The following is a 56,294-nucleotide window of genomic DNA, read 5'->3' as shown; positions in this document are numbered from 1 at the left end:
AATATATACAAAAGTGATCCATGTGAGATTTTCACGTGCATTACTTGTAACAAGAAATTTTGGTATGTGCCTTACTACTCCTTGTTTTGTTTTGCTTGCCCTCTAAATTAGCTTAGCCAAGACATAGTATGGAGATGCATACCCGTCGTCTATTGCATGTCTCTGTTGTTTTGACTACATGATCGAGAGAAGTACCTGAAAACATTGTTGAGAGTATCCCAAAATTTCTAAAGGAAGAAATGTTACTACAAATTCAGCAGACATATCAAATTACAATCTTCGGAAAGGGTATCAAATCCTCATGCAACATTTGCATAAGAAGTTGTTATATTATAGATATTATAGGGATCAGCCATCCATAAAGTCATGGGTATCAGGGTATGCCTACTTGTGAAAGTATTATAACACCTACAATGAAATTTCAATTGAGAATATAGAGAAGCTCTGTTGTACAACGTGTAAATCTATAGAAAGATCAATATGTTTGGATGTCACAATCTAAAGATAAACCAGTAAGTCTCAAATCAGATATATGAATCGTATAGAACAACTTGGAATAATCGTGTTAACAGAGGTGAATACCTATTAGATTTTGAGCTAAACAGCAAACAATAGTAGAGCTACATGCAGTACTGCTTCTCCTTGATTTTATATGCAAATCTTCAGATAAACCAATAGTCTCAAATCAGATATATGAATCGTGTTAAAGGAGGTGAATACCTATCAGATTTTGAGTTAAATATCAAACAGTAATAGAAGCTGCATGCAGTACTCCTTGATTTTATATGCAACCACAACCACTCGTTTCAGTAAATTAAATCAGCGAGAGGAGGAGGGAGGGGGGTGCCGGTGTGGAGATAAACGTGTGCCGTGGGCCGCAGCTGGTGGAGCGTGGCCTCTCGTCATCCCGGCGGGCGCTAGATGGAGGCTGGAGCAGGTAGTGTGGCAGGCTGGCAGCGAGCCGCAGAGGGACACGACGAAGGCTCTGGAACATTGGCTGCTTGGCCGTCTGATCAACATCCAGTAACTGAGATAAAAGGGCGACGTGGCCCAATGTGTGGCCAGATTCTCTGGTGCAGATTTCGTTCGGTAGAGATGATCGATGAACACTCCAATGCTTAAAAGCAGCAGAAGTTTCTTTTATAAATAGGGAAAGAAGCAACAGCAGTTGGGCCTTCTTCAGTTGAGGAGAGGGAAATGGGCCTCCAACCCAATTAAGGGCCTACTGAGTGGAGTGAGTAGATGCAGACGGGCCTATCGAACACCCAAATGAACCTTACGGATTGGGCCTTCATATGGGCCTGGGCCAGCTCCCCCATCCTGCTGCATGGCAGCCTACACGGGCCGCCCCCCACGAAATGAGAACTACTAGTACTATGTTTACATGAGAGCAGATAAATAGGTCAATATGGATTCTTATCCACAGTGTCCTAAGGTCCACATATTAGGTAACTGATCCACATAAGAAGTAGAAAAAAATGCTGAACCACATTTCAGTTCATTCCATTACTAAAAGTACAAAGCAGGTAAGAAGACTTAGACACCTTGAAGCCCGGCAATTTATCTGGCATTTGGCAATTGTTTTCTGGTTTATGGCTTCTCCAACAAACGCTTCATGGTTATGGTAATTTTGCTTTGTAAACATATGCTTGCAGCTTGTCACATTTCGTAAGTGTCACAAGCTGCCTATTTCAAACAGTATTTATATTTCTGCAATTCAAAGCAGCTCGTACAGTCGTTTTCAGGTTAAGAGAAAAAAATGCAATCACTTTTAATTGCCACCATATATAACCAGTGGAGTGCTGCAACATTTTTATTAAACGATGAGAGAGGTTGGACAGACCATGTTTCTGTATTATTTTTTTAAAACAAGCATATATAATTCAAAAAAGAATGCAAATGGAAAAAGGGCCTAGAGAAAACACGCCATAATCTCAGTGTTGGGCCGAGCCAAGAATAACACGCGCACGGCAGTTTGATGGGCCAGGTGGGCCTCTACATCTCTCTCTCACGGATCCAACCCGTAAGCGGCAGCAAGCGATCGTGGAGCGAGCGGCGGCGCGGCAGAAGCCGGCGTGCGAGACGAGCACCGTCCGGTGGCCGGATGTGCTGATCTCGAGTGGAGGAGAGCCGAGAAGGAAACGAGGAGTTGGGGCGGCGAGTAGCTCTACGATGGCGCAGTTGCTCGGCGCGTCCAGCTCGAAGAAGCGGCGGGCGGGTGAGGAAGGGGAGGTATCCGAAGCGGCGGCGATGACGGCTCAGGAGGAGGACCGCATCTCGGCGCTGCCAGAGGATCTGCGGCTGCGCATCCTGGGCCTGCTCCCGCTCAAGTCGGCCATCCACACGGGGGCGCTCTCCACACGGTGGCGCGCGCTCTGGGAGCGCCGCTGGCCCGCGCCGTCCTCCCTCGATCTCCTCCTCCGCGCCCCGGCGACGACACGGAGGAGGTACTCCTATCGCTCGAGCGCCGCGGCCTCCGGCGCCTCGACTGCTTCTCCCTCACCATAGAACGGAGCAGGAGCCCCGCAGAACCCCGCGTCAGGGCTCCCCAGCGCTTCATCGACTACGCCGCCGCCTGCGGCGTCGAGGACCTCCACGTCGATGTCGCCAATCACTTCGTGAGCTTGATCTCGACGCTCACCCTCCCGCGGGGTTGTTCGCACCTCGCGCGTCTCTTCGTCCGCCACTTGGCCGGGGTTTCCTTCGGCTTCCCCCTCTGCTTCGACGCGTTCCCCGCCCTCGAGGTCGTCCACCTCCACCTCGTCAGGGTTGACATTAACAAGCTTCTCTGGGCGTGCCCTCGTCTTAAGACCCTTTACCTCCGCCACTGCGACTGCAAGGGGGTCGGGGCAATCAACCTCATGCCCGCCGGGGCGCACCTCAGGAGCGTCACCGTCGTGGAGTGCGATGGAATCACCCACATTGACGCCAGGAGGGCCCATGGCCTCCGCTCCTTCCATTTCAGCAGTGCACGGTTCCCCACCTACGACATTGCAGCCACAGCCTCGCTTGACGATCTTTGCATCAGCCTAAGGGGCCAAAACTGCAATCCTCTCGGACACTGGATTCAGACGCTTCCCGACCTCGCTAGCCTCACGGTGCTCACCATCTGCAGCATTGCACTCCGGGTCTGTGCACTATGATGTTCCTTGCTTCATTTCATATGGATAGTCGTGTACATGCGTTTCTTTTTTTTTTTGTTTATTCTGTTTCTATTTTAATATTGCATATTGTGTTTTGTAGAGAGTTTATGCATTGGAATGCTTTGGATCAGCTACTAGTTTGACCAAGTTGAGTTATCTTCCAAGCTTAAGAGAGTTGCAGCTCATAATGCTTGAAATGGACCACACCAATTTAGCTTTTATGTATGTTTTCCTCCGGCGCTGCCGGTGTCCCCAGCTGGAGAGGCTCTTTGTGCAGGTCAATTTGAAATTATTGCATTCAGTTCATTATGAACTTGGAGATTGCATTCAATCAATACTATTACATTGTTGTTCGATATTCTCTTTCTGCTGCTTCTAAATGAAAAGTTGCAAACTACTTCTACCTGCAGCTCCCATCAAACAGCCATGATATCTTCATGGACGATTCCTTCGAGGTGGCAGAGGAAGATGAGCCAGACGAAGAGCTGTATGAGGATGATGCTTCAAATGAAGAGGAAGATGTGCCAGATGAAGAGCTATCTGACGGATACGAGGCTGAGGAAAAAATATTATTAGAAGAACCTCCAGAAGAATATATGCTTAAGGAATGGCTATACTGGACATATGTCTATGAGGAAGATCGTCCTGAAGAAAATGTGGCAAAGGATGAGCAATTTGAGGAAGATGTGCTAGAGAATGAGCAATCCGAGGAAGATGTTCCAGAAGACGAGCAATCTGAGGAAGATGTGCCATTGTATGGCTTAAATAACCTTATACTTGTAAAGTTGATGAAGTTCAAAGGCCATTACTTTGAGATGCGACTAGTAAGCTTTCTGTTGAGGAGGGCCACCGTTCTCCAGAAACTGATATTGGTATCTCCTCCTGTGGGTATGGGGAATTACATGGAAGCATTTGGAGAAGAACCATTGGATACATCCTGTTTTCTAGAGACAATATTGAACTTTGAAAAAGCGTCACCAGATGCTCAGATAGTTCTAGGTGACTCTGATACTGCTGCAATTCAGCCAGTGCATTCTGATGTGCTTTAGTTTGCCATCAGTTGAAGTGTACCAGATGAGATCGCAAGTAAGAACCAGGATTGCATGTATAGAGATGCTAGCTACATTTTTTGCATTCCTTGAATAGAGTACTGAAAGAGTGAAAGTATGAATTGTCAATTTAACGTGATCATTTTGGCCATTTATGAATGGTGGAACAAGAAAGCCAAATGCTTGTTTGTTTGGCATACTGTCCATAGGCCATGAAGGACCAGGGAGCTGTATCCCCTAGGCATTTGGTTCTAGACTAGAAGAAAAGTGTAAGTTTTTATTATCCTTGTTGATCAGAATTCAGTGCAACAGATGGACAAGAAATCTTGTAAAAAAAATTTCTGGCAGTTCTCACTTGGATCGCTCATCCCTGTCTGCAGGAACTTGAATGCTTACTTACATGCATACCATCTGGAGAAAGGAAATCGGGTTTCTTAAAGACAGAGCATCAGTTGTATAGGCTGCCTATCAATGCCAATTACTCATCCAAAATTAAAGAATAATATCATCTATAGATGCTTTTGACTCACCAACCAGCTAGAAATTAGTCTTCTATTTAGTCTCAAGGACTGGAGTCCTGTGTTTGATTGATTGTACTTCTTATAAACCTCTCCTCTCACGTTATATTCAGTTAGTAAAATTTAATTACAAAATAGCTTCTCTGATTTTATGAAAGATAGCTTACTACCTTGGTTATGTGTATTTTGGAAATACCATCCAATGTGTTGCTGATACATGATGGCTGTGAATTTCAAGTGCATTTGGCATCTTTAGTTTGAGGCTTCTGAAATGCTTAATGCATATTCAATTATGTTATATAGTTCTCTTAGCAAGGGTGTGTGATATGCTATCAAGATGAGTTAATAAGTACTATATTTCATTTGGATTAGAGCACCAAAATACAAAGAATTTTGATGGAAGTTATGAAAAAGGGGCAAGGATGGATGGAATAGTTTGCATATGCAAGCCTACAAACCTTTGTTCTCATTTGCTTGCTATAAGTAGTTTACTAGATTGAATCATTGACGATGTAGTTGAGGTCTTAAGGAACCTGTGTGATGCTTTATAGTGTTTAGATACAATTGCTATATGCATTATGTGCAGATGATGTTTAAAAAAATATGTGGTCATAGCCATGGTACCAAGGTGGCTGCCTTTTTTTTTCCCCACAATGTGCCTGCCTAACCTTTTGGCATATGCAAGACTGCCCATGCTGCTGCACATTATTCAGTTTATCTGTTTCTTTCCAAATGTGTTACAGTTTTCAACAGAATATGGTTCTGAAATATAATGCCTTTTCCTGTTAAATGTAAGACCACCTCTTTTTGTATTAGACTGTATGTGCAAGCACTTTCCTCAGATTTATGTACAGAAGAGAGTGAGTTATGCTACAGATGTGATTCATTAGTCACATTATGCATTCTCTTTTGCAGGTAGAAATTTTGGATCCAGAGCCCAGACCATAGCTAAGGGAAAAATGAAAAGTCAAGTGCCTATTTGTTACTTAATAGTAGTTTGTTGCAGTGGAATGATTACAGTTTGTGACCTACATGATCAATTTAAGTAGAATATTTAAAAAACATCTTTACATCTTTGATCCAGTGATTCTTTGAGATGCTGATGAATTTTGCCTACTCTTATTACCCCTTGTTGTTTCTTTAACGGGTAGCAGTATATAGCCGTTGCATTTGGTATCAATAGTTTTTGCTGTCGTGCATTTTAGTCGTTGCAAACACTATAGGCGCGCAAAGCGCGCCTCATGTTCTAGTCAAACTGAATGGCGACTACAAATCCTTGGCAGGCCAATGCGTCCTTTGCAAGATCAACAACCGCAAAATGATGTGAGCTGAGCTCGACAATTTCTGACAGTAGCACAGACTTGGAGTATATTCACAAACAAATGTCCCCCAAAACCAAACAACTTCGTTTCATAAAAGTACTCAGGACGCAGCAATGCAAGATGACAAACTCTACGCTTACCTAACATCGACCAACAGCAGTCGTCGTCATCGGTCAGTGGGTGAAGGTGTAGAAGACGGTGCCCACGTAAACGGCGAGCGCGGTGGTGACGAGCCCCACGAGCCCCGCGGCGGCCTTGGCGGCGGCGCGGTTGCTCGCGCAGCCCAGCGTGCCGAGCCGGATCTGCACGACCATCACCATGGACACCATCAGGAACACACACCCGACCACGGACCCCACGGCGGAGGCCAGCATCCCGAGGCGGAGCACGCGGGCGTCGATGTGGGCGCGTATTGCGTCGTGCGGGTCCTTGGAGTTGATGAGGTTCAGCGCCAGCTTCAGGCCTTGCGCCACCAGGCTGGAGAAGAGGAAAGACGAGAAGGCCACCACCTCCAGCACCAGCAGGGACCGGGCCATCCCGGGCCCGGCGTCGCAGGACGGGTCGCCGGCTAGGCTGTGCAGTTGCCCCGGGGTCGCCAGGGAGAGGCCCACGAACACGGCCACCGTGAAGAGCGAGTTCACGTTCACCACGCCGTCCAGCGCTGTCACGTGCACGCTCGTGGTGTTTGCCGACAGCGCCGCCGGGAACTTCCACTCGTAACCGTGGTGGTGGTGGCCACCGCCGCCATTGCCGTTGCTGTGCTCATCAGATCTGAGACCGAGACGACAAAATATTGAGTTCTTTATCCATGGCAAGGTTACGACATTTGCATCAGACACCGCGAGAGAGGAGACTTACTCATCCATGGCACGAGAGGAGGGGATTGGATAGGCACCTCGCGGTTCTTGGAATGCGTATTTCGCAAATCGAGCTGCCGGACAGGAGAATGGGGATGGGAGTACAAGGTTTTGGGTACCCTACAAGGTTTGGGGAAAGATGTCGGTGGGCAGCGGGTGTAAGACGAACTCACCAGCCTACCCCACCTCCCTCCCACCGCCCGCTGGTGAGTTCAGTCTAAAAGCTGAAGCGACAATGTGGGGCCGGGCTGCTTTGGTGAGGGTCCGTTTAGTTAGCCAAAAAAAAATTGTAAATTTTTTTGGTAACATTTGCAACATTAATTAGAAGTATTAAATATAAATTAATTATAAAACTAATTACACGGATGGACGTCGCGAGACGAATCTATTAAACCTAATTAATTCATCATTAGAGGTTTTTACTGTAGCACAACATTGTATAATCACTGCATAATTAGGTTCATTAGATTCGTCCCGCGATATCATTTTGGGTTAGGGAATGAGTTTTATCAGTTATCCATATTTAATATTTCTGATTACTGGTCAAACGTTTGAAATTACGGTAGTGCACGAAAAATTTGGGAACTAAACAGAACCTATATGAGAAACCATCCAATCGACTTAACACATCATTAGTACCCATCGTTAACTGAAGATGCGACACATGGTTATTATTAAGTGTAAACTTAATGGATGTAAATGATTCTCTTGTTAACCATGAGACACCAACACGCCTGTTCGGAAGGGACACACCCCTCTGAACGGGTCACTCTATACGGGCGCATCCTAATAACAGGATTAACTGACTAAACCACATGTTAATTACATGCTTAACTAATTGATCACACGCATATAATTATTTCTAATACTCCCCTTGATCAATTTGTTTCAAGTATACTTCATATAATCTTTGTTCTTTGTTCTTGAGAATATCGAAAAAATAATAGGAAAAACTCCTCAAAAACCATGTAGGAAAATTTTGAGAAGAAACCATATTGTCTATAGATATGCCATGAAAACTCCTTAAACCTGATAGGAAAATGAGGAGAAAATGATATAGCATATATAAATTACTATCCCATTATCGACACAAATGAGATTGTAATCTCTTTCTCCTAAAATCTAATGGGAAAATATGAGAAATATTAATATATCTTTAATATCTCCTTAATAAAACCCTGTCGGAAATATCAGGAATAGATATATACCCTTGTGTTGATATTGTCTTATTAAAATCCTCTATGAGAAATTGAATTAAAAACTCATATAGAAAAAGAGTACAATATAAGGTACGTTCGAGTCTAATATAAGATTACTCTCCCTCTCTATGAATATCACATATCTTAACTTTCATCTCAAAAGGATTACTTGTTAGATTCATATGTCATATGAGATAAATGATGATATATGTCGGTGTCCTGACCCGGCGGTCCGGCACCAACTAGTAAAGTGTTGTGTGATCTCTCTTTCTGGAGGGTTGATGCAAGCGGAAAAGGGACAGGATCATCATAACACGCCCCGAGGCAAGGAAAGAGGCCAGGGCAGGGGGCGCCAGGCCACTTCGAGCTCCATGGGTGGGAACATAGGAACGCACGATTTATCCTGGTTCCGGCCGCGGGGCCGTACGTCCAGCAAGGGGGTGTGCGAGGGCACTGTATTATTTTGCCCCGGGGGTACCTGTAGTAGGGGGTACAAGCGAGGCGAGAGAGGGAGAGAAGCTCCCAAGTCTCTGCTAGAGGAGAAGTTGATTGAGGCAAGTGCCAATATCGGGGCTCAGAAGAGCGTATGTGCTCTGCGAGTCGTGCTAAGTGTCGAGATGAACGCCCCTCGAGAAGACAGAGCCCGCCTCCCCCTTTTATAGACACAAGGAGGGGCGGTGTACATGTAAGGGAGGGGGGAGAAGTCGTCGTTCTTCCCCGAATCAGGGGCGTACAGTGGCCGAATACTATAGAAAGTACACTGTGCCGCACTGGAGAGTGAGGCGTCGGGCATGGCAGTCATCCTTGGCGTCGTCCTTGTTCTTGCGGAGATCGCGCCGGCGTCCTAGCAGCTCCAGCGGGTAGCATGGTGGCTCCTGTAGAGGGTACCATCCCCTGCGATTAACGTGGCGGCATTCCGAGGTCCTGCGGGCGGGGGTCTTGATCTGGTCAAGGCTCGGGCCACGCCCGAGAGTCGTGCCCATGCCGTTCGAGGGTTCCGCGGAGGGGAAAGTACAAAGGAAGTACGGGGAGTTGGCAGCACAGTGGCTGGAGCAGTGCCGAGCACGTCCCGCACAGCGTCGCAGGTTCCCACAGTGGAGCCATAGCGTCTGGAATGGCAGAGCGGTGATCGGAGTTGGCGGACGGGACTCCGGTCACAGCCACTGTGCGGAATGGCGGCCTGACGCTGTCTGACCCAGGTGCTGCGGAGGAATGGTTGGCATTTAGTGCCTCCGTACGGCGGGAGGGCGAACGGATGGTGGTTTGTCCTTTCTGTCGAGGGGTGGCCTCGAGCGAGGTAGAATCGCGGGGTGTAATCGAGGGTCTCGGCGGGGAGCCCTCGAGCGAGGCGGAGATCGCCCCGCGGGTTCGAGGGGGGTGCGGATGGGCCGCACTGTGTACTTGGGCCGTGGATTGGGCTTCTTTGAGTCCTTTCCTTTCCATCGGATCGGAGGGAGGCTGTAGGCCTTCGTGGGCCCGATTGCCTAACATGTGTTTGCATTTTTAGGGCGATTTAGTCCCCTGGTTAGGGTGCCCTAGTTATGGTACCCGACAGTAACCCCCAAGCCTTTGTAGGGATGAGCATCAGCCTTGCAGAGGCTTGACCCCTCGAGGGCGTGACTCGGGTGCTGACCGTGGAAATCTTGGCTTGCTCGGCGGGGGCGCGACGGTGCTCCGGAGAGCGTTGTTGGAGGAATCTGGTCCGGGATCGGGGTTCGTCGTTGGAGAAGCAGTGAGGTAGCCACTCCGAGTTGTCTATGCAGATCATAGTCGCCTCGAGCACCATTGCGTTGCTGCTGGGGATGTCACCATCGTGCAGATGAGGGCATTCGAGCTGGTCAGCGGAGGGTTTCGATTCCTCGAATGTGTGAAGTTTCCTCCGTGGGGGCACGTCCGCACACCCGTGGGTGTAGCCCCGAGGCCTTGGAGGAGTGCTTGCACTCGTCCAAGGGCTATAAATACCGCCCTGCATGGTTGACAGATTGGGGGGACTGCTCAGCTTCCTTTTCAGCCGGCATCGGCGTTCCTTTCAGCCGGCCTCGGTGTTTTTCGTGCTGGCGCAGTGGCCCGTGATTCTGCTGATCAATTCGGCAGGCGCGTTGCGAGTGCGGGAGGTTCGTTAAACACGTGGGATTTCACAATCGACAGTAGCCGACTCATTCGAGGGTGCGACCTGAGCCGCGGTGCGCGAGGAGCCCCCGAGTCCTAGCCTGGGTGAAGGCGTTCAGGGGACCCTCGACTTCCTGTTACGACCCTCATCACCCTTCCGTAGGGAGGAGGGGTGAAGCGCGCCATGCTACCCTTGCCCGCGCCGCGAGCTATGGCTGCTTCAGTGAGCTGTTATCGGGTGGTTCAAGTGGACGTCCGTGCCCCATCCGGTAAGGGTCGGCTTGTGATCTGTGGACATGTCACATAAAGCGCTCGCAAAGGTTCGCTAGGCGGGGCTCGGACCCATTTGATAGGGTCCGAGGGCTCGGTGCTCTCCCTCGATGGGATACCCCTGCTAGGCACCCTCGACTGGCCTTGAACACTGTGTAGGATGTCTCAGACTCCACGTTCGAGGGTAGCTTGTACCGCACATCCGTGCAGTCCCTGACTCTGGCGATCTGGGGCGCCTGTCGAACCCTGACAGGCCAGGCTTCGAACCCCTGATCAGTAAGGCCTTGGAATTGATTTTCTTCGACGGTAAGGAATCCCTGGAGGGAATATTCCGTAACGGTTCGCTAAACGACGCGGAGTCGCCGGTCGTGCGTGCGGGTTTTCCACTAGTCTTGGGCGACGTGGCCAGGTATGTGCGGTGCGGTGCGGGCCACGCCTTTTCAGGCGGCTGCCTCGGGTAGGCGGAGAGGCGTGGGCGGCGGCTGACGGATGGAACAGTGCTATAGTCGTGCCGCGCCCATCAGTTTCTGCGCCGTAATTATTGCCAAGTACGCACGTGGGGGACTCTGCGGTCGTGGAGCCCAGCTGTCGGTGACAGCGAAATCTACCGCATTCAATGCGGTAGATTCGGACTGCGGCGGCGAATCCGCCCATCGTGATGGATAAAAGCGGGAAAAGGGGGATCGTTCGGGCTCACCTGGCCATCTTGCCTTCGCCTCCCTTGCCTTCTCCGCCACCCCTGCATCCGGAGCCCAGAGCCGAGAGCGAGAGGAGGAAGAAGAAGAAGAAGAGAGCGAGAGCATACCTTAGCCATCGTCGAGCTTGCTTCCCCGTGTTCCCCGGTGATTCGAAGCGATGTCGGGGGTCGAGGAGCCATTGCCGTGGGGGAAGTCCACCGCCACCACTGCGGTTTTGGAGCAGCTGGTCGCAGAAAGGCTGCTTCCGATGAACAACAACTCGAAGCGGCCGGCGTGGATTCCCCCGCGGCCAGAGGAGACCGAGCCGAATCCCCCCAACGGCTACGTTGTGAGCCTCGTGCGGCTCCACGAGCGGGGATTTGGCATCCCCGTCGGCTGATTTATGCGGGCGCTGTGCGACTACTACAGGGTGGAGCTGCACAATTTCGGCCCCAACTCCATCTCGCAAGTGGCAGTCTTCGTCGCCGTCTGCGAGGGGTATCTGGGGATTGAAGCGCACTGGGATCTGTGGATCCACCTGTTCCGCGGCGAGCTCTTCATCGACAACGCGCGGGACCAGCCCAAGAGGTACGCTCGCACCAGCGGCCTCATGCTTCATGTGCGCGGGCAGAGGTCGCACCTGTACATCCCCAGCAGGATGACCACCAACAACGCCGGGTGGACCCGGGGGTGGTTTTACCTGCGCAACTTCGGCAACCGGCTCCCGGCGTTCACCAACAAGGTGCTCCGGGAGAGGCGGGAGAAGTGGAACTGGGGGGTGTCACCCCAGAGCAAGCAGACCAAGCTCGAGGTCCTCCCCAACGCGCTGCAGTGTTTGGCGAGGAAGGAGCTGATGGCGGCAGCCGTCATCGCGAACTTCCACTGACAGAGGGTGATTCCCCTCATGGAGAGGAGGCTTCCGATCTTCGAGCTTACCCTCGAGGCCCCGTACGAGGGCTCGAGGACATCGAACGTGCTGCTCCCCTATGACATTACTGTCAAGAGGGCAAGGAATGCAGTTGCAGAGTTCCCCTCCGACCCCGAGGATCTTTGGAAGACCAAGATGCGCCCCGAGGCAGGGTACATTTCTGTGGTGAGTTTAAGTTTCAATTCGTTGTCGATTTCATGCAGTTTCTTCCCCGCTCCTTGCTCCTGACTCGACCGCGTTTGTAGGGAGTGAGCCACAAGGGCTATGTCTCAAAGCCCCCGACCCCGGAGGAACGCGAAGCCAACCGCCTGCGCGATGAGGCGGTGAAGAGGAGGAAGGAGGCGGCGAAGGACGCCGCCACCAGGAAGAGGGAGAGGAAAGAGAAGCACACGAAGGAGTGCAAGATTGCACATACGGAGGGAGCTCCGCGGCCCACCATGCCCGAATCCACCGAGGAGGAGGACTCCTCGGACGTCGAGCTCAACTTCTCGGATGACGACGAGGCGGTGACAGGCGCGGATTCCCCGCCGGCCTATCGGGGGGCTGGTGGCGAGGAAGTGATGGTGACGCTGGGCGAGGCGACGCTCGTGCCGCGACCACTGGTAGAGCCGCCCCCGCGAGGACAGAGCGGAGGTCGCCCATGCCGGCGGCGGGATGAGGGTCGCCCACGCCGGCAGCGGGCAGGAGATCGTCCACGCCCGTGACGGGGTAGGGGTCGCCCCCGCCGGTGACGGGTAGGAGGACACCCGCGTCCGCGGTGTCAACGAGCGGCAGTTGGTCTGCGGCGAGTGCGGAGACGCCCGCGCAGACGGCCTCGAGGTGCCAGGCCGACCTGAGGGCGGCGCCCTCGAGCCAGTTGTCGGGAGGTGTCAACGTGCCACGGGCCTGGAGGAGCAGTGCAGGCAAGGGTAGCATGAGCGCCCGGTCAGAGTAAGTGATCTCGACTTTGTTCTTTGTTTTCGTTTTACCGACCCTCCAATCCTGCTGACTTCAACGTTTCTTCCCCGATTGCTCGACCGCAGGGCGTCTGCCAAAAGTGCGGCCCACCTTGCACCAAACAAGGCCCTCAAGACCGGGGCGTTCGCGATGCCGCACGCGGCGCCGCAGCCCCCGCCCGGAGTGGACATAGAGGTGGAGGCTGAAAAGCTCCGCGAAGCGGTGGCTCGGGGGACCCTGGAGTCCCAGCTGGCCCGAGCACAGGAGGGCGGAGGTGACGCTGGTCAGGGTGAGGTCGCGGCGGCCGCCCGGGCCGACGTCGAGAGGGAAGCCGGCGGGGGTGACTTTCCCCTACGGATTACTCGTGTTCGGTCTTGTTTTCGTGTGCTCTACTCATGCTCTTCCACTTGCAGCGGCTGAGGAAAATCTCGCGCAACAAGAGTGCCGAGCTAACCCGGTTGTACTCCCAGGTGCGCTGTCTTGGGCAGTACAACACTGTGACATCCCAGATTTTTAAAATACTAAGCAAGAAATAATAAATACAGAATCATGCTTAATAAACAAGATCAATTAAAATTATGCATTTCTTTCGAGAAATAATATATGTGTGAGTTTGATTCTGCATGTGTATATGTGTCTATGTGTATATGAAAACAGGTGAGAAAATGAAGTTTTGCACATGAAATGACGAGTTCTTCAAATCATAGTTTTTAAATGTTTAAATTATCTTTTAAATTATAACAAATAGGTTTTCAAAATAAATTTTAAACCGTTGCTTAAATGAATTTTTGCCCAAAACCAATGTTATAAGTTTTCGAATGACGAACAACTTTCGTGTTCAAAGTTTTTCGAGTTGCTACACAAAAATGGGAGAAAAAATTGATTTCCGAAGCGTATACGATATTTTCAAATGCATTCAAGTTTCAATTTTTATCATTCAAACCATTGTTCAAATGAAAAAGTGCCTAAAACAAAAGTTGTAGATCTCGAAATTTTGAACAACTTTGGTATTCAAAAGTTTTTCATTTGAGGCCATGTAGAAGGAGAAAAAATTAGTTTACAAAAGGAAATTTTAAACTTTGCTCTATTTACAAAATTGCCCTCACTCCATCCCTCTCCCTCCTCTGTTTTTCCTCTCACGCCGTGGAGGCGCCGTGACGATGCCGGCCACGCGCCGAGCTCCCCGGCCAAACCCGCATCCCCATCCCCGGTTCCTCCCTGAAGCCTCTCGACCTCGGTACGCGTCGCCGTCCCCTGCGCGCACGCCGAGGTTGGCCGCCGAAGCGCCACGGCGACGTCGTGCCGCGACGGCCGACTGCGCCTCGCCCATTCTCTCGCCCTGGACCGCCTAGACCTTTCCCGCGAGCACAGAGACGTCTTCACCTTTCCTTCTCCCCTCCTGAGCTCGAGAGCCAAGCTCCGCGGGGCCCCTTTTGCCTGGAACGGCCGCCGCCGCCCACCATGGCCGCCGCCGCCCCTAGGTCGCTGCGGAGCCCCCTCCTACGCCCTTCCTCGCGCCCAACCGACCACGCAGCAAGCTTCCTTGCCCTCCACCGGTGCTCCCCGACCCACTCACCGTCACCCACGACCGCCGGACGATCGCCGCCGCCGCCTACCGCTACCGCCAGAGCCCCTGCTCCGTGGGGAACCCCCAAGCCGGCCTCCCCAACCCCGTCCAAGACCATCTACAGGTCCCTCTCGACGTCCTCTTGCTCATCCCCCTATTCCCCCTCGCCGCCGGCAGCCACAGGCGCCGGATTCCGGCCGCCCGCCGCCTCCCCTGCTCCAAAGTCCGGCCAGGGGCATATCTGCGAGGAAATCATTTCTTCCAGGGGTCTCAAAGCAAAAAGTTCTTTTTCCTTTTTGTTTTACAAAGCAGTGAACTTGTAAAATCAATATAAATTCGTCGAAAAAACGGAAAAATACAAACTCAATTGATATGAGTTCCTTGTTACTAGATCTACAACTTTCATTTCAAGCACATATTTATTTTCTGTCTATATTTTAATCTAGGAAAATTATTACATTACAAAGGCTATAATTATTCTAGGAGTTCTACTCAGCATATATGGGTGATTTTTGGCTGGTAGCTACTTCGTGCCATGTTTAGCTTTGTGTAAAAATTTGAGCGCCAATTAACACTTGTAACTAGATGAAACTCTAGTCTTGGCTAGATCTAGTAGAATAATTTACTTTTTGATTTCTGGATGTTCTATTATAGACATATGAATGAAAATTTTTCTGTGTACTTACAATACCAGATGAACACCACTGTCCAAGTTTCGTTATTTTTAGAATTGTGTAGCTAGCTCTGTGAATTAATCCTTAAAAATGGTGCTATATTGTGATAAATAGTTGTTGCATCTGGAAAAATCTGATATTTTTACCAAAGCCTTGAAATGGGTACTCTATCATGCTGCCAAAGTTTTAGACACTAGAACTTAGTACTTCTGTCGTGAAAAATGAATCTTGTTAATTTCAACTATAACTTGCTATATTTACCATGCTCTGTATGTTACTGATTTTAATTCTGAAAAATTTACCGTAAGCTCATCTTAGGATCGCCAACACTTAGTTAAAAGATCATTACCAGCACTTCCATTCCCTAGCCTGGAGAATTATTTTTGGGTAGAAATGTTTTTTCTGTACTAATATAAAAAAAACAACACACCCAGCTCTTTTATGAGTTAGTATAGATAAAATTACTACTCTATAAATGACTGCCCAGGAGATGTTAATTAAGAAGTTTCACATCCAAACTCACATCATGTTGGACTACAACTTTATCGTGAAGGAAAAATAATAACATCTATATTGTTGAGCAACTCGGAACTTTGTATTCATACATATGCATTGTTGCATTTCATTTAGGTACGTTAGATGTACCACGTGAAGGATGTGATGTTTTAACCGAACCAGAAGACGGTGAATGGTGGACACGTCTAAAAGATGGACGGATGGATCCCGATGTGCATGACCGAAGAAAGATGCTCGCCGAGCAATTATTCTCTAACTAACACTGACCTAGTGTTATTCCCAGGCAAGCCCCGAAGCATGTCCTATATATTTTAAATTTATGCAACTTATTATTATTCCTATCTACTTGCGCATTTAAGTTTCCAGGAGTTGCTTGGAACCTTAGCTGCATGATCCTAGGTACCTATGTTTGAACACTAGTATGTGTAGGTCGCTAGTTGGCTAGGCTAATGGTTCGGTAGAAGTCGAGTGATTTCCTGTCACTCGCGAGAATTATAGGAGTTGAATGTCTACTACATACTGCAACTATAAGGCTCACGGGCGGGGCTGTGGTACTTGTGATGCCACGTCTGTTTAGTGAAAATGGATAAGGCCGCAGTGTGTGGTAGTGGTGGTTAAGCGTTTGAACGTACTAACCACATGCCGAGAAATATGGTAATCGGTAAGCTTAAGTACCTGATCGGCCCGGCGAGTGGACTTTACTTTCACCCTCTTTGAACTGGGTTCTCATGCGGCCACATGCGGGTGCAAGAAGGCTCACGACCCGACGTACTGTGGCATGGATTCTTGTACTCGAAGTAGGTGACCCTGATCCACAACTCGGAAAGAAAGGGGAAAAGTCGCGTGGGCGAAGCGAGATGTCGATCCCCATGCGTGTGTGTTAGGTCTGCCTGGCCAGGTTAACAAATTCGATTCAAATCGTCCGCTTCTCACGGTTTGTGACTGCTTAACCCTTCTGCCACATAGAGTAAGAAGTGGAAGATGATGATGATGATGAATTTGGCTGTTTGGATGATGAAAGATAATTGTTTTCACCATGCATGCTATTGGATAGATGCTCACCTAGAATGATTAATTGAACTAGAATTTGGAAGCTAAAACCTAAAATTAAGGATCCACTCTTTACTGCTTTTCAGGGAAACAAACCCCTCAAGCCAAAAGTCTTGCATGTCTAGATAAAGGGCTAAGTATACCCTTAGTCGGGTAAGCCTTGCTGAGTATTAGTATACTCAGCCTTGCTTGTGGCTTTGTTTTTCAGGTGGTACATCTGAGGATGTGATTGATGTCATGTACGGGCTTCATCATGATGTCTTCTATCGTCGCTAGACTATCGTGTATTTTTCTGCTGCACTTGAACTCTGTTGTCTTTTTATAAATTCAAACTTGGTTTGTAACAATAATTCAATTTCATACTCTGTGCTGTAAAATTTGTGGAATGTTGCACGCTCTGAACTGCTTTTGTTGATCCTGTTTCAAGTGGTTTAATCGGGATTTTACCCGACAGCACTGCCAGATTACTCTGTTTTAAGTGCGTGTTAACCCTGATTGTCATTTTGATGATGGTTAGCGCACTTAAGCCGGATTATGTCGGGCGGTTCTGCCACAAACACCGACTTGGTGCTCCGGGTGATCGATGCTAACACCCTGGTGACCACCCTGGGAGTGCGCCAGCGTGCGCTAGAGGAGGAGCTGGCGCAGACCGCCAGCGAACGCGACGCCCAGAGGGCCGCGACGGAGCAGAGAGCCCAGGAGGCTGAGGCGCAGACGACCGAGCTGCAACGAGCTAGGACAGCGCTCGAGCAGAAGGAGGCCGAGCTCCAGCGCACAAGGCAAGGAGGCCGAGCTCCAGCGCGAGAAGGCGACCGTCACCACGCTCACCGGGACCCTCGAGGAGAAGGGTAAAGCCCTCGAGGAGAAGGAAGCGGCCGTCCGGAACGCGGAGGCTGCCCTCAAGGAGAAGGAGGATTCCTTGTCCGCGCACCAGGAAGCCGCACGGGTCCAGCAAGAAGAGGCGCAAGGGTTAATCGTGGGTAAGTGTTCGAAATTTCATTGTTGTTCGATTCTAGTTTATCGCAACTTATCTTGGTTCCCCTGTTCAGAGCTGAGGAAGAAGGTGGCGGACGAGACCGCGGTGAAGGAGGCTGCCAACACTGCGTTCACGGTGGTGCACGATGAGTACGTCGAGCTGGAGCGGACCGCCATGGCCGTGTGTCAGGAGCTCGAGGGGGGATGCTCAGTCCGGTAGCTCGGTGGTCAGCCACCTGCGAGCGCTAGGTGGTCGGGTCACCGAGCACGCCAAGAGCACCTTCCGCCTCGGCGTCCAATGAGCCCTCACCATGGCCTCGACGCACTACGAGATGGACCTCCAGTTGGTGTCGTCGGGGTACGTCGTCCCGACCGGCGCCGATCCGGACACTGCGTTGGCTATCATGAACGACGCCGACGCCGCCGTCGAGGAGTTCGCCGCTGCCTTGACCAAGAAGCTCGAAGCCGACATCCCCCCGATAGCTGAATTTGATGCTGTCGAAGACCCGCAGAGGGGAGAGGATGACCTGTAGGGAATCTGGGCCTCGGAGGCCATGTAAATAAGTTAGTACTTGTCGTAGTTGTACTTCTGGATTAGGTAATTCGTCATCGTATATCGACGGTGTGGCCCATTGAGGCCTTGTGCGTTTGAGCCCTCATTTTTTCTACTTTATTTCTGTGTTCTCGTATATGTCTTAGATAGGTTTCGGCGAGGAGGTTTGCGTTCATAAACAACTTAGGAGTAGGGAGGTGAGTGGGGATGCCGTATCCCGGAGGCATAGGCAGTCCCGCGGCTCGGCCGATCCCGTTCCTTAGTCGTTTGCGCCTTGCGTCTACCTTTCTAAGTATACGAGAAACTTGGAAACATAATTTTTTTGAAAAAATGTTGGCCATTTTTGGGGACGTTCGGGGGGAGGCTTGGCTTTGGCGAGGGTAAAGCCGAGAGTACCTCAGTGTTCGGGCGCATCCGAGCCCTCGAGGGTCCGGAAAGTTCCCAAAAAATAAATAAGTAAAGCATACTCCTTTATTGCTTCGGGAAAATTTCTAAGTACAAGTACGAGCGATGTACTAGTAGCTTGGAATTCTAAGGGTAGAAGTAACATAGCTGTTGAATTTTCCAAGCATTAGTTCTTGGCGCCGTTTGTCAGAGTGGCTGTTGTGGGCGCAGCGGAGTTCGCCAGTGGCTCAACTGGTCAGTTCATCGGTGGGTCCGCCGTGTCGTTTGCTGCGTCGTTGTCCCGTTCCGCCAGCTCGACCATGGAGAACTTCCGGGTGAGATCGTAGTCCTCCACGCTGGAGTCGTCGAAGCAGGCGAAACAGTAGTCCACCGCAGCTTGAAACGCCAGAAATGCTTCGCGATCGCGAACTCCGGAGAAGTCCGGGGCGACGCGTTCGCGCACGAAGACGTACCCCTCATCCGCGGAGTCGGGGTACGAGCTGTCAGGTGGTGGTGCGACGAGGTTGCGGATCGAGATCAGATGATGACCCGGCGAGTCCTCGTATACGCCTACGTGGGGGCTGACAGATGAAGCGTGGGTCGCAGCGGGGGTGTGCATCCCGGGAAGAAGGGGCGACATCGCGGTCGCGCCGTCCTCGGGAGACATCGTCTCTGCAATCTGTGGCGGTGAAGCGGTGACGTCCTCCGCCACGGTGACGGGCCGTGACCCGCCAGCCTCGACCCGTGTAGGGGAGGCAAGGCGAGCCGTTCCCGCAGTCGGTGATGGTGAGGTGACGATGTCCTCCATCGCGGCGCCGGACTGCGACCCGCTTGCCTCGACCCGTGTGGGGGAGGCAAGGCGGGCCGCTCCGCGCCGCGCCGTGCACACTGGCCGCGCGTGTCGGCACGGGCGCCTCCCGCGCCGGGACGGTGGTGTCGGTGTGTCGGGGTTGGCTCCGGACAGGAGGATGTCCGTGCCGTAGCCGTCGCCGGTCGCGACGAAGTCAAGACTCCCGAACCGGAGCGTCGTGCCCGCCGGGACTGGGCGTGGCTCGTTCGCCATCCAGGGAAAAAAAGAGAACGAAGACAAGATGTCACGCAGCGTCTCCCCTACCTGGTGCGCCAACTGTTGGTGTCCTGACCCGGCGGTCCGGCACCAACTAGTAAAGTGCTGCGTGATCTCTCTTCCTGGATGGTTGATGCAAGAGGCAACACAGGAACGCACGATTTATCCTGGTTCCGGCCGCGGGGCCGTACGTCCAGCAAGGGGGTGTGCGAGGGCACTGTATTATCTTGCACCGGGGGTGCCTGTAGTAGGGGGTACAAGCGAGGCGAGAGAGGGAGAGAAGCTCCCAAGTCTCTGCTAGAGGAGAAATTGATTGAGGCAAGTGCCAATATCGGGAGAAGAGCGTATGTGCTCTGCGAGTCGTGCTAAGTGTCGAGATGAACGCCCCTCGAGAAGACAGAGCCCGCCTCCCCCTTTTATAGACACAAGCAGGGGCGGTGTACATGTACGGGAGGGGGGAGAAGTCGTCGTGCTTCCCTGAATCGCAGGCGTACAGTGGCCGAATACTGTAGAAAGTATACTATGCCGCACTGGAGAGTGAGGCGCCAAGCGTGGCAGTCGTCCTTGGCGTCGTCCTTGTTCTTGCGGAGATCGCGCCGGTGTCCTGTCAGCTCCAGCGGGCAGCATGGTGGCTCCTGTAGAGGGTACCGTCCCCTGCGATTGACGTGGCAGCATTTCGAGGGTCTTGCGGGCGGGGGTCTTGATCTGGTCAAGGCTCGGGCCGCGCCCGAGAGTCGTGCCCATGCCGTTCGAGGGTTCCGCGGAGGGGAAAGTACAAAGGAAGTACGGGGAGTTGGCAGCACAGTGGCTGGAGTAGTGCCGAGCACGTCCCGCACAACGTCGCAAGTTCCCACAGTGGTGCCACAGCGTCCGGAATGGCGGAGCAGTGATCGAAGTTGGCGGACGGGACTCCGGTCACAGCCACTCTGCGGAATGGCGGCCTGACGCCGTCTAGCCCGGGCGCTGCAGAGGAGTGGTTGGCATTTAATGCCTCCGTACGGCGGGAGGGCGAACAGATGGTGGTTTGTTTTATCTGTCGAGGGGTGGTCTCGAGCGAGGCGGAGTCGATCTGCTTCCTCGAGGGTAGGCCCGCTACCCTCGAGCGAGGCGGAGTCGCGGAGTGTAATCGAGGGTCTCGGCGGGGAGCCCTCGAGCGAGGCCGAGATCGCCCCGCGGGTTCGAGGGGGGTGCGGATGGGCCACACTGTGTACTTGGGCCGTGGATTGAGCTTCTTTGAGTCCTTTCCTTTCCTTCGGATCGGAGGAGGCTGTAGGCCTTCGTGAGCCCGATTGCCTAACATGTGTTTGCATTTTTAGGGCGATTTAGTCCCCTGGTTAGGGTGCCCCTAGTTATGGTACCCGACAATATACAATAAACCATCATAACAAAACAAATTTCCATTAACATGAAAATATGTCTAGTGTAAAGTTAACTGAAGCCACCCTTTGTGCAGCAACTTTGTACCATATTAACAGCAACTGTTGTAACTTGTAAGCCTTGTCAATATCTGCTATCCTTCTTGCTGGTTTTTTGAGCTCATTCCTTTTGGCTATGAGCGTTATATGTCTTGCGCCTAACCTAAAAGAAAGAAACTCTAAATTTATTTGCATATCGTGTATCATGTAGTTTTAACCAGCATCAAGCCTGGAATATGTGCCCTGATGGTATTTTGTGTAGTTTTGTTTCTTCTCTTCTACCTGCTTGTATGGCAAATTGGCAATGTGCTCTGCAGTTGTGAAGTGATTCGCTGATTCTATTAACGACTTGGTGCTCTGGTCATCACGTCATGTAAAGATAATTGCAGAAATGGCCATGACTCATCAGAGAGAGGTTTGATTTGGATCAGCCGGTGTATCTCATTATACTATCAGCGATGGCATGTGACGTGTCAGTGCATTAGATCCTACTCGGAATCGCAACGTGTACTAGATCCGAAAATTCTGTACCATTTATCTACATTCTACCAAGAAACGTTGGGACATTTTTCTACTATTTTCTTGGGTCAGGTCAGCACACATCGTAGAACAGAGCAGCAGGTACCGGGCCATCGCTCTCCTGGCTTTTTTCAGCTGAATCTTCTTGGATTGGGGTTCAGATATGCTTGGGCCTAATCCAATATGGCCCGATTGAAATGGGCGCGCTGCTGGTGTGATCCGGCCCAACTCGCAGCAGAGCTCTCGTGCTCCTTGGTCCGCGTTTCGGCAGGTAGTCAAGGACCAGTCCAGTGCCCTGAACCCGCATCCGGAGCTCACCGTCACAGAGAACACCCACAGCCACCGGAGACCGGACGGAGACCATGCCGGAGACCCACCCGCCGCCGCCGAGGCCGGTGATGCTCGCCGACCTCAACTTCGAGCCGGCGGAGAGCGACGGCGAGGATCGCCCGCCGACCCCCAGACCCAACCCCGCCGCCGCCATAGCCGTGCCCGTTGCCCCTGCTCCGGCGGTCGCCGCCGACTCCTCCACGAGGTAAGGTTACCAAGCTACTCTTCGATCCGAATCTAACAACTACCTGCTACCTGTGCAGTTGATCAGCTGCACGCACTGCGATGACGTGGAATTGGGCGTTAGTCCTCGCGGCCCGCGGGCTCATGCTTCTGGAGGAGCCGTAACCCTAACTTGATACTTGATGGAGTTCTTTACTTTGGGGGGGGGGGGGGGAGGAATTATGCAACAGCTAAAAACTTTCGGGGTCAATTGTTATGAATTCAACAATATGCTATCCACATGGTTCTGAAATTTCGTGCATATTTTTCATTTAATGATTTTTGAACTTTGCTTAGTATTCCTATAGTCGGCACTTATTTGAATGGGAGGTAACATGTAAAGGTTTTCTGTTTGGATAAGGGGGCTTAGTATCCAAATCGTTTTAAATTTACGAATTTACAAGCCAGCAGTTCTCTGTTGAGTTCTTAGACAATGACAGCTGGTGATCATACTTTCAGGAGTGGCAATGAAGAGGGTGGTTTGGCAAAAAATGTGACTGCAACGAAGGATTCTGATACTGTTGAATGTGAAGGTGACATGATAGTCAACATCCAATGCAGTGGAAGGATGATTTCCTGCTGTGAATTGATTACTTATAGCTCTTCATGAACAGATGCAGATCAACACTGCCAAGGGGCTTCTGCTCCACGTGAGGAGAAAGTTAGCAACCTGAAAGCTGTGAGTTTGTGTTTTGATGCTGTTCCAGATAATGAGTCTTGCATGCTATAGCTAAATGGCATTGTAATCGAATACCATTTTATGCTGTATGAACTGTGATGTCTTGCCACCTTATCTTGATTTGTGGTACTGGTATGTTCAATGGAAATGTGGTTGAGAGCCTAACCTTCCTTTCTTCAGGCTTTGTTTCATGTGGCCCGGAAAATGCCTAAGAATGCTCATGCCCATTTTATGCTGGGGTTGATGTATCAAAGGCTTGGTCAGGCACAGAAGGTAAATTTCTCTTCAAAAATTGAAGTTGTTTAGGATTTGCATAAAGCTCAAGCAGCTGCAGAAACCTTTCAGGCAATAGCATCATATGAAAAATCGACTGAAATATTGTTACAAGATGAAGAAGAAGTGCGGAGGCCTGATTTACTCTCATCAGTGAGGATACACCATGCACAGGTTCATCAGCTTAATAAACGAAATCTACCTTGTCTCTATTTCCACTTTCGTTTATGTAGTTTTCAGCTCTTCTTTTAGGGTGCCTATCTAATAAAACGGTTCTACTCGCTCTTGACTCAGTGTGTACCTCACGCAGTGCATTTTGCAAGCAAGCATGGGCGATAGTTTTGATGAAGAGCTTGAAACTAGTGAGGTAGATGAGATCCTCGTTAAGTTGAAGAGTTCAGTTGAGTCAGATCACAGGCAAGCAGCTGTTTGGAATATCCTAGGTTTAGTTCTTCTTCGAGGTGGTCAAATACAGGTATGAGCACTGAACTTGTTATATTTCGTTCCATTAATCATGCAGAAGTGTCTGCTGCTAAAATGACTATGTCATTGAAGAACTAATTGCCGATGTTTTGCACGTGTCCAGAGTGCTATCTCAATTCTATCTTCTCTCACGGCCGTCGCTCCAGACTACTTGGACTCCCTTGCGAATCTTGGTGTCGCGTACATTCAAAGGTTTGAACTACCATTTCAGTTGTCATTTCCTTCGTTCAGACTGTAATATCTTTATCAACTTTCAGTAGGGATCTAGAGCTATCTGCAAAGTGTTTTCAAGAGCTTCTTCTAAAAGATCAAAACCACCCAGCTGCTCTGGTGAACTATGCAGCTCTTCTTCTCTGTAAATATGGATCTTTGTCTGCAGGTACATGAACACTTATTTGCCATACTCTTCTATACATATTGTTTCCTACCATATCATAAATGCATGATTATCCCTATGTTGTGTTACTCTATTCAAAATGATGACACCGGATAATTTGGTACACATACCTTATGGTTGGAGGCATTATATCAATCAATTTTTTGTTTTTTTATTTACATTAAAAATAAGTCAAGAAAGTTGTTTTGCCCTCCAAAAATAAAGTTTAAAAATCACAGGTATTTCATGAGTGGTAGTTGGTTTTGGCTGCTGTCTCATGCACTGTTACAATTCAGGGGCTGGGGGTAATGTCAGTGCAGGTCCTTACCTGCATCAGAAAGAAGCCTTAGCTGTTGCAAAAGAGTGCTTACTTGCAGCAGTGAAGGCTGATCCTAAAGCTGCATCTGTTTGGGTTAATCTTGCAAATGCATATTATATGGCTGGTGAGCATAGGAATTCAAAGAAGTGCTTGGAGCAGGTAAGAACTGTTATTTCAGTTCTCCTTTTATTGGCATTGTTGTCCAGACATGTATTGCTAAATTAGCTGTCACAAAAATTGATAATATTAATTTATTTTGTTGACTGCTTGAGAAATTTCTGATGAGAACGCAATAAGTTATCTAACTTTCTGACCTGTAACTGATTAATGAGGATTCATTGCTGTGTCCCACTTTTAATTCGCTTGGAGAAGCACCCTCTAATTCATAGTTTTAGACCTTTGGTTCTACCCAAAGGCTTGTATTTTGAAGATTGTGCTATTAACAGAAAGTGTATGCATATTTTTCAAAAGCTGATCAGTGACCCAATGAAACCTGATCGGTGACCCAATGACATTTGTGGTCGGTCCACTGCTTCGCTAGTGATTGGTATTTAGTTCAAAACTTTTTCGGCACAACACACTTATTTTCCATGACAGTTTGGATGATTTAAAACAATTATTCCAATGGCACGGTCACCAGATCTTGGTACTTAACCTGGCAGACCTCTTTTTGCTAGTTCACAAATTGGGTCTTTAGTAAATGGATTTTCATTTATTTTTGGAACTACATAAACTGTTTATATTTGGCAATAGTTAATATCATGTTATAAGGTTCTGTATTTATGTCTTCCCACTGTCCATATTGTTGTACTGCGCTATTTAACAAACTCGGGACAGCAAAAGCTACTGTCAGTACAGTGATGTTATTCAGTCAGAATCTGTAGCCAATGTGGCCATAGGAACTGTGGCCTATTGAGGGAGCTGGTCTGCATGCTACCACGGGAAGCCTTGATGGTCTAGATTTACAACAACAACAACAACAACATAGTCTTTTTTCCCAAGCAAGTTGGGGTAGGCTAGAGATGAAACCCGAAAGAAATAAGTTCAAGGTTCAGGCACATTGATAGCTAGTCTCCAAGCGCTCCTATCCAAAGCTATCTCTTTAGAGATATTCCAATCCTTAAGGTCTCTCTTAACCGACTCATCCTACGTCAGTTTAGGTCTACCTCTACCCCTCTTTACATTATCGACCCGCTCAAGAACCTCATTACGCACCGGCGCCTCAGGAGGCCTTCGTTGGACATGTCCAAACCATCTCAGCCGATACTGGGTAAGTTTCTCCTCAATTGGTGCCACCCCGACCCTATCCCGAATAACTTCGTTCCGGACTCTATCCCTCCTTGTGTGCCCGCAAAACCACCGCAACATCCGCATCTCTGTTACACTCAGTTGCTGGACATGTCGCCTTTTTGTAGGCCAACATTCAGCACCGTATAACATCGCCGGACGAATTGCTGTCCTATAGAATTTGCCTTTTAGCTTTTATGGCACCCTCTTGTCACAAAGGATGCCAGAAGCTTGCCGCCATTTCAACCAGCCAGCTGAAATTCTATGCCTAACATCTTCATCAATGTCGCCATCCTTTTGTAGCACCGATCTTAAATACCGAAAAGTATCCTTCTGGACCACCACTTGCCCATCTAGACTAACGTCTCCCCCCTCATGCCTAATCGCGCTGAAATCGCACATCATGTACTCGGTCTTGGTCCTACTAAGTCTGAACCCTTTCGACTCTAACGTGCGTCTCCACAACTCTAACTTCCTATTAACCCCTGCCCTACTCTCGTCAACTAGCACCACATCATCAGCAAAGAGCATACACCAAGGGATCTCACCTTGTATATCCCTTGTGACCTCATCCATCACTAAAGCAAATAAATAAGGGCTCAATGCTTGATGGTCTAGATTTGTTGTAGTAAAATTATTTGCTATATTTGGTACTTGCCCCACACAACTGGTTATTCCAGGTTCCAGTCTAGGTCTTTGTAGCACCACAACTATATGCTTATATAACTAAAAGTGAACGTTATGGCTAATTAGCTTGAAAATTGCTTGTATAGCACTATTTTTTTTTTGTTTTTTGTTTCAGCCTCACCACTGGCCATAACTGACTATATATAGTACTGCTCATTACTTAGGCCCTATCATAGAGGGAAAAGTAAATCTGTGAAACTTTCTTATTTCTTTTTGTATGTTATGCTTGGCAGGCAGCAAAATTGGAACCCAATCATATGCCTGCTCGGTATGCTATTGCAGTTCACCGGATCAGAGATGCTGTAAGGTCACAGTGTTCTGATGATCAACTTCTCTGGGCTGCAAATGAAATGGCAACAGTTCTAAAAGAAGGTGACCCTTCAGCAGTTGATGCCTCAATTGCATGGGCTGGGTTGGCAATGGCCCACAGGGCACAACATGAAATTGCAGCCGCCTATGATACGGAGCACATCAATCTTAACGATGCAGAAGAGCGAGCTATCTATACACTTAAACAGGTGATGTATTTGCAAATTTTTTGTCAGAACTGAAGTGTTTACTTTAATCTGATTTGGCAAAACTTGGGAAGTAATGAAATAAAAATAATTATTTTGAAATCCTATTACAGGCAATCCAAGAGGACCCAGATGATGCTGTTCAATGGCATCAACTTGGCTTGTACAATATTTGCATGACCCGGTTTAGCAGATCTGTAAATTTTCTTAAAGCTGCCTTAGCTCGTTCCCCAGATTGCAGCTATGCTTGGTCCAATCTTGGTAAGTTATGGGCTCCGTTTAGTTTCTTTTCCTAGATTCAATAATTAGTAAAAGTAAACAGTGTGATGCTAAGGCCCTTGAGCGCACACAAAACTTATTTGGCCTTTTTTTCTTGCACGAGGGTTTGATTATTATTAAAATATCGATATGTCAACTATTTCTGTAAATATGGTTCCTTTTCTTTGCATGAGGGTTTTATGTTTTGTTTTGCCAATGTGGAATGTCTAAAAGTGACTTTTTAATATGTTGGTCTTGTTCAGTTCCTGTATCTTCTAATTAAGCATTCATCTAATTCATTACAAGAATTACCCAAACCTTTCATCTGAATGAAGAAACTAGTACATAACCATACGATTAGTTTGGTGGAATCTCTTGTTTAGTTCTGTGTACTTGACTCTGTACGATCAGAATCCGAGAATAACTTCCTGTTTTTACAGGTATTGCATTGCAGCTCTCAGATGATCCATCCTCTGAAACTGTATATAAGCGGGCAATGGTACTATCGTCAACTCAGCAGCTGCATGCAATCTTCTCTAATCTTGGAATTCTTTATCGGCAGCATAGGAACTATGAATTTGCAAGAAAGATGTTATTAAGGTCATTGGAACTGTGTCCTGGATATGCACCGGCCAACAACAACTTGGGGCTTGTATTTGTCGCTGAGGGCCGTTGGGAGGATGCTAGAAGCTGTTTTGAGAAAGCTCTGCAATCGGATCCCCTGCTTGACGCAGCCAAATCAAACCTGTTGAAAGTCCTTGCGATGTCTAAGAAACAGTAGAACAAGAGAAGACAAAAAATGATCTTCCACAGGAGCTTCAGTGTTCAGAAACAAGGAAACACAGTCATCAAATCTCTGTCTCAAGGGCCAACTCAGATATGGTACTTGGTGCCTCTGGATTGCTCACAAGTCCAGGGAATTTCAGAAGTGTACCTTCCAAGACTGCCGTTCCTTTGACCGAGGCGCTGCCCTTAGTGTGCCAATCAAGAGGTGCATAGGGCCACTGGCTCAAAGTTGCTGGATGTATTAGAATAGCATCAGTCCAGGAAAGCCCAGATTTTGAAGTTTGTGTGTAGTAAAATGTCGTGTATGCGAACGATTTCCCACTGCTGCTGTATATAACTCTGAATAAGTTGAGCATGCATGGTAAAGTAAGATCCATTGTTCCAGTAGCAACTTTTGGTTCCGCGCGTGGAACAAACTCACTGGGTGCAATTTTCGGATTGAACGGGCGTCTTAATTCGCGAATGTCAGGTTTTTGTAGGTTTGTGAAACTGGATGGCATGTTGTCGGGTGGGCCTCATCAGAAAGGTTCTTACATCTGTAAAAATCATTGTAGTGCATACATAGTAACATAAATAGTTTGGTGAAAATAGTTGCATTTTTATGAAATTAACTTGGTAGCAATGAAAACCTAAACCCTAGACAAAAACCATACTCTCGAGTCAAATCCTTAACCACCAAGGTTCCGTTGGACAGGTCTTCCAATAGGTGCTTAGTGAAAATATAGCTTTTGAACTGTGTCATTTTGCACCAGATGCTTGTACATGAAACAAAATGTTTAAGTTCGTTCTTGGTGCATAAGTGTGTTAGAAGGTAGTTAAGTTCATCTGAAAACGTATTTGCGTGGGAGAGATTAACTTCTAGCCCTTAACGATGTAGCAGTATTCCTTGTATTTAAGCAGACAAATATAAACAAATTGCATTGTACATGCCCTAAGCATTTTCAAATTTATGATAACTTCCATATGCCTCTTCAATTTTTTGATGAGTTTCACATTGAAAATAAATTCCAAACATTTGTTCAATCCCGTGAAATTAACTTGTACAGCATCCGGTGGGAATTTATAATTGAAAGTTTCGGCGAGAGGTTTTTTTTAATAATAAGTTTAGGCAAGAGTTGTTCACGGGTTATACTTTATACATCTAGGTCGAAGACATGTGAAAATCTAAACTATACAACAACAAAATAGTCTTTTTTCCCAAGCAAGCTGGGGTAGGCCAGAGATGAAACCCGAAAGAAATAAGTTCAAGGTTCAAGCACATTGATAGCTAGTCTCCAAGCGCTCTTATCCAAAGCTATCTTTTTAGAGATATTCCAATCCTTAAGGTCTCTCTTAGCCGACTCATCCCACATCAGTTTAGGTCTACCTCTTGTCTTTTAGCTTTTGTGTCACCCTCTTGTCACAAAGGATGCCAGAAGCTTGCCGCCATTTCAACCAGCCAGCTGAAATTCTATGCCTAACATCTTCATCAATGTCGCAATCCTTTTGTAGCACCGATTCTAAATACCGAAAAGTATCCTTCTGGACCACCACTTGCCCATCTAGACTAACGTCTCCCCCCCTCATGCCTAGTCACGCTGAAATCGCACATCATGTACTCGGTCTTGGTCCTACTAAGTCTGAACTCTTTCGACTCTAATGTGCGTCTCCACAGCTCTAACTTCCTATTAACCCCTGCCCTACTCTCGTCAACTAGCACCACATCATCAGCAAAAAGCATACTAATGAAATTTGAGTGCTCGACTTAGAAATTTACCTTTTACAACTCAGAAGTTCTGAATGAAAAAAAAAATGAAACAGTGTGAGTACTAATGGCTAACCAGTGAATACTTGAACTTTACATCTCGGAAGCGGGCTATTGGACTCTTTGCGGGCAACTCATAAACCATCAACTGGGTCTGGGCGCCACCCGTTGAACGGCCGAGCTGCCGACGACGGCGAGTACCCGCCGGCGATTCCACCTCTCCCGCCACCTCATCCCCTCGCGCGCGTGATGGGCAGCCTGCTGCCCGTGCCCTGACAGATCGGGTCCTCCTCACCGCCCTCCCCTTCCAGATCCTTCTAGGCCTCTCCAGATCCTCAGAGCGCGGGCGCGCGGGGCAGAGATCTCGCCGGAGAAATGGATAAGTCCAGCGCTCTCGAGTACATCAACCAGATGTTCCCCACGGGTACGCTCGGATCGAATCGATGATTCCTCGCTCTAACGCTCGTGAAGCTGCTGTTACGGAAGCGGCAATGCGCTGGTTTAAGCTTGTGCTGTTGGCCGGAACTCCTGCGCTAACAGTTTGGTTTGATTTTGCTGCGACCTGCAGAGGCGTCATTGTCAGGCGTCGAGCCGCTGATGCAGAAGATACAGAGTGAGATTCGCCGAGTGGACGCCAGCATCCTCGCCGCCGTCCGACAGCAGGTTCGGTCTTGTGGTCTCACATCCTGTTCATGCAGTGCTGCTGTTTGTAATGTTGACACTCTTTGTTCTGGAGTGGCTAAACTGAGCTGACGAAACTTACGTGTCTCGTAATTTGATCAGTGCAATGCTGATGCAATTGTAATCAATTTCGTATGATGCAGTTCTGATCAATTTGCTTAAGATTTGCTCTTAATGAAATCATGCTGCTAGAATCATAGGACTAAGTGTTTTGTACACAATGACTTTTGCTCTTGGCTATATTATACTATATTGGATAATGGAAAGCTGGTTTACTCCACAGAGCAACTCGGGAACCAAGGCCAAGGAAGAACTTGCGGCAGCAACAAATGCTGTTCAGGTCAAATTTTCACTTTGTACGCTCTATTAAATTCTCCCTCTATGAAGCTGCTGGATCAATTGATGAAGCAGCTTTTCTGGTCAAATAACTAGAGCGAGCACTTAATGGCTTGCTTGGATTTTAACTCTGTTCCCACTAACAGGAATTAATGCACAAGATACATGAGATAAAAACAAAGGCTGAACAAAGTGAAACAATGGTTCAAGAAATATGCCGCGACATCAAAAAGTTGGATTGTGCCAAGAGGCATATAACAACTACAATAACCGCTCTTCACCGTCTTACTATGCTTGGTCAGTTTCTCTTCATCACTCCCTCCTTCCTTCTCTCTAGCAAAGGACATCAACCTCAGCTAAATCATGTTGCTCTGTACTTGTGTACAGTTTCCGCTGTTGAGCAACTTCAGGTTATGGCGTCAAAACGACAGTATAAAGAAGCAGCTGCACAGCTAGAGGTAAGAATGATTTAGTTAGCTGTTACACACCTGTAAACAAGCACGGATTAATCTCAATGGCTGAAATATTTGACACTACCACTGATTATTTTGCATGATGGGCATACTTATGCTTATGATTATGTGCATGGGATTTCCAACAAGATTTCTAATTCTATTTTCAGGCAGTAAACCAGTTATGCAGTCATTTTGAAGCTTATAGAGATGTGCCCAAGATAACAGAGCTGAGAGAGAAATTCAAGAACATCAAGAAAATCCTCAAATCTCATGTATTTTCAGATTTCTCAAGGTACATAGCAATTGAACTTTTTTGTTGTTGTGAAAAAGGTGCGAGGCTAGTACCAGTTAGTGGCAAATCCGGTTTCTGGCTAATTCCAATAAACAGGAAAAGGATGATGTAAGTTCACGTGTCAGCTCGAAATAGGTGACCTAATTTGCAAAATGGCAACCTTTGCGTATGTTTTACATTTTTCAAGTAATATCATTCAATACTCTGGAATTAGCCTGCAAGGGAGTAGTTGATATTCCAAAATCGATGGCATCAATCTGTACGGTCACACATGTAGGAATGATTGTACAACCATGCTGGCCTGATTTCAGGTCATAACCAGTGATCATATGGTAACAGTTAACAGGCAGGGGCACCAGTTCCTTCTATATGGACCTTGTAGACGGGCTGGCAGGCCTGTTTTTAGCATGTTTTGTGCTTGGTAAATTGTAAGGCAATGAAGCAATTCAATTTCATTGAGTTGGCAGCTTTTCTGCTTTCTTTATGTCTATTATTTCCTACAGTGAAATAGAGCCACTAATAGGTACCTTTTCAGCTTGGGAACTGGGAAGGAAACAGAAGATCCCATGCTGTTGCAGCAGCTGTCTGATTCTTGCTTGGTGGTTGATGCATTGGAACCATCTGTAAGGGAGGAACTAGTGAAGAACTTTTGTAGCAAGGAACTCACCTCATATAGGCAGATCTTTGAAGGAGCAGGTCAAAACCTTGCATATGCTTCATTTATCAGTCTGTTTGTAATTTTGCTATAAATTTACTCACTCCTTTAATTCATTGTTATTTTGGTACCTCTTGCAAAAATCAGAACTTGCCAAGTTAGACAAGACTGAAAGGAGATATGCATGGATTAAACGCCGACTGCGGTCAAATGAAGATACCTGGAAAATATTTCCACCTTCCTGGCATGTTGACTATCTGCTGTGTATCCAGTTCTGTAAGATTACAAGGTCTGGTTTCACTCATCTAGTTTTGCAGTTAATGATCTTACCCTCAAATTAAGATTACATAGAACTGAAACAGCAATTTCACTTGATCTTCTTGTTTGCTGCACTATATTATATCTGTTCTGTCTCCTCAGCCAAGTTTCTGCTATAACATTATGATCAATCCTTATCTTCCATCTTACAAATCAATTTATTGATGAAAATTCTTCTTTTCAGGGCCCAGCTTGTTGATATCCTTAATAACCTGAAAGAAAAGCCAGATGTTGCAACTTTGTTATTGGTAATTCCCCTTGTGATTTTTTGGAATCTTTTTTTTTTCGAACCCGCAGAAGAGCTGTGTGTCATTTCATTAAAGGAGATCTTGGAATCATGGATAACAAATGGAGATGTCTATGTACCATTTACCTTACAGTGCTGTGCTAGATACCCTTCGTTCTATTATGTGTTATAGGTCTTTAGGTGATTTAAGTATTCTTGGTTCAAGGCCTTTTATTATCATATCTTCTGTTTCCTGCAAAGTAAAAAAAAATGACCAATAAAACATACAGAATTTATTTGCTTCAAAATGTTGTTGCATATTGCAAGACATGAAGTTATCTGTGTAATGTTTGGTTGTGCGGATTGAGCATGTGAACTGATCCATTTTCCATATGGAACATATGTAGTGAATTTCTTGAGATTCTCGCAATGCAGGCTTTCCAGAGAACCATTGAATTTGAAGAAGAATTGGCAGAGAAATTCAGTGGTGGAACTGGGACTGCTAGAAATAAAGACTCAGCAAGTGACAATGAAGAGGAGGGTGGGGAACACAATAAAATTGTTTCAGACATACGGAAGAAATACGAGAAAAAACTGGCAGCACCTAATCATGAAGCTGAACAAGTATCTGCCGTTTAATCTCAACCCTCTCTCACCCCCCCCCCCCCCCCCCGCGTATTATATATTTTTTCCAACTCTTATAGCATCTTTTTACTGGCAGGATAAAGACAAGCAGAAGGATTTGTCAGTTCCTGGTGCTGGGGTTAGTATTCTATCAGCTATTGTGCGATGCATAGTACTGTTTCTACAAGTTATATATGATCATTCATTTTGTATATTCATATCTCATACTTTGGCCAATTGTTCTTGCAGTTTAACTTCCATGGGATCATATCTTCTTGTTTTGAACCATATATGACTGTGTACATAGAACTTGAGGAGAAATCTTTAGTGGATCAATTAGAAAAACTTGTCCAGGTATACACAACATGCATATAATTGGAACCATGATATTTGAGGTCTGTGTGCCATCAGCTCACTCTTCTATTCTGGCAGGAAGAAAGGTGGGAAACAGAGGAAGGAAGTCAGACAAACATTCTATCAAGCAGTATGCAGGTAGATTATACAATGCTTTACAAAATTATTTCTAGAAGGTTTGCCCCTGCTGGCTGATAGAAGTTTCCATGCTCGGTCAAACTTCACGAAAATTCCATGTTTTTTTTTTGTCTTGTGGGATTGGTCAAAAGTGGCTAGTTCCCTCCCTCCCTCTGGTTTGTACTGGAGAATGTATCAACTTTGTGTGTAATGATATAAATTGTCAAGTTAGGTCTAAGACTTCCAAAGACGGCCTTCTTGCAGATTTTGCATCAACACCTGTGCCCGGCAATATTTACCAAAATACTATCTTAATCTGTTTACAATTTCACCTGTGCAGGTTTTCTTGGTGATTAGAAAAAGCTTAAAGAGGTGCAGTGCATTAACAAAGAATCAAACATTATTCAACTTATTTCAGGTAGTCCTTTTTAGTTTCAGTTGACAGTTTTCTTTTTTCTTTTTATGTACAGTACTTTATTTGCTCCATTCGTGCCACCATGGTTGCTTTCAGATTTTCCCACAGATAACGGAAACAGATAGGAACACCTTACATTGAATACCAATATGGAATGGACAAGAAACAAATGCGAATATGCCTACAAATGTTTCAGATCATTAAAAAGCATGTAAACTGTATAACAACGAGAAAAACACATCATTGGTTCCTTGGTGCGTGCTGTTTATTCAGCTGTCAGTGCCTTCTATTTTAATACACTTACTGCTTATATGCTTCTTGAGCAGTTTGTCTATGGTGGAGTATTACTTTTAGTGCGCCTGACTGATACTCTGATATTAAATCTTTTTGAACAGATCAAATCTGATAAATCCAATAATTTACTTTCCTGAGACTCTATAATTTATTTTGGGCATAATGCTAGTGGTATCGTGATTCTATTGCCTAAACTAGCATGGAGGGCTATTACTCTATTAGTTTTACTATTTTGTAGTACCTTTTCTATTGCCTAGACATGCACTGTTGAGCAGCTACAGGGCAGTAATTATACCTAGCAGGAAAAATGCACCAGGATCATGCCTTGGACAGTTGGATTACTATCATATGAAATGAAATTTGCTGTCCATATGAAGTGTCTTGGAATCTATGCTGTGTGGACACTGGCCTATTTGATACTAGATGAACTGTTTGAGCACATATTGATTATTATTGTTAATGTTTAGATTTAAGCCAATGAAGTGTGTGTGACCTTCAACGTGCTAAGCACTAATATTTTTTACGCTTAACTATTTTTATCAGCCAATAAAAGTTCGTGTTTGAATGGGCTCATAACTGTTCCTCCCTCTATTGTTGCTAGGTATTTCAAAGAATACTCAAAGCCTATGCGGCTAAGTTATATGCCAGGTTACCAAAAGGTGGAACTGGTATTGTTGCAGCTGCCACTGGTACCGATGGGCAGATCAGGGTATGATAGTCATCAGAGAATTGCTACCCTTCCCCCTTGCTTTCCTCATGTGTTAGCGGCAATTTATAGTCCTGTTGCCATCACTGCAGACCTCGGACAGGGACGAGAGAATGATCTGCTACATTGTCAACACTGCAGAATATTGTCACCAGACAGTAAGTCAATTTTTCCTTCAAATATTATGGAACATGATGAAATTATGGTATTGTTAATAACTTCCGACATGCTAGACAGAAATAAAGTATCCAAAAATTCCTGGTTTTCACTGGATACGTGCGGACTTAGGGCCTGTTTGGTTTCCTACCTAAGGTTGCCACACCTAAGGTTAAGCGTGTCATAACTTCTTTGCTATCTCCACTGCACTTGCAAAGTGCCACCAACATTGATTTGTTCACAAAATCCCACTTTTGGCTTCAAAATAGTAATAGGAATTCAGTAATATAAAAGCTTGTATATTTTCAAAACTCTTGCATCTTGGCCTGCCCTTCTCTGTAATGAAATACCAAGATTTATTTTACTAGTCCACAGCTCTCCATGGTGTTAAGGGTATAATAGTCAAGGGTAGTTTAGTCCTTTCCTATTCTAGGGTTTGGGTGCTCTCATGTACTATATATATCCCCATTGGGGCTGGTCAATACAATCTAACATTCCAGGCTCCATTCATCCGTAACACATGGTACCACTACCTACTTTATCAATGTAAGATCTTATTACTGCCATTTCATCGGAAGCTGGGGTTGGAAATGGGTGGCACTTGAGATGGGTAGCACAATAGTTCGTGGCATCTAATGCTTAAGTTCGTTGGTTGCAGCATGTAGCTATTTAGCCTATTTTCCTTGTGTGTGACATGCATGTGTGCATGATAGAGTTTCTCTCAAACTAACTATTAACTTTCTCCGTAAATTTTACAGTCTGGTGAGCTAGCTGAGAATGTTGCTAAGATGATTAACCCTCAGTTTGCTGACAAGGTGGACATGTCTGAAGTTCAGGTGACTGATCATTATCTTTTGTTGTTCTTATCCCTACCTATGTCAGTATGTTGTTGATATTATTGTTAGAGAGAAGGCCTCAATGCTTTGATACCTGCAGGATGAGTTCTCGGCTGTGATCACAAAAGCATTAATGACTCTTGTGCATGGGCTTGAAACCAAATTTGATGCTGAAATGGTTGCAATGACTCGTGTTCCATGGGCTACCCTTGAGAGCGTTGGTGATCAATCAGAGTAGGATTTTGCTGGATCCTTATATGCTATTTTATATTTTATGTTACATCATTTCCTTATATTCATTCTGTATTCTTTAAAGCTCAAAAGGAATACTGGCCGTAAGTGTTGGTGTATATTGAGCCCATGTGTCTAGAGGCCCGTGTCTAGGAATTATATATACCCACCCTTCTAGGGTTGGAGGAATACATCCATTATTCCCTCCTACATGATATCATTAGCCTAGGGTTAGCCTCTCTCTCTCTCTCCTCTCTCTCCTCCCTCCCCTGCCAGTCGTCGCCGGCAGCCATGGCCGGCCGCCGGCCGTCGGCGCCCCCTCCTCTCTCCTCCTTCCCTCCCCTCCCCTCCTCCTCTGCTGCAGCCGCCGGGCCTGCTGCTGGATCCGCCACCGCGCTGGCTGCTGCCGCGGGGCCCGCCGCGGGCGCACCACGCGCGCCATACGCCGCCACAGCCTTGGCGGCCCTTGCGCCCCTCCCTGATCCCACGGCCGCGAACGCAGAGGGCCCGGCCCTGCCGCCTGGGCCGCTGCTGCCTGGGCCCCAGCACGCGCTGCAGCTGCCTGGGCCGCCCGCGCCGGCGCCTGATGCGGCTGCTGCAGCTGCCGCCGCGCAGACCGCCGCTGCCCACCGCTGCGGCCCACCGCGCCGCTGTCGCCGCGGGCAAGCAGCCCGCTGCCGACGCCGCGCCTGATGCCGCGTGGACCGGGCTCGAGATGTCGCCCGCAGATGCGCCACTCCGCCACCGCCCTCCGCGGGCAGCAGGCGGACGCCACTCTCGCCGCGACCCTCCTCACTGCCAAGTCGCCAAGTCGGAGGCTTCGGCGGCCCAGGAGCGGCTCCGCGTGGCTGCTCTCGCCTGGGAGCGCGAGCGCGCCGCGGCCGACGCCTCCGCTCTCCGGGCCGCCGAGGCGGAGCACTTCCTCCGTGTCTCCTCCGGCCAGCCCGTCGTCCTCGAGCCCGGCGACTCCTCCTCCCGCCAGGCCCCGCCCGCTGGATCTGGAGCCCGGTACGACCCGACCGACCCCATGGTCGCCCAGCTCCACCTTCAGGCCGCCGGCGTCCAGAACATCAGGGCCCTGGTCACCGTCCTCCTCGACCCGACGTGCTCCTCCTACAGACGCTGGCGGGACCAGGTCCTGCTCGCCCTCCGCCGCTACGCCCTCGACGACCACGTCCTCGTCGACACGCCGATCGAGGCGCAGGACGTGGCATGGCTACGCCTCGACAGCGTCGCCATGTCCTGGATCTTCGGGACCATCTCCCTAGATCTTCAGGACCTCGTCAGGACCCACGGCGGCACCGCGCGGCAGGCCTGGGTGGCGCTTGAGGGGCAGTTCCTCGGCAACACTGAGTACCGCGCCCTCCAGCTCGACGCCACCTTCCGCACCTTCGTGCAGGGGGACCTCTCCGTCGGTGAATACTGCCGGCGGATGAAGGGCATGGCCGATGCTCTTCACGACCTCGGGGATCCGGTGTCCGATCGGGTCTTGGTGCTCAATGTCCTGCAGGGCCTGAGGAGCACCTACGACCACCTGAAGAGCTGGATCGCCCGCCAGAGGTCCTTTCCCACACCTTCCTGCAGGTCCGGGACGACCTCGCCCTCGAGGAGATCACCAGGGGTCTTGTGCCCGGATCGTCCTCGACCACCCCCGCCGCGCTCGTTGCTGCTCCACCGGCCCCCTTCGCTGCTCCTGCCACCTCCCTCCTTGGTGCTACTCCCGCCGGACAGACCGGAGGAGGGGGGCGTGGACATCACCGGCGGGGGGGACGTGGTGGTGGTGGTGGCACTGGTGGCCCTGCTTCTGGGGTACCGGTACCGGTGGGGGCCGTCGGGGCGCGCCGACTCCGACTCCGGCTCCCGCTCCTGCCCCTGCCCCTGGAGGTACGCCCTGGCCATCATTTAGCAATCCATGGTCAGGGCGCATTTCGATGTGGCCGTTCCAGGGTCCGGGAGGGGGGCCTCGTCCTCAGCTCCAGCCGGCGGCCATATTCATTGGCGCTGCTCCACTCTTCGCGCCGTCCTAGACCCCGCCCGCTCAGCCCAGTCAGCAGCCGACTTGGCCTGGGGGGTGGGACCAGGCTGCTCTGGCGCAGTCCTTCAGCATCATGGGACTGACGCCGCCGGTCAGCACCGAGTGGATCGTCGACTCGGGTGCCTTGTTCCACACTACTCCTGATGCCGGTATCCTCTCTTCCGTCCGACCCCCACACCCCTCTTGTCCTTCTATCATGGTTGGTGATGGGTCTTGCCTTCCTGTCACCGCCGTGGGTTCTGCTCCTCGTCTTCCTAATGTTCTTGTTGCTCCTCAAATGGTTCACAATCTTCAATCCATTCGCCAGTTTACTACTAACAACTCCTGTTCTATCGAATTTGACTCTTCTGATCTTACTGTGAAGGATTCGGCTTCCCGGCGTCCGCTCCTCCGATGTGACAGCCCGGGGCCCCTTTACACTCTTCGGCTTTCTGCTTCCGCTGCCTCGCCTTCGGCTTCTTCGTCTACTACTTTTGCCGTGACGCCTTCTTCCACCACCTGGCACCGCCGGCCTGGACACCCCGGCCGCGACGTTTTGGCTTAGATCAGTCGTAGTACCGATGTCCCATGTACTAGGGCCCCTGCTGAGCACCTCTGTCATGCGTGCCAGTTAGGTCGTCATGTTAGACTTCTGTTTTTTTCTTCTTCTTCGCATGCTGCGCATGCTTTTGATCTTATTCACTATGACCTGTGGACATCTCCTGTACTCAGCATGTCTGGCTACAAATATTATCTGGTCATTGTTGATGATTTTTCTCATTACTCTTGGACTTTCACTTTGCGCGCCAAGTCTGAGATCTTCCCCACCCTCCTCCACTTTTTTGCCTAGGTTTCCACTCAGTTCGGCCTCACCGTTAAGGCCGTCCAGTGTGACAACGAGTGTGAGTTCGATAACTCCACCTCCCGTTTCTTCTTCCTGTCTCGGGGTGTTCAGCTGCGTATGTCTTGTCCGTATACCTCTCCTCAGAACGGAAAGGCTGAGCGGATGATTCGCACGACGAACGACGTCGTGCGCACCCTTCTGATACAAGCCTCTCTGCCCCCGCGCTTCTGGGCTGAGAGCCTCCACACCACCTACCTGCTAAACCGCCTTCTGTCCACTGCTTCTCCTGCTCCCACTCCACACCACGCTCTCTTCGGTACCCCTCCTCGCTACGACCACCTTCGGGTCTTCGGGTGTGCGTGTTACCATAACACCTCCGCCACCGCTTCTCACAAGCTGGCGCCCCGCTCGACTCGTTGTGTGTTCTTCGGGTACTCCCCTGACCACAAGGGGTACCGATGCTTTGACCTCACCTCTCGCCGCGTTCTGATCTCCCGACACGTTGTCTTTGACGAGTCGGATTTCCCCTACTCCACCTCCACACCTTCTCCTGACCTTGAGCTGGAGTCTCTGTTTCCGACTGACCCGGTGGTTCAGCCACCGTTACCTGCCTGTCCTTTTCCTACAGGTTTTTCCGTCACACCGGCACCGCTTCCGGTGATCCCTGCTGCGCCGAGCGCGGCCCCGGTGCCCGCGGTCGCGCCACGCGCGGCCCCCGGACCTCCGGTCGTGCCGCGCGCGGACCCGGTGTCTCCCACTGCGCCACGCGCAGCCCCGGTGCCTTCCTCTGCACCTGCGCGGTACGCTCAGCCGGTGCAGGTGTACCGGCGTCGCTCGGCGCCGACCCCGGCGCCGCAGCGGTACGCTGAGCCGGTGCAGGTGTACCGGCGTCGTTCGGCGTCGACATCGGCGCTGCCTCCTGATCCGGAGGCTCCTGCGACGCCTACACCGGAGCCGTCGCCGCCGCAGTCTCCTCCGGCTCCCTCTCGAGCCGAGCCGGAGGTGTACCACCCGCCAGTCATCCATCGGGATCCTCGGCATATCCATCCCATGGTGACTCGGCGGATGGCGTCTCAGGCCGCGACTCTCTCCGCCACCGAGGGAGAGCCGCGGGTCTCTCCGGTACCCTCTCCCGCGACGCCTGGGGGATCCTCATTGGCGTCGCGCGATGGAAGAGGAGTATGTGGCTTTTCTTGCCAACCAGACGTGGGATCTCGTGCCGCGTCCGTCTGGTTGCAATGTGGTGACTGGCAAGCGGATATGGACGCATAAGCGTCGGACTGATGGCACACTGGAGCGCTACAAGGCTTGCTGGGTTCTCCGGGGCTTCACTCAGCGGCCTTGTGTGGACTATGATGAGATCTTCAGCCCAATCGTGAAGCCCGCTATGGTGCGCATAGTCCTCTCGCTTGCGCTCTTGGCCTGTGCACCAGTTGGACGTGAAGAATGCATTTCTTCACGGCACTCTGTCAGAGACTGTCTACTGCTCTCAGCCAGCGGGATTTGTGGACTCGAGTCGTCCGGATATGGTCTGCCGGCTCAACAAATCTCTCTATGGACTGAAGCAGGCTCTTCGGGCTTGGTACTCTCGGTTCGCCACGTTCTTACTGACATTGGGGTTCACGTGCTCACAGCCTCCAGTCAGCAGTTGCTTCAGAGTGGCATCTCCTCTCTGCAGCAGGAGTTCGCTATGAAGGATCTTGGTCAGCTCCACCACTTCTTGGGCGTCACTGTTGAGCTTCGCCCGTCTGATCTTCTCCTTCACCAGCGGCAGTACGCACTTGATATCCTGGAGCGGGCTGCGATGGCTGATTGCAAGCCCTGCTCCACTCCTGTCGACACTCAGGCGAAGCTGTCTGCTGATCTGGGTGATTCGGTGGCTGATCCTACTGCCTACCGAAGTCTGGCCGGCACTTTGCAGTACCTCACCTTCACCAGGCCGGACCTCACCTACGCTGTCCAGCACGTCTGTCTCCATATGCATGATCCCCGGGAGTCACACCTTGCTGCGCTGAAGCGTCTCCTCCGCTACGTCCGTGGCACAGTGGACCTCGGCCTGGTGCTTCACCGCTCGTCCTCTGCTGAGCTGGTGGTCTACACCGATGCTGACTGGGCTGCCTGCCCGGACACTCGTCGCTACACTTTCGGCTATGCCGTCTTCCTGGGCGGCAATCTGGTCTCCTGGTCATCCAAGCGGCAGCCGGTTGTCTCCCGCTCCAGTGCTGAGGCGGAGTACCGGGCTGTCGCTAACGACGTGGCGGAGGCGTCTTGGCTACGACAGCTCTTGGCGGAGCTCCACAGCCCGCTCGCCAAGAGCACGCTCGTCTACTGCGACAACGTCAGCGTCGTGTATCTCTCCACCAACCCCGTCCAGCATAAGCGGACGAAGCATGTGGAGATTGACCTGCACTTCGTGCGCGACAGAGTCGCCATCGGCGATGTTCGGGTACTCCATGTCCCGACTACCTCCCAGTTTGTTGACATCTTCACCAAGGGGCTGCCCTCCTCGACTTTCTCGGAGTTTCGCTCCAGCTTCAACGTAGCCGGTGGCTAGTTGTGCCTGCGGGGGGGGGGGGGGGGGGGGGGGTATTAGCCCTTTGTACTCTCTTCCTATCCAGTCTTGAACACCGCTGCGCCGGTTGTTCAGACTGCGGGGGGGGGGGGGGTGTTGGCTTTCTTGTTGTCCAGTCTTGAACACCGCTGTGCTGGTAGTTCAGACTGCGGGGGGTGTTGGTGTATATTGAGCCCATGTGTATAGAGGCCCATCTAGAGGCCCATGTATAGGAATTATATATACCCACCCTTCTAGGGTTGGATGAATACATCCATTATTCCCTCCTACAGTAAGCTTTGCTGGAAAATCCTTGACGAGAAATTTGGAAATATGAGTCTTTCATCCGGCGATGTTATACGGTGCTGAATGTTGGCCTACAAAAAGGCGACATGTCCAGCAACTGAGTGTAGCAGAGATGCGGATGTTGCAGTGGTTTTGCGGGCACACAAAGAGGGATAGAGTTCGGAACGAAGTTATTCGGGATAGGGTCGGGGTGGCACCAATTGAGGAGAAACTTATCCAGCATCGGCTGAGATGGTTTGGACATGTCCAACGAAGGCCTCCTGAGGCGCCGGTGCGTAATGGGGTTCTTGAGCGGGTCGATAATGTAAAGAGGGGTAGAGGTAGTCCTAAACTAACGTGGGATGAGTCGGTTAAGAGAGACCTTAAGGATTGGAATATCTCTAAAGAGATAGCTTTAGATAGGAGCGCTTGGAGACTAGCTATCAATGTGCCTGAACTTTGAACTTATTTCTTTCGGGTTTCATCTCTAGCCTACCCCAACTTGCTTGGGAAAAAAAGGCTATATTGTTGTTGTTGTTGTGGTGATGATGTCACTTTTTTTTGCAGCGGGTGTAGTTAGCCCCCGTTTGGTAGGATATTGAATTCTGTTTCTCCCTGCAAAAGCTTCTCTGGTTAACCAGTATCAGTTTGTGCAATTGTTTGGCTAGTATAGTGGTTTTCAGGTTCTTGAAAGATTGTTCGTAAGAGGAAGGAGGTGATTCTCAAGAGAACCATCATTTGGGGTGATTCTCCTTTAATAACTGCAAATAAAAAGAAATATTTATCCCTGTTTCATACAAGAATGAGAAAATAAATTATTAGTTTGGCAGGGTTTCTCTAGTTTCTTGCAAGAAGCAAAATCGAGAATCCGTGCCAAACAGGGCATCAATATAGTTCAACTGGAAAGAAGTTAGGATTCAATTGACTTGGAACTGCTAACTGGGAACTACCTTATGCCAATGGCAGATTGCTAGACTGAACAATTTTAGGTGTGCTTAGGTGGAGTTGTGGGGTTATAGTCCATCAAAATGACATTTATAGCATATGAGCCCCTAGAAATGGTGTTGCAAATTAAACAAGCTTTTGAGTTTCTTTTATGGATCTTTGAGATTTTGTGCTGCTGTCATCATGCTTTTATTAAATTTGAAGAAAAGTAATATCTGGTTGCTTTATAAGCATTCTTTGCGTTGCAACATTTTCAGATCTGCTAAACATATTTAAATATCTACTGATAGGATTCACTCTTCCATGACAGATATGTGAATGGTATCAGCTCTATTCTGTCCAGTAGTATTCCGGTGCTTGGTAGCTTGCTTTCACCTACCTACTTCCAATATTTCCTGGACAAAGTAAGTTGAGTATTCATATTTGTAATAGCTAAATCCATTGAAGTCTTTCATCCTTTTGACATAAACTACATTCTATGCGAGATCTGTTATACTTGTTTGTTTGTTCTGATGCAGCTTGCAGCCTCTCTGGGTCCTCGGTTTTATCTCAACATATACAAGTGCAAGCATATATCAGAAACTGGTGCACAGCAGGTACATATTAACATTAACACTATATGAAGCTGTTTTTATTTTATTCAGCATTTAGTATGTTTCTCATTGCTTTGCATTTTATCTCCGAAGATGCTCTTGGACACTCAAGCAGTTAAGACTATTCTTCTAGATATCCCAGCTCTTGGAAAACAGGTAAACTTCTAATCATTAATCAGCACAATCATCTATGCTTTATATTATCTAGTGGCAGATTTAGGAACCTGCCTAAAGGAGTAAGTTCTTCCGTTTCAAGTATACTTGAATCTTTGGGATGAATTCTGGCACTGGAAGTACAAGTGCTCGGCTAAAATGATCTTTCTTATGTACATAAGCTGCAAATGTGGCATATTTATAGTTTATAATGGATCACAGTCATAATTATGAGAAGATTTATTTCTTAGTTATGTTGCAAATTTAAATGTGGCTTCTTTGCATTGTATGTAACAGAGTTCAGGTGCAGCTAGCTACTCGAAGTTTGTAAGCCGAGAAATGAGTAAAGCTGAAGCACTACTTAAGGTAAATTGGAGAGAATGATGTCTTGAGTGTTGGTTGTTTACATCAGTATCGCTGAAGAGGCACTTTGCTGAATGAATAGCACCAAGCTGATGACATAACTTTATGCAGGTTATTTTGTCGCCGGTTGATTCTGTTGCAAACACATACCACGCCCTCCTTCCTGAGGGCACGCCTCTTGAGTTTCAGCGGATACTTGACCTCAAGGTTTTATGCTTAAAAATCTGGCTTATCTTGGATACCAACAACCTTCCATCCCTCGGGATAATCCAACAATTGATTGTTTCTGCTGTTGTACGGCACAGGGCTTGAAGAAAGCAGATCAGCAAGCCATTCTAGAAGACTTCAACAAGCACGCCCCTGCCCCCGCCATCAAACACCCGGCGGTGGCACCGACTGTCGCACCACCGGTCGCCACTGCATCCGTCCAGATGGCACCATCTGTGGCAACTCCAGCCATTTCTATTACACCAAGTATGGTTGCCTTGACAGGAGCTCTGGCGAACCGGGAGGACGTGCTCGCTCGAGCCGCGGCACTTGGGCGGGGAGCAGCGACCACGGGGTTCAAGAGATTCCTTGCATTGACGGAGGCGGCCAAAGATCGAAAGGACGGGCCGTTCCGCAAACTCTTCAACGCGTAAAATTTTGCTCGTGGTTGTGTTCATAGCTTGCGACCCTCTTGCAGTGCACATAGATATAGGACATTCTTTGCACACTGTGTACACCTCTACTGTTAACCTTCAGTGTATACTGTATAACAACCATTTTGACAGAAGTATCCCATTCTGCCGAGAATGAGTAGCTCAGTTGTATCATAGAGATTTGAGATAGTTTAAGCCATGAGATAAGATTTTTTTCTGATGTTTTGCATGAGAGCTCAAGATTCAAAATTCATGTGAATCTATAATCGATTATCTCTAAACCTGTGCCCCTGGTGCCGGTCCTATCTTGAGGTACTTATGGTTTATCTTTCTGTTCATGTTAGTTAGTGGAATTAACATGAACATAAGCACATGTTTTGTTATCACAAGTTCACAAATTTACATCATGAAATTGCTAGTAATATTCGGAATTAAAATATACCATAAAATACCGAGTTTTCCAAGAGCATGACTAGTGGTTTCGCCGGTCAATGGCGGAATGGGATGCCAGGTCACTTCAAGCCTTCCAAAAAGTCGGCGCGTATAATGGGCTGGAGTAGACGTTGGCTAAGAGAATTAATGCTTGCATGTCCAGAGAGCGAATGGGAGAGGACGACGAGAGAATTAATGCTTGCACGTCCAGAGAGCGAATGGAAGAGGAGGACGCCTTGGTTGAGTTGCATACTTGCATGCAATGGTGGCGAGAGTGAGCTTTGTCTCGGTTACGTTGCTTGGAGTGAGCAAGCAGCGAGTCGCCCGTTTGCGTCTCTCTCCTGTTTTCTCTCTCATCCAGTTGACTAGTATACTTGCTCTAACAGATGGTGCAGCGACTACGAGCACAACTTTGCCGGTCTGGGGAATGACAGTGTCGTCATTGCTGTGCCCCCGGACCCGACGCGGCCCGACCCTTGCGTGTTCTATTGTAGCTTTCATACAGCCCTGCTTTTATCGCATTGCTCTCGGTTCGGCATGGGGGCATGGTGGAAAAAATCTATTCATCGCACATTGCGATGGGAATCCATCCCATCGCAGAAGCGATGCTCCACACCAGGGAAGGGTTAGTTGCCGCCGCCGAGCTAGGGGAGGGGCCGTCTACGAGTTAGGGAAGGGGGTAGGGGGGACGGGGAGGGTAGGAGGTGGGCGGAGCGGCCGGGTTTCCGGGGTTGCCGGGGATGGAGTGGATCTATGGCCACCGGACATAGAGGAGGAGGTCGGGAGCGGCGGCGCACACCGCGCGACCCTAGTGGAGCCGGACAACTAGTGGGTGGTGGCCGGCAGTTGGGGTGAGAAGAAGATTGCGGCAGCGGCGAGCTTGGTTAGTGTCAGCGGCGAAGGCGCCGCCAGAGCCGGGGCAGGTGGGGAAACAGAGGCCAGAACTAAGGAAGAAAAAGGGGGAGGGGTGGGTTGCGCACCTCTGCGAGAAATAGACTCCCCCGCATGGTGAGCATCGGAGTGGGAGTCTATGGTCAGTTGGTCACTTGGTCATGCAGGCAGACGTTGTGCAGTACGCTGAGCAGTACGAAGGGTTACGCATGACACGCATGGTCGCTTGACCACACAATATGAATTCCAAGACAATACAGACAACAAGGTTCCATTATTAATCCGGCTGTGGTACGCGGTTATGCATGATTATGCATGACACGCGTAGCGCCGATCGGCAAGTGAACGCCTCAGGGTGTCCTCAATAGTAATAGCTGCTAGCTACATAGTCTGCTAATATGTAGGTGTGAGACAAAATCAAAGACTATTTTTATACTATTGAATCCACATGTTTTTTCTCACACGTTCTTGAGCTACGTTAAATAAATCAGCTATTTACTAGTCGCTAGTAAGTAGTAACTACTCTTTCTTCTACTTTTCTCTTCCCACGGGGCGGATGCAAATTGGAGGGGGGCTCATCTCCCTTCTCCTTCCTCTAGCCCCACCTTTTCTCTTCGTCTCTGTTTTTTCTCTTCCTCTCCCTTCTTTCTCCCTCTAATTTCCATGGAGTTCCTAGGGTAGAGGGCTTGAGCCCTCCGCCCTCACGCTAGCTCCGCGCTGGCCACCTAAGATCTAGCTAGCTAAATAAATAAGAATTTTTTTATACACGGTGTACACTTCTATTTGTTTTGTGAACCTATAATCGATTATCTCTCTCTCTCTTTTTTGCGAGATCGAAGGATGCGTCGTTCATTTATCAACAAGCGCTCCCACACGGCTCAGAGGCTTGGGCTGTTAACAGGGTGCACACGTGAGCCACATCACAACTTTTATTTAGTACACAACAGTTCGATCTTCCTAATATTCACAGGAATAATATTGGCAACGTTAGATCTTGAAACTCCTCTCCAATTCACTAAAAAGATATTTAGACAACCTTTTCAAATAAATAATGTCTAGACAAACGTCCCTAAATCTTGTTGGCAACAAATTTGAAATGGCATCACAGTACTTGGAACACTTGAGATGTTCTCACAGTACCACACCTGACAAGCATATGCACCCTACTAAAAGAATATTCCCTACACAATCAATCATTGGAGACTTTCCTGCTTCACTCTGCTTATCATCAGCATCGCTCTGGCACGAAACCTGCAAGCTGGATTCGAACAATACACGATACTTTCTAGACCAATTTATTTGCAAGTAAGCATCAATCGGACATCACACATATTTGCAGATCAACTTATCCACCCCTTATCCCATTTCCCCAGCCCATTGCCTTGTTTGGTTTTGTCCCCGTATTACTTTGACCGCTAATTACGATGTCAAACAAATTCAGTTTACAAAATCAACTTCAGAACCCCGCGCTAGTGATCCTGAATAATCTAATGAGGCCTTTGACCGCGCGATTAGACGATGGTACTGTAGCATCACTATAGCAAAACATCGATTAATTACTGTTATTAGATTCTTCGCGAAAAGTTACACATATCCCTAAAAATATTTTTCAAATAGTTTTCATTTAATACACAATGCATACGAGATTCTCTTTTTGAGAAATGTGCGCGCTAGAATCCTTACAGAACCAAACAATGTTTGCCCCATACACCCAGCTTAACGTAACGTGGCTGCACTACTGCCTGCGTGGCGTCCAGATCCGGATCTCCACCAACCAAGGTCGTGTTTAGTTTCGTGCCGTGTAAACAACGGAATCTTATTAATTTGAAGTACTAAATGAAGTTTATTTACAAAATTTTTTGCACAGATGTGTTGTAAATCGCGAGACGAATCTAATGATGCTAATTAATCTATGATTAAGCAATAATTAGCGGATGGTTACTGTAGCATCACTGTTGCAAATTATGGATTGAGTAGGCTCATTAGATTCGTCTTGCGATTTACAGCCCATCTATGCAAAAAGTTTTGTAAATAGACTTCATTTAGTACTTTAAATTAGTAAGATTCCTTCCAAAATTTTACGTTTTTGTGTTTACGGAGTAGGAACTAAACAGGACCAAGTGTCCATGCCAAGCAATCGAGGTCGTTTGGTACCTGTTCAGTGCCAGTGGTGACGTTCTTTCTGCAACACCTGCAGGATGCTGCTGCTGAAAGCAGCTCATCTTCATCAATGGAAAGGATCTTGCAGGCCTTGGATGGATGCAGATGCAGCCTTGCCAGAGCTTCTTTCCCGTCGAACCCGGTTCTGCCGAGTATAGAAATGCTTCGTCTTTTGTCAGCAAAGCAAAGCCGCCGTGGGCGTGGCGAATGGTGAGAGTGACCGGCGACGAGGGCTGTGTGGTTCGTTTTCGGCAAGGCTGCCGCCACTTGCGCGGTGCCAACGCAGGCCTCACATGCGCATGTGCGCGGAGGCAGGAATGGCCGAGCATCCGAGCTCCTCCCTCCTCCGCCTCGGGTAGTCGGGTAGTTCATGAACCGGGGCGGGCGGACATGATGGTTTACTGCTCCTCGGCGCGTGGGGCCTTGCGGTCTCTCCAAATGCAGAACGTGACAGCGATACGGATCTGACTCCAGACAGTAGCTCGCACGAGATCGAGCAGAGCTAACGGTGCAGGTTTAAGACCACTCACCAGTTTTTTTTTTCTTTCGGATTTGTGTGGATTAAGTATGAAACTCGAGAAATCTGGTTCTGGTTCCAACCCCACCTTGCAACGCAACGAATTGTTAACTTTTAGGGAGTTGTTTAATTCCTGGACTCACTTTGTCCTTTTCCCGGCAAACTTCACCACTGTACTCGTGTTTGACTTTCTGGGAGCATCAGCTAGTTTCTTAAGTTTTCTTCCTCTGATGTGCTATGCAGAGCTCATTTCCAGGTCTTTTTGTGAGCTGCTTATTCAGACTTTTTCTCCACATTCTGCTCGAGATTTCAGTTCATCAAGCACGAAAAGAAGAGGAGAGAAAAAAATTGACGAAGCCGTTGGCGATGCAGTATCATTTGGAATTCGGATGGGACAAAGCAAAAACACCTGACAGACTCCACTGTCCATGTTGGAGAAGCCTCCATTTGGGCGATGTCCTATGTTCAGCGGACACGGATCCGGTGCAGTACTGCACGTGCAGTTACTGCCGCTGACACGTGGGCCCCACGGCGCATGGGCCCACACGTCAGCGGCAGTAACTGCACGTGCAGTACGTCACTGAATCCATGTTCAGCGCGGGAGATTCCAATGCTAGTGCTGCGTATATTTTGTCCGAAGCACTTTATTTCTTTCACGATGCTCATCCAATCATTTCCTTCCAAATTTTCTACACATTTTTTAATCTAAAATTTCATTCAGAAAGTACTTAAATTTCGAGGAAGAGAATCCTTTCGAGCCTGAATTTCACCGAAGTGTCCTATGGGATTTAGCTGTCATTCCAGGTGAGGTGAGCGAGCGATATGATGAACACTCGAGCGTTTCTTTCCGAGAGGAGGAGCTGGGTCCGGCTGGGGGTGCGTAACAGGCAAATGCAGAGTCAGAACAGGCTGTAGTGACAATGAAATTGAAATAAAAAGATTTTAAACGATTTTCTGACGGGGTTTGGCCGTTTCGGGAGGAAAGGGATGGGATTGGCTGGCCAACGCGAGTGGAATAGATGCGCATCCATACACTGGCATCTCCCTGTCCCAGCCAGAGTAGATTGTTTTCTTTGCTCAAACAGCTATTTCAGCCACGCGCACACCGGAACTCACCCTTGATGCAATATCAGTTGCGGTAAAAATGAAAGGGGTCTGAGTTCGAGTGGCTCCTCTCACCCCCCCTCTCACGCCGGCAGCCTAGGTTCTATCCCTGAGCTAGCACGGGAAGGCTCCTTTGCAGCCTGTCCAAAACTTATATCTGCAAATGTGAACGGTGCTATGTAATCAGGGGGCCGTTCGGCTGGGCTGGAGCTTCTAGGCTAGCCGCAGCCGCGTGCTTTCCAGCAAGTCCAGCGCCAGTCCCAGCCTCAGCTGCGTCCAGCCCAGCGAACCGACCGCTTGTTGTCATACACTAATTTTTAATTGATTCTGCATTAATGTTATAACAAAATTATATGTTACTATGTTACTATGCTAACACACTCTGATATGCTTGCCATAGAAAAACTAAAATAATCATATGCAATTTTATTAGGTTATGGTTTTAGTCAAATCGAGTATTTGTCTAGCATTCCCCCCCCTTTGTTTGTTGATTGTTACTAGTCAATTTCAATATGTTGATTGAATTTGGACTCACTTGTCCTTTTCTAGGCACTCGAATAAACACAACACTTTTGTATTCAACATTTAAAAATGTTGAACAGGGGCCCTTAGCTTGGTACGCGTAGCAGCTCCAATTCAAAAATGTGGAGCAGGGGCCAGAAGCATTTTGGGAATCAGGGCCGCGGCCCTAATCACAAAGGCCACCCAGGCAGCCCAAATCAACCGTCCCCTTCCCCTTCCCACATGGAGTCATGGACAGCGCGCATACAAATTTCCCACGAGACCCTAGAGCTTCGATTTCTTCTTCCTCCTCTTTCTCACCGCTCAGGCAGGTTAGGCCAGGCCCGGCGGGGAGAGAGATCCAGAGAGAGAGCGCGGACTCTCACTCCTCCTCCCCTCTTCAGACGCTTCGGGAAGGGAACCCGCCGCGGCTCGGAGGAGGGGACGCGACGCCCGCGGGCAATGGCGGCGATGGAGGCCGCCGCCGACGCTATGCTGGCCGCCGCGAGCCGCGCCTTCTCCAGCGCTTTCGCCATCGCCGTACAGATCCAGGTGAGCCCCCTCCCCCTGCGCTCCGCATTGTGGTTGGATTATGGGCGGCGGCGCGGAATTGTTTTGTTCTGTCTCTATGTACCTTTGGAGGGACAATTTTGGCCGGCGGATAATTTTTCAGTTTTGTTCTTCCACCAATAGGAAAATTATCTGTGAGTCTTGTAAAGGCGTAACTGTATTCTGGATGCTGGAACTGGAAGGCTTCACAGTTCACACTTGGGAAACCAGTTAACTGTGCTTTTGGATTGTTGTAATTGGGAGGTGGGGTGATGGACTAGTTTGATTACTACGTCTGAAAAGCCAGAAAATGTTTCCACACACATTATATATTGGCATTGAAGCGTATGCTTGGAGTGATTTGTCGGTTTCGCTTCGGACAAGCTTGTCGATCTCAGCTTGTCTCACTCCTTTTATATGTGCCACGTCCTACCAATTGTAGGCAATTTGACCTTTCTAGTCCGTTTTGAATGTCCACGAGTATATGGCATGTAATAGTCTTTAGACTCGTTTAAAGTTCAGATTTTTTTTTAGTTCCACTTCTGAGAGCTTGACATCATATATCCTTTTGATGTTTTCCAGTTTCTTTTTAGATTAAGGAAAAGAGTTCCAGCCTCAGCTTTCAAAAGAATGAAAACCTACAACCAAGCACTTTTCTTACTGTAGCTTACTTCTTGTTTATATTCTGGTTATCCCATTTATGTAGGGGTGTGGGATCTGTTTAGTACTTGCTCTCGGATGGGCGGCTGCTTCAATTGTCAGGTAAACAACTGAATTTTGTGATTTAATGTTGTACTTGATGAGGCTGGAAACAATGTAGCAGCTGATGGCTTCTTTTACTATCAATGCTCTCTTTAACAGAAAAAGGGTTATAGTGAACATGAGGCGCAAACAAGTAGATGGAAATAGTTTTGCATTTCTTTGTGATGACATAGATGAGCTTGAGCACTCCATTCAGGAGAGTTTACCTAGAGTCTCTGTAATTATGCCTTTAAAGGGTTTTGGCGAACATAATTTGCAAAATTGGCGAACTCAGGTATGATCAGACTGCAAAATATGTAAAATTATTGTTTTTTATGTTTTAATTGTTATGTGCTCTTACACAACCCATTAAAGCACAGATTACATCACTTTATGGGGGGCCACTGGAATTCCTCTTTGTAGTAGAGAGCAAAGACGATCCAGCTTATCATGCCGTTTCCCGTTTGATCGCAGAGTACAAGGTAGGTGGATTACCTCATAGGACTAATGGCCATGGTATTCTCCAAACTCTCTTCATATATTGTAACCTTATCAGATATAATTTTCAGGACAATCTGGAGGCAAAAGTGATTGTGGCTGGATTCTCAACAACTTGTAGCCAGAAAATTCACAACCAATTGGTATGTAAAGGACTTTAATTCATCCTCATTGTTCATTCCATTGTCTTTTCACAATAGACAACACTAAATGTTCATTTTAGCTCATGCTTGTAGATGTGCCTAGAGTGTTGAATAGACTTGTTAAATGTGCATTCACTGGAACAGTCCATGCTACTATGTTGCTCTTTTGTTATGTTATGTTTTTCTGCCTTTCACATATCATTCATCTTCACCTTTTCGATCATCCAAAGAGTCTTGAAAGATGGCAAGCTGCATATGCTATAGCACTAGCACCTTGCAAGTATGAGGATAGTTGTACTGAAATTTTAACTGTCATTGCGTTTACTATATGTTCATTTGTTAGCCTTGCTTTCTTTTTACCAAAAAGTTAACTGGGTACTTGATTCTTATGTTTATCAAACTGAAACAGGTCGGTGTTGAAAAGATGCATAAGGATACCAAGTATGTCTTATTTCTTGACGATGATGTGAGGTTGCATCCTGGGACGATTGGAGCCCTCACAAAAGAAATGGAGAAGAATCCTGAGGTCTGCTTCCCTTGAACTGCTCCTCTCTTCTTCTATTGCCCCCTCTGTGTTGACATAGTATGCTTTTTTTGTGGCTGGCAGATATTTATACAAACTGGATATCCCCTTGACTTACCTTCTGGTAGTTTGGGCAGCTATTGCATATATGAATATCACATGGTATGTTAGCTTCTCTTTAAAACTTCATATGCCCTTTTGAGAATTTTCATCATAGTTCTATAATGAAATAGTATATTTCCCTTCACTTGAGTTTGGCCTCTCTTTGGTTTAACTATGTGATTGTTTGTAAATGGTTTGCATAAGACAGTGATATTTATTTTGGCTGCACCAAATCTCGTTAGCATATCTCAATTTTTTTTTGCTAGCTAGTTATAATGTTCATTGTCTGTCTATATTCACTGCATCTTTTTACCATTGATGACAACCTTTGTAATTTATATTTAGTGATAATAAACATACTGCAGCCTTGCTCCATGGGATTTGCAACAGGTGGGAAGACTTTCTTCTTGTGGGGTGGCTGTATGATGGTATAATCTATTTCATAACAAGAAGATTCTCTCTAAATTTGCTCTGAATAAACTTTAATCGTCTGTAGTGTTTCTAACATGACTTTATTTTAGATGCATGCTGATGATTTTAGGGAAGACCGGTATGGTGTTGTGAGTGGATTAAGAGATGGTGGCTACTCAGATGATATGACTCTGGCTGCAATAGCAGGTAATTCTTTTTTGCATGGAGTTATTGCTCTTTTGTTACAAAAAAAAAACAAAACAAAATCTAGTATTAAGGATGGAAATGAAATACAATCCGGTAATTAGTATTCTATGCTTAAACCTTAAAGGCCAAGAGCTGTAATGATGTTTCGGTCCTTTTTCTATTTGGGAATTTTAATTTTGTTCATATCAACTTTTGTGTTCTTGGTACATGCCTTCTGACTACCGTTTGCATGTATCTTTCACAGGACAGCACAAAAGGCTCATATCTTCACCTCCTGTTGCTGTGTTTCCACACCCTCTTGCCAGTGATCTTAGCTTCTCCAGGTACTGCAAATTTGCATGGGAAAGATGTGCATCTTATTTGTGCTCAGTAAAAGAAGTAAATTACACAGTCCCATACATTGTGTCACAACGACAGTTTTTATGTGGGGAGCAAGTTTGGGTAAGCTAGAAATGGGAGCTAAAAGAGCATATAACATTGTTATTTTGGTACACAGAACTGTTGGAAAGCCCAACACAGCATATTTTCTTTCAAAAAACAAGATGGATAATTGGATACGTACATGGTTCAATGAAAATAAGCAAATAATCAAATTAATATGCTCTAGCCATTTAAAAACACTTTTTTTGAACTTAAAGCTATTTAAAAATACTTGGACTAAGAACTTCTTTCACCCTATGTGAGTGACACATAATACAAGGTACAGTGTGGCACTGTTCTGGCTTGTGGTGTGCAACGGAGATGTGTAGGTGTTCCAATGGGGGGGGGGGGGGGGGCGCTTTGTTTGTGCAGTGCCTAGGTGCTCTAGGCCAAAATTCCCTGCTGGGGGGTTATGCTTCCACATATACACTATGGACTCCTACTACTTATGCCACGATACTTGGGTTTCTTTAATTTACTCTGCAAGTGCTTATGGTAAACCAGCTAATGCATCTTGACTAATACCACGTTCTGCATATACATGCCTTTTTTCATGCAGATACTGGAATTACCTCAGGAAACAAACTTTTGTCCTTGAGTCATATGTATCAAAGGTCAACTGGATGATGAACCGTGCATTATTTACGACGCATTGTTATTTGTCATGGGGATTTGTTTGGCCCTATATTATGGCTTTGGTGCATGTTTTGACCGCTCTGCGAGCACCGTACAGCAAAATAGTAAAGGAAGCATCTGATTCATCTTGGGGTCAGTTCCTCGCCCCTTCCCCTCTGATTCCCAAACTCTATTGTTGTCAAAATGTTTCATCATCCCACTTCTGGCATCTTGTGACATGCTATTTCAGGTTTATACCTAGTGGGCCTCTTGTTCATATGCACTCTCATAGAGCTTGTTTCAATGTGGAATTTGACAAAGGTGGAAATTCAACTATGCAATATGTTGTCTCCCGAAGGACCAAAAGTATCTCTTGATTCATACAACTGGGGGCTTGTGAGTGTCACCTTCAACACACCAAATAATTTTAGGAACCAGAGATTCCTCTGTGATAACTTCTTCTGTAATCTTATTTTTGTTGGACTTCAATTTCAGGTGTTCATTGCTGTATTGGTAGACAATTTCCTCTATCCAATATCTGCATTCCGGTCACATTTCTCCCAGTCAATTAATTGGTCTGGTATCAGATACTACTTGAGAGATGGGAAAATAAGCAAGGTACATGCAACACATTCTGTTAATTTTTCCTTTTTGTCATTTACCTTTGCGGTGTTTCGAGAAAATTCACCATGTCAAATGATTCTTGATGTTTCAAGTATCCCTTTACATCTCGTTTTAATGGCTTTGCAGATAGAAAGAGAGAACAGTTCAAAGTATACTGATCTTGGAGGGAAGCATCTATATGGCAAGAGGACATATCCCCCTAATAAATCATTGCTTGGTTACCTGTCAAGAACTTTAGCGCAATGGCATCAGCCGAAGAAATATGATGTGTAGTTAAGCCAAGCAGGAATTCAGCCCTCAATTTGATGGGGCCTCTTGTTGTACACTCCTCTTGTTTCATCTTTCTCTCCCTCCCTCCCTATCCCTACTTCTTTGTTTGTTTATTGATTATTAGGTTCATTCATATTAAATTTTGTGGTGTTCAAGCGGCGCCACGTGAAAGGTTTGCACCTCATAGTTCTTGTAACATTATAGGATGTGTAACAGCTGATTGAAGAAGTGAAATGTGCCATATTGGTCAGATGGTCTCTTGGTTCGTTCTTGCCTTCCCGGTTCCAATTTTTCTTTGTGAAAACGGAGGACAGAGACGTGTGATGAATAAACTTTTATTTGCTAGTCTGATTAGACCGTAGACGAGAATAATTTATGGTAAAGACTTATTTATGGCTGGCCATAAATCAGACTGGCCGTACGGCCGTTCGGATAGTGAGTGTCGCATGCATGTGAGGGACAATGACAGAACCAACAGCGCATATCTGTGAGGGACAATGACAGAACCAACAACGCATGCATGCACATAATTTCGAAGATAAAAAATACTATAATTTCAACACCGAGTATCGAAATCAAAATCCGATTGCACAGTGTGTTTGTTTCAATAAAAACTTCAAAACAAGATCTCTCACCACTATATTTTAAAGATATAATTTTTTTGAGAGAAAATGCTTTTTTCGCGCATTCTAATTTGTTTATGATGTTTGTGAAAATTGCTCATGGGTTTACATAATGTTGTTTTTGCATGCCCGAGTTCATTTAAGTGGATATTGGTGTTCATATTGTGAAGATAGAATGTTTGGTGTCAATAG

The 56,294-nt window shown here is 47.8% G+C and overlaps 5 protein-coding genes across 9 annotated transcripts; 4 read left to right on the top strand and 1 right to left on the bottom strand.

Annotated features, from left to right (window-relative positions):
• Positions 1 to 2,160: 2,160 nt before the first annotated feature.
• Positions 2,161 to 4,845, top strand: LOC120674054. Its single transcript, XM_039955141.1, has 3 exons — positions 2,161 to 3,128; positions 3,244 to 3,420; positions 3,554 to 4,845. Exons 1-3 carry the CDS (start codon positions 2,862 to 2,864, stop codon positions 4,190 to 4,192), a joined length of 1,083 nt encoding a protein of 360 aa, XP_039811075.1. The 5' UTR covers positions 2,161 to 2,861; the 3' UTR covers positions 4,193 to 4,845.
• Positions 4,846 to 6,002: 1,157 nt separating this feature from the next.
• On the bottom strand, positions 6,003 to 7,082 carry LOC120674055. The gene is made up of 2 exons (XM_039955142.1): positions 6,891 to 7,082; positions 6,003 to 6,803 (listed from the first exon to the last, which is right to left on the bottom strand). Exons 1-2 carry the CDS (start codon positions 6,896 to 6,898, stop codon positions 6,206 to 6,208), a joined length of 606 nt encoding a protein of 201 aa, XP_039811076.1. The 5' UTR covers positions 6,899 to 7,082; the 3' UTR covers positions 6,003 to 6,205.
• A 14,924-nt stretch (positions 7,083 to 22,006) lies between these two features.
• LOC120674053 (probable UDP-N-acetylglucosamine--peptide N-acetylglucosaminyltransferase SEC) lies at positions 22,007 to 28,333 on the top strand. Of its 5 annotated transcripts, none has more exons than XM_039955140.1 (12): positions 22,007 to 22,262; positions 22,739 to 22,812; positions 22,894 to 22,958; positions 23,139 to 23,231; positions 23,304 to 23,405; positions 23,542 to 23,706; positions 23,818 to 23,906; positions 23,975 to 24,093; positions 24,411 to 24,568; positions 26,617 to 26,901; positions 27,012 to 27,159; positions 27,597 to 28,333. In XM_039955140.1, exons 1-12 carry the CDS (start codon positions 22,090 to 22,092, stop codon positions 27,935 to 27,937), a joined length of 1,812 nt encoding a protein of 603 aa, XP_039811074.1. In that variant the 5' UTR covers positions 22,007 to 22,089; the 3' UTR covers positions 27,938 to 28,333. The 5 variants fall into 5 exon arrangements, with proteins under 5 accessions (XP_039811074.1, XP_039811073.1, XP_039811072.1 ...); XM_039955139.1 differs by having other exon boundaries at positions 23,972 to 24,093; XM_039955138.1 differs by having other exon boundaries at positions 22,008 to 22,262; positions 22,900 to 22,958; positions 23,972 to 24,093; positions 24,387 to 24,568.
• A 1,470-nt stretch (positions 28,334 to 29,803) lies between these two features.
• LOC120674052 (vacuolar protein sorting-associated protein 53 A-like) lies at positions 29,804 to 45,052 on the top strand. The gene is made up of 24 exons (XM_039955134.1): positions 29,804 to 30,110; positions 30,255 to 30,349; positions 30,651 to 30,707; positions 30,850 to 31,000; positions 31,091 to 31,161; positions 31,326 to 31,450; positions 31,986 to 32,146; positions 32,253 to 32,394; positions 32,608 to 32,671; positions 33,085 to 33,273; positions 33,371 to 33,412; positions 33,523 to 33,627; positions 33,706 to 33,765; positions 34,085 to 34,162; positions 35,055 to 35,162; positions 35,252 to 35,317; positions 36,074 to 36,151; positions 36,252 to 36,385; positions 43,332 to 43,425; positions 43,540 to 43,617; positions 43,708 to 43,770; positions 44,065 to 44,133; positions 44,242 to 44,337; positions 44,436 to 45,052. The coding sequence occupies exons 1-24, from the start codon at positions 30,062 to 30,064 to the stop codon at positions 44,769 to 44,771; spliced, it is 2,511 nt and encodes an 836-aa protein (XP_039811068.1). The 5' UTR covers positions 29,804 to 30,061; the 3' UTR covers positions 44,772 to 45,052.
• Positions 45,053 to 50,633: 5,581 nt separating this feature from the next.
• LOC120675569 lies at positions 50,634 to 55,736 on the top strand. Its single transcript, XM_039956765.1, has 14 exons — positions 50,634 to 50,928; positions 51,632 to 51,687; positions 51,787 to 51,961; positions 52,047 to 52,148; positions 52,236 to 52,307; positions 52,717 to 52,833; positions 52,915 to 52,992; positions 53,298 to 53,360; positions 53,454 to 53,550; positions 53,795 to 53,873; positions 54,530 to 54,738; positions 54,836 to 54,981; positions 55,081 to 55,203; positions 55,336 to 55,736. Exons 1-14 carry the CDS (start codon positions 50,839 to 50,841, stop codon positions 55,480 to 55,482), a joined length of 1,554 nt encoding a protein of 517 aa, XP_039812699.1. The 5' UTR covers positions 50,634 to 50,838; the 3' UTR covers positions 55,483 to 55,736.
• Positions 55,737 to 56,294: the final 558 nt, after the last annotated feature.

The sequence above is a fragment of the Panicum virgatum genome, chromosome 5N (genome assembly GCF_016808335.1).
Source record: "Panicum virgatum strain AP13 chromosome 5N, P.virgatum_v5, whole genome shotgun sequence".
NCBI lineage: Eukaryota > Viridiplantae > Streptophyta > Magnoliopsida > Poales > Poaceae > Panicum > Panicum virgatum.
Note: the sequence above shows the minus strand (reverse complement) of the source record. Positions and strands in the feature narration are given on the sequence as shown.

Bases quoted from the DNA above. Each gene is read 5' to 3' on its own strand.
- LOC120674053 (XM_039955135.1), top strand. From the start codon at position 22,090: ATGCCGGAGACCCACCCGCCGCCGCCGAGGCCGGTGATGCTCGCCGAC. The intron at 22,263-22,738 runs GTAAGGTTACCA...TCATACTTTCAG, and splicing joins GCCGCCGACTCCTCCACGAG to GAGTGGCAATGAAGAGGGTG. The intron at 23,406-23,541 runs GTTCATCAGCTT...TACCTCACGCAG, and splicing joins TGAGGATACACCATGCACAG to TGCATTTTGCAAGCAAGCAT.
- LOC120675569 (XM_039956765.1), top strand. From the start codon at position 50,839: ATGGCGGCGATGGAGGCCGCCGCCGACGCTATGCTGGCCGCCGCGAGC. The intron at 50,929-51,631 runs GTGAGCCCCCTC...CCATTTATGTAG, and splicing joins CCATCGCCGTACAGATCCAG to GGGTGTGGGATCTGTTTAGT. The intron at 52,149-52,235 runs GTAGGTGGATTA...TATAATTTTCAG, and splicing joins GTTTGATCGCAGAGTACAAG to GACAATCTGGAGGCAAAAGT.
- LOC120674052 (XM_039955134.1), top strand. From the start codon at position 30,062: ATGGATAAGTCCAGCGCTCTCGAGTACATCAACCAGATGTTCCCCACG. The intron at 31,162-31,325 runs GTAAGAATGATT...TTCTATTTTCAG, and splicing joins AAGCAGCTGCACAGCTAGAG to GCAGTAAACCAGTTATGCAG. The intron at 32,147-32,252 runs GTCAAAACCTTG...TGCAAAAATCAG, and splicing joins GCAGATCTTTGAAGGAGCAG to AACTTGCCAAGTTAGACAAG.
- LOC120674054 (XM_039955141.1), top strand. From the start codon at position 2,862: ATGCCCGCCGGGGCGCACCTCAGGAGCGTCACCGTCGTGGAGTGCGAT. The intron at 3,129-3,243 runs GTCTGTGCACTA...TGTGTTTTGTAG, and splicing joins TCTGCAGCATTGCACTCCGG to AGAGTTTATGCATTGGAATG. The intron at 3,421-3,553 runs GTCAATTTGAAA...TTCTACCTGCAG, and splicing joins TGGAGAGGCTCTTTGTGCAG to CTCCCATCAAACAGCCATGA.